The 62,338-nt window shown below is 41.2% G+C and overlaps 11 protein-coding genes across 16 annotated transcripts; 5 read left to right on the top strand and 6 right to left on the bottom strand.

The window, feature by feature from the left end:
- Positions 1 to 3,435: 3,435 nt before the first annotated feature.
- LOC135484307 (protein cornichon homolog 1-like) lies at positions 3,436 to 6,473 on the bottom strand. Its single transcript, XM_064765652.1, has 5 exons — positions 6,380 to 6,473; positions 6,039 to 6,107; positions 5,604 to 5,716; positions 5,245 to 5,388; positions 3,436 to 5,008 (listed from the first exon to the last, which is right to left on the bottom strand). Exons 1-5 carry the CDS (start codon positions 6,458 to 6,460, stop codon positions 4,975 to 4,977), a joined length of 441 nt encoding a protein of 146 aa, XP_064621722.1. The 5' UTR covers positions 6,461 to 6,473; the 3' UTR covers positions 3,436 to 4,974.
- A 206-nt stretch (positions 6,474 to 6,679) lies between these two features.
- On the top strand, positions 6,680 to 9,718 carry LOC135484306 (DNA-directed RNA polymerase III subunit RPC6-like). Its single transcript, XM_064765651.1, has 9 exons — positions 6,680 to 6,853; positions 7,044 to 7,161; positions 7,363 to 7,430; positions 7,634 to 7,701; positions 8,002 to 8,114; positions 8,367 to 8,510; positions 8,677 to 8,784; positions 8,968 to 9,153; positions 9,360 to 9,718. Exons 1-9 carry the CDS (start codon positions 6,792 to 6,794, stop codon positions 9,435 to 9,437), a joined length of 945 nt encoding a protein of 314 aa, XP_064621721.1. The 5' UTR covers positions 6,680 to 6,791; the 3' UTR covers positions 9,438 to 9,718.
- Positions 9,719 to 10,356: 638 nt separating this feature from the next.
- LOC135485549 (uncharacterized) lies at positions 10,357 to 13,418 on the top strand. Of its 2 annotated transcripts, none has more exons than XM_064767670.1 (5): positions 10,357 to 10,420; positions 11,500 to 11,575; positions 11,941 to 12,075; positions 12,419 to 12,646; positions 12,981 to 13,418. In XM_064767670.1, exons 1-5 carry the CDS (start codon positions 10,406 to 10,408, stop codon positions 13,028 to 13,030), a joined length of 504 nt encoding a protein of 167 aa, XP_064623740.1. In that variant the 5' UTR covers positions 10,357 to 10,405; the 3' UTR covers positions 13,031 to 13,418. The 2 variants fall into 2 exon arrangements, with proteins under 2 accessions (XP_064623740.1, XP_064623738.1); XM_064767668.1 differs by lacking the exon at positions 10,357 to 10,420 and adding an exon at positions 11,221 to 11,311.
- A 631-nt stretch (positions 13,419 to 14,049) lies between these two features.
- LOC135484305 (potassium channel subfamily K member 2-like) lies at positions 14,050 to 20,367 on the top strand. Of its 4 annotated transcripts, none has more exons than XM_064765650.1 (6): positions 14,050 to 14,314; positions 15,924 to 16,805; positions 17,218 to 17,379; positions 17,768 to 18,097; positions 18,525 to 18,718; positions 18,940 to 20,367. In XM_064765650.1, exons 2-6 carry the CDS (start codon positions 16,664 to 16,666, stop codon positions 19,201 to 19,203), a joined length of 1,092 nt encoding a protein of 363 aa, XP_064621720.1. In that variant the 5' UTR covers positions 14,050 to 14,314; positions 15,924 to 16,663; the 3' UTR covers positions 19,204 to 20,367. The 4 variants fall into 4 exon arrangements, with proteins under 4 accessions (XP_064621720.1, XP_064621719.1, XP_064621716.1 ...); XM_064765649.1 differs by having other exon boundaries at positions 15,792 to 16,805; XM_064765646.1 differs by having other exon boundaries at positions 14,300 to 14,427; positions 15,792 to 16,805.
- An 834-nt stretch (positions 20,368 to 21,201) lies between these two features.
- Positions 21,202 to 24,013, top strand: LOC135485120 (uncharacterized). The gene is made up of 6 exons (XM_064766862.1): positions 21,202 to 21,394; positions 21,821 to 21,967; positions 22,277 to 22,426; positions 22,704 to 22,808; positions 22,987 to 23,134; positions 23,550 to 24,013. Exons 1-6 carry the CDS (start codon positions 21,341 to 21,343, stop codon positions 23,684 to 23,686), a joined length of 741 nt encoding a protein of 246 aa, XP_064622932.1. The 5' UTR covers positions 21,202 to 21,340; the 3' UTR covers positions 23,687 to 24,013.
- Positions 24,014 to 26,638: 2,625 nt separating this feature from the next.
- LOC135484304 (multidrug and toxin extrusion protein 1-like) lies at positions 26,639 to 33,152 on the bottom strand. 2 transcript variants are annotated; one of them, XM_064765645.1, is made up of 16 exons: positions 32,983 to 33,152; positions 32,780 to 32,889; positions 32,482 to 32,583; positions 32,264 to 32,332; positions 31,766 to 31,914; positions 31,423 to 31,465; positions 31,287 to 31,331; positions 30,908 to 31,005; positions 30,308 to 30,587; positions 29,897 to 30,005; positions 29,451 to 29,526; positions 29,162 to 29,231; positions 28,734 to 28,866; positions 28,463 to 28,557; positions 28,141 to 28,258; positions 26,639 to 27,784 (listed from the first exon to the last, which is right to left on the bottom strand). In XM_064765645.1, exons 1-16 carry the CDS (start codon positions 33,038 to 33,040, stop codon positions 27,099 to 27,101), a joined length of 2,241 nt encoding a protein of 746 aa, XP_064621715.1. In that variant the 5' UTR covers positions 33,041 to 33,152; the 3' UTR covers positions 26,639 to 27,098. The 2 variants fall into 2 exon arrangements, 1 of the variants encoding a protein (XP_064621715.1); XR_010446444.1 differs by lacking the exon at positions 28,463 to 28,557 and having other exon boundaries at positions 27,661 to 27,784.
- Positions 33,153 to 34,039: 887 nt separating this feature from the next.
- On the top strand, positions 34,040 to 36,875 carry LOC135484302 (uncharacterized). The gene is made up of 6 exons (XM_064765644.1): positions 34,040 to 34,450; positions 34,671 to 34,817; positions 35,090 to 35,299; positions 35,579 to 35,683; positions 35,817 to 35,970; positions 36,276 to 36,875. Exons 1-6 carry the CDS (start codon positions 34,337 to 34,339, stop codon positions 36,422 to 36,424), a joined length of 879 nt encoding a protein of 292 aa, XP_064621714.1. The 5' UTR covers positions 34,040 to 34,336; the 3' UTR covers positions 36,425 to 36,875.
- LOC135484866 (DBH-like monooxygenase protein 1 homolog) lies at positions 36,866 to 45,388 on the bottom strand. Its single transcript, XM_064766561.1, has 11 exons — positions 44,739 to 45,388; positions 41,731 to 41,877; positions 41,184 to 41,372; positions 40,647 to 40,770; positions 40,063 to 40,341; positions 39,733 to 39,902; positions 39,193 to 39,336; positions 38,878 to 38,976; positions 38,141 to 38,271; positions 37,623 to 37,800; positions 36,866 to 37,343 (listed from the first exon to the last, which is right to left on the bottom strand). Exons 1-11 carry the CDS (start codon positions 45,183 to 45,185, stop codon positions 37,155 to 37,157), a joined length of 2,097 nt encoding a protein of 698 aa, XP_064622631.1. The 5' UTR covers positions 45,186 to 45,388; the 3' UTR covers positions 36,866 to 37,154.
- Positions 45,389 to 46,003: 615 nt separating this feature from the next.
- Positions 46,004 to 51,751, bottom strand: LOC135485119 (MAM and LDL-receptor class A domain-containing protein 1-like). Its single transcript, XM_064766861.1, has 10 exons — positions 51,719 to 51,751; positions 51,365 to 51,552; positions 50,583 to 51,081; positions 49,954 to 50,126; positions 49,148 to 49,363; positions 48,553 to 48,721; positions 48,196 to 48,368; positions 47,703 to 47,855; positions 47,216 to 47,299; positions 46,004 to 46,860 (listed from the first exon to the last, which is right to left on the bottom strand). The coding sequence occupies exons 1-10, from the start codon at positions 51,741 to 51,743 to the stop codon at positions 46,771 to 46,773; spliced, it is 1,770 nt and encodes a 589-aa protein (XP_064622931.1). The 5' UTR covers positions 51,744 to 51,751; the 3' UTR covers positions 46,004 to 46,770.
- A 489-nt stretch (positions 51,752 to 52,240) lies between these two features.
- On the bottom strand, positions 52,241 to 58,085 carry LOC135484865 (blastula protease 10-like). Its single transcript, XM_064766560.1, has 12 exons — positions 57,984 to 58,085; positions 57,403 to 57,684; positions 56,628 to 56,729; positions 55,994 to 56,066; positions 55,104 to 55,300; positions 54,742 to 54,933; positions 54,264 to 54,519; positions 53,783 to 53,895; positions 53,365 to 53,486; positions 52,866 to 53,026; positions 52,431 to 52,544; positions 52,241 to 52,317 (listed from the first exon to the last, which is right to left on the bottom strand). Exons 1-12 carry the CDS (start codon positions 58,083 to 58,085, stop codon positions 52,241 to 52,243), a joined length of 1,791 nt encoding a protein of 596 aa, XP_064622630.1.
- A 2,440-nt stretch (positions 58,086 to 60,525) lies between these two features.
- LOC135484864 (uncharacterized) lies at positions 60,526 to 61,719 on the bottom strand. The gene has a single exon (XM_064766559.1). It carries the CDS (start codon positions 61,717 to 61,719, stop codon positions 60,526 to 60,528), a length of 1,194 nt encoding a protein of 397 aa, XP_064622629.1.
- Between the last annotated feature and the right edge of the window lie 619 nt (positions 61,720 to 62,338).

The raw sequence follows: 62,338 nt of genomic DNA, 5'->3' as shown, positions 1-62,338 counted from the left end.
TATCGACTTCATTGTGCATGAAAAAAAGGATGATGGGCAAATCTTAGCCGACCATAATAAAGCATTGGCTAATAAAAGTATCAGCGACAATGACACAGTTAACTGACCAAATACCATCACATCCTTACCAAGGAGAGACTTTTCTGTTAGCTTCATGAACGGACGAAAGAGCCACCATGACAATCCTAAGAGATAAGTCAGCCAATTTACTCATATTAATTGTCACCCAGAACAGGGCCAGGGGTCAGCCGATGACGGTAAAGTCATAATTTGTTCCCCAAGCTACCTTATTCTTTTACAGCGCCGGGTCAACAGTCTTCCAGTTTGCCGAGAGCCCCAGGCAAATATTAGGCAGTGAATTCCGTCCAACCATGAATTTATGTATACGCGGTAACCAAAGCGATGCCTCAGTGTTGTCTGACACCCACAGTGGAGCGTAAGACTATATCTCCGAGATCCAACCCAAGATTATCATTTCATAATTCCAAATTGCATTATCATGTCATTATCGTGGTTCTTATAAGGTGGGTAATATAATTTCATATGGAAAATATCCTATCAGCTGGTGACAAAGCGTGTACCACCCAGAGGCATGGCGGTTCTGATGGTGAATATTGAATTGCCAAGATTCCATTCTGGCCATGAAAATGATCTGTTTGTCTTCGGGTAACAGTTGACAGTTAACAGAGTGTGGTCAAATGCCTTATGTGCTTAACGTTGAATGTGTTGAGTAGTAATGTGCTTAACATTGAAATTATTGTTAATTTCTTTTGGTAAAATTCATTTTGGGAGTTTTACAATTTAGTTTTTACAATAGCAGAGTAGAAACGAGGGGGCGTGTAGGGTGCTATGGTGAATGTTAAGTACATGTGCGTTATGTGCTTAATGACGAATCTTCCCATTAAGAACGGTGTACTGCCTTTTATTGAAGGACGATCAGGAAGTAGTTGTATACTATTTCACAGCTCACGAAATGCCCTTTAGTGGAATATTTGAATGCGGTTGGGGGATAAAGACCCTTAATGTTCATTACTGAGTACTCTTAAGGTGTGCACAAGAAGAAAAAACTCCCGATAAAAAGAACATAAGCAAGTTGAAAAGTCTTGCAAATCTGTCCCACGTACGAAAGACACAGCACATCGCAAGAACAATCTGGTTAGATCTCTGCTAACCTGATTTCATGATCTCATTTTCGACATCGACACGGTGATTAGCTTCTGTAATCACCGCTGATTGCGTCGCATGATTAAACTAGGCTCGTTTACTCCAATAATTTCTCGTTAGTCGATTCAAATATACCGTTAAACGACCGTGCCCGGGCCACCGGCGGTGAGACACCTTTGTTGTGGTGGTGGCACGTGGGGAGCATGATCGCGAAAAAACGACGATAAATATCACGAAGAAAAAAACTATCGTGAACTTCTTTAACTTCTCTACTGGCTTTGGAATACTTTACAACTTAAAGAAATTGGCACTTGAGCGCTTTAGAATTCACTCCTTGAAAATCTTAGAAGACTGTTTTATGAGAAAAATGAGGTTTTGTACGCTTTGAAGACCAGAAAGTGAGAAGGCTCCGGCCCGGACATTGCAATCACTCTCGAGTGATAAAATGATTTTTTACTATACCCTGACGAACAGAAACTGTCCATTCTATTCATTATTTGTGAATTGCACGATACTTTGTTGCCAAATTCCTAAGAGTGGTTGTTTGTTTATCTATTTATTACATGTTTTTCAAAATTATGACCAATTTGTGAGGAGTATTCTTGTTCTTTGAATGCGCATACAGTTAAGAATAAGTTTTTTTGCATCCAGAGTAGTTTTTGATTTGGAAGCAAATACCCCGACTTTGAGGAAACTTTCACCGCAAACTTTTATTTTCGCTGACCTTCTTATCACAACATTGACACAGAATCAACAATACAGGACATTAGCTAAATCGTCCAAGTGAAGCAAAATCATCGCTATTTAATAAACCTTCGTGATAACAAACTTCATTATTAGAAATAAACTAAAGTCGTAGGCCAATGAATTAAATCACATGTGTAATAAACTGGTTTAAAGATGATCAACTGAATCAAAAATCTAGTTGTTGGGGTCAGGAACGCGATTTTCCGCCGCATGGCACTATAAACTAAGAGATGACAGTAAAAACGACACGTACCTTTGAAGGTTCGCTCCCTTGGTTGGCTCATCCCAAGATTAGGAAAATCAGGTAAGAAACGCTCCAATGGCGGAGGGACTATCTTCCCGCAGAGCCGTGCACTGATTCGCCAGCAAAGTTTGGGAAAAACTTTAGGATAACGAAGTTTCTGTCATTAGGGTTGGGGTTTATTGGGCGGCGGGTAGGCGAATTATGGGCATAATGAAACGCCGGTTTTGAGAGGTGAACGCACAGTTGCCGCGGGCGAAAATCAAAGCTGGGGATGCGTAACTTCATCAGGGACGCTGGCAAGATATTGGTGGCATTTATCACCATGTTTGTGTGCATTATATACATCAAACGAGCAATTTAGCCCCAGCCCAGTCGTCCTTAGTCGTGGTGTTATTCGATTTGTAAAGAAATTTGAAGTTAAATTGCAGAAAATTGCAACAATCAGGGATACTGTATAGCGGATCACGGCCAATTATGATAGAGGAACATCATTAGGATCCTGGAAAAACTGATAATGAAAATGCCCATCAGTGATCAGCGGTTACATCGTTCGAATCAGGGAACGCGGGAATCCTTTCAAGACCCCATACCAATAATGATGATGGTTCCTTTGTTGTTGCAGACGATCATTGGACGCCGTCATTGTCATGGACACCTTTCTTTCCGCCTTGTTTGCATCTGTAACATCGCCGTGATTTGCTGTTTCTGGGTTCTGAGATTGGATGCGATTGGAATGTCGGATCATTAATATGACTTCTTCTGCGACAGAATCACTGGTTAAGCAATTGATTAGGCAACATCTTTCACAATATATTAGTAACCAGTGTGGCTCACCGACTGGTGACAAATACGAGAAATAACGGACGACCGGCCCAGCAAACAATTCGATGCGACGCTGCGAGACGATTGCGACCCACTTGACGTCAGAAATATATACATAATTTTGATAATAATAGGCCCCCATTATTCCGGCAAGAATCCAATACCTAATCGAGGCCGGTAAGATATGACCGATATTCCGGCGCTAGACTAGGCGGGCGAAGAGAGTTGCGAGTCCATTAGTTAATCGTTCGTTCTTCAAATATATATGATAATAGAGGAAAGACGGCAGCACTTCGCCATTCTATTTTACTATAATCTCAGACTTCATTGACAGTGACAGGGGCAATTCTCCTACTAAAAGTAATTGGCTGCATGTGAAACTCCGCGCCAGAAAAGTATTTATTCTGCGGAACTACATGTATAGCACAATAAACATTGGAATGCATGGTGTTGTACAAATTAATTTATTAAGTAACAATAATTTCTTGAAAGATATTTAATGTGACACAAACATGACAAAGACGAGTGCTTTGAACTACATGCAATATGACTACTGAGCATGCTCATATCATATCTGTGCAGTTTGGATGTTACTGTAACAATACATGTACATTCAAAGCACAGATATGCTTGGCAATGTCAAATTGAAATGTCATACGTCTACACTAATGTCATATTGACGAATCGAAGTAAAGAATCAAAGCATTTGTTCTTTGGCTTTGATGGGAAAATAAGCTGTAATGTACAAGTTGATATCTCAGTGAACATAACAAGCCTGTGACCTGGAGGTATTGGTTGTCTAACCAAACACAGAGAGCTAATAGAAAGTGTTGTCTACTAAAGCTATTACAAGCTTATATTTTTCTATTAAACCTAATGCAAGGTTGTTGTTTTTTAACTTCATCCCCGGGCCCACTTACACATTCAAGATACAGCACATGAATGTGATGACAGATAATTTTTTAAGCAATTAATACTCATACAAGAATAAACAAGAACCAAGTTTATTCTTGCTTTCATACATGAATATGGATCATAAAAAAGAAATAAACTCATTCTGTACGGCGCTTGTTTTTATCCAACTATTGGATACCCTACCCTTCATGTCAAAAAAATTTTCAATTTATCTCCAGTTACAAAAACTAATCTCACAAAGGCCTGATGTCTCCTTTACTTTGAATATTAACCCTACATGTTGGCACAATGGCATTTGAATCTTTTGAATGCCAAATTGTGAAGATTCTACCCAACTAAGTAGTATTATACAACATGATAAGTAGCTTCTTAAGCAAAGGTAACAAAAAATCTTCACACAATGCTCCATTTTAATTCTTCGTGAGTACACCGACAGACCAAGGAAAGTGTTCTTTTATACCAATGTGGTAAAGACCAACCCTCATGAATCAAGGACTCACAACAGGTAGAACAATAACTTACATGTACAATTCATCATATTTACTTCATGTCTAAAACTACTTCAGGTGGGACGTTTTATTGATATTGTATTCGTCAGGTATAAAACGATAAGATCAAAACTAATGGATCAAACCCAACATGAATATCAAAAAGTCTTGGCTAACATAGGTGTCATGTTGTTACTTGTCACCTGTCACTTGTTTACATATCACTAGTCATGGGCATGTTTGTTTCAACTGACTTCAGCCAGATAGCATGACGGAGGACGATTAGGTTGAAAAGTGACAACGTGACTCAATGTTGCCCAGAAATGGCTTGATACATGAGAAACAACACATCTAACAAGTGACAACTCTATGTCAACCCAGCCTACTAAGCAAAAGGAACTCCAAATAAATATCTCGCTTTCCACTTTGAAATACAATGCAGCCCTTAAAATGTTAGATGAGATTTTACAATTGCTATTCCCAAGCACATAAGGCCATTCATACATGAACATGTTGACCATTATAGGTAAACTTCTTTAACACTCGTGAAGGGATTTTCCTAATTTTTTCCTATACCCTAGCCTCTTCAACTCCTTACGATGAAGCAGATACAAGCACATAGATCATACTGAAAGTATAAGATGAAAATATTAGATATTGTAAGGCATTATTATCAAAAGTAACAAGCCAGGGGAAGCAAGGAAACACACAGACCCCTAACTCAGGCCTTGTTGATAAAGCATAAGGAAATAAATAGTCATTTTAAAGGAATAAGATACCTTTTTTTCTCTTGCAGTGCAAAATTAAGAAATGTGATTTCAATCAATTACAAGTATGACCAGAATACGCATGTTTTTGACTTACCTGTACAAATAATAGAAAAATGACAACAAATAAAATGCTAGTTTGCACCATCCTTCCCTCATTGCCTTACTCAGCTGATCAGCATTCATGATAGAAGTGGGGTCATATAAACCTGGACCAGTCATCACTGGGCGATGCAAATACCTATGAAGAAAATCTATACATGAACCAGGAGAAAGTGTAAATGGGGAGGGTGTGGGGGATGCGGCTTACAACAGCCTTCGTCACCAACAAAGTGGGATAAAGTCCCCACAACTCTGACTGATGCAATCAAATTTGAAGTTATATTGTTTAACAATTTGAGCCGTAAATCAAGCCAAGATTTAGAATGTGAATGACACTTTATTCATGTGACCTACCTATTGATGTGATACCCAAGAAGTGGTAAGTTGAGGAACAAACTCAAGAATTGTCCAGATAGTAGAAACAGAACGCAGAACAAGCAATGGATGCCATATTCAGGTAATACAAGCTGAAAAGAGAGATGACGCTTTTATTAGCCTCAGTCATCAACACCAGGAGAAGAAGCAGCAATAATATGCTTTGCTTTTTTGTTCAGATCAGAAATCATTTGGTGCACCAATGGTTTTCCAGTATCATTTATTCTTTTCACAACCCTTCGCCTCTCTTTAGTTTTGATTGTGCTACACTCAGTTTTAGCTCAATCAATTCAACCAACTTGATGAAGACTATGAATGACTTACAATATTCAAGAATTGATACTTTCCTGATATAATTATTCTACTAAACGAGGTTGTAAAGGGTAAAAACCAAAATAAAACTATGATACCTACTGGATTTAAACTGTTACACTGGTCAATTGGATTCTTATAGTCTGTTTTTAATTCATCAAAGGCAATGATCTGAAAAGGAAGTTACATGTATAGAAGTATACTATTCATGGACTGAAGTGTAAAACAAAAAGTAAACTAAAAGCCTTAGCCTTGCTTTTATCTCCATCAGAAATCAGCAAAAAGTTTTCCCTGCAGCGGTACACTGCGATCATGTACATTTATACAGGACAAACCGGCAAAATCACAGAAAACAAATGACCGATTTCAGCAAACGGGGAGCTTCGCTCTTATGCATGTTACGCTTGTTTGAAAAAGGATTATCTAAATTATATGTTCCGTACATGATAAATGGCGAAGAAGATCAGGAAAGCAGTAAGAATGAGTGCTAAAATATAGCAGAATGCAGCAAAAGTGAATGCCATTTTGACCGGAAGTGTCGGGTTTGGGAATTGATATGCAGACAAATTTTCATTCAATAAAATATACATTTCGACTACAATAACATCAATATAAGACACTGAAATAAATTATTATATATTATTACATATGAAATTTTAAGTAACTGAATCACCTTACTTCTCTAACATAATTATTTTTAGTTTTATTTTGGTCTGTATACTAACTTAGCAGTTTCATCGATTTGCAATAGATGTCGCTAACGATAAGAATTTCGTTATTTTTCATCAAACTTCTTCCAAACTTCATATTTTGTCCATTTTGACGCACCAGTTTTTTTCATAGAACGAGCAAACAATGGCTGAAGGTGGTCCAGCAATCAAGCAGGAACCAGTTGAGGCAGTCGACTTGGAGAATAGGTGATTTCTCAGCTTCCTCTTTCTTCTCCGTCTGCACTACAGTCTACAGGATGTCCCAAAAAAATTGCCCAACCCATACCCATGCGATGGGTTGGGCAATTCTTGGAATGGAATGGATTGATGTGGCTGAAGAGTCATGTTTTTGTATATGATAGGACAACAGTTAAAGAAGTTTTCATTGATATTTCAGGATTCTAGAACTATGCCAGCAGTTTCCAAAGGGAGTGAACGATGCCATGATCATGACATCATGTCCTCAATTCGAGGCCAAACAGAGGGTTATGGCTATCAACAGAATGTTGTCGACAGTAAGTGAATATAAATTATAATCCAGTGCTTGGACAGTAAAGCTATTGGGTTCACTGTGGTCAGATCTGCATGGAGACCTCCTTTTTACTACATGTATACATAACTTGTTCTATTAATTAGTAGAAAAAACATTAGTAGAGTCTTATAGTTTGTCTGTTTGCTCTAAACTTATGTAATATTCAAGTTTTTCTGTTTTTCAGGGAAAGCTCGACTTGATGAAAAGTGGTAACTCTCTACTTTACAAGATGAAAGATCCAGAAGCAGCCAGGTATGTTGGCCCTATCCTTTGCAGTCTGATGCAAATTTCCAAATACAGCGGAACCTTGTTTTCGTTTAAGAACAGCATTTTTTAGTCCTGAAGCTGTCCTTAATACCAATAGAGAGCTTTTACCGTACATCTTTTTCATCCCTTTCTTGTTGGTCTGACAATAATGACAACCATCTTCAACAATGATCATTGCAATATTTCAGTAAAGTGAAAGGTGGTGACCATCAGGAAAAACTAGTCTACCAGATCATTGAAGAAGCTGGAAATAAAGGTGAGATAATGATCACAATGATATTTGACTATGGAATTTTCCTAAGATGACCCCCTGTCAGCAGAAGACCCTCTCCATATAAAGACACTTGACTTTGGTCCCAAACTGGAAATTTCTCTTCAATTTGACTTGAGTAATTAGGACACATCATTTCTCAGTCTCTTTAGCTTTGCTTAACATCTACTGAACTCCCCTGTTGTGTTTCGTATCTGGAAAATGATGAGCCCTGTCCATTTGTGTACTTCTGTCTCACAAACCTATACAGATAAGGTTTTTCATTATACTTTCCATTCATTTCAGGGATTTGGATCCGTGATATTCGATACAAGAGTAATTTACTCCTCACACAAGTCAACAAAATACTGAAGAATTTAGAAAGCAAGAAACTCATCAAAGCAGTCAAGTCAGTTGCAGTGAGTTCCTTGAATTTGATGATAATTGAAATCCAAGTCATTTTGATAACATCGTTATGTGCTGGGCAGTGTTTTTCCTATTTTTGTTTCTAGAATATCAAATTTGTTACTCTGCCCTTGGGTAAACCTGGTCACTTGAATGAAGCCAGTAAAAGAGATCATGCAGGAAAATACATGTTAAGGTTCTTAGTTTAGCATCAAAACAAACTATTTTTTAAATAGATTTGAATCTTTTTGTCTTTTCTTGATCAGGCATCCAAGAAGAAGGTTTATATGCTATTCAACTTGGAGCCAGACCGGACAGTAACTGGAGGTGCCTGGTATAGTGACCAAGACTTTGAATCAGAGTTTGTCGAGGTGCTGAATCAACAATGTTATAAATTCCTTGAGCAAAAGGTGAGTCTAAGGCAGGGTTTACGTAGAATTCAGACTTCTTATTAAATCATAAAGATCTAGGATTCAGAACAAGCTCTGTGTAAGCTCCTTTGCTTAATTTCAAAACTTGAAGAACACTCTGATTATTCCCGCAACAGTCGCTCAGTCCTCTATATGTTCTTTCCAGGCGTCAGCTGCTAGGGAAGCTAGCAGTGATCCAGTGGTGCAGAGAAACAGCTCATATGGATCCTGCAAGGAGGTCTGGCAGTATATTTCAGAATTGAGAATTAGTAAGGTTGGTAGACCCAAAAATGCACAGTTTGTCAATATACACAGTCATAGATTGATTTAGCATGTCGATTGTAGATTTTTACTCTTGACCTCATGACATTTGTTCATGCTGAATTCAATGCCTGTTTTCATGACTGACATGTGTACATGTGGTTTCTTTGTTGACGTATTGACTGTTTATTTTCAGGTTGAATTGTCAAAAGAAGATATAGAGACTATATTAGATACATTGATATATGATGGTAAAGTTGAGAAATCGATAGTTGCTCAGGCTGGTGGGCATGACGATGCAGGAGATGTCAAGCTATACAGGGCAGTACTCCCTTTTGTGGCCACCACAGGACTGATGAGAACGCCCTGTGGAGTCTGTCCGGTGAGTCCTGGCCCTTATGTTATAGGAAATGTTGCTATGTTGCTTTGAAGAGGTCGTAGGTTTGACTCCCAGAAGGATCACCACTGTTTTGTCTTTGAGTCCTTAAACGAGACACATAACGCTAAATTGGTTCATCGGGATGTTAAATTAAGATTTCTTCTTTCTTGCAACAATGTAAAATGAAGAAAAATTCCTTCTCTTTCCAGGTGTTTTATCATTGCAATGAAGGAAGTGCCATTTCCCCATCAACATGTATCTACATGAAAGACTGGCTGGACTTCTGATTTGGGAGCAACAGTCGAGGAGACAATGACTGTCAATCGATGAGGCAGCAATTAAGGGTGCCTTTCATAAAGTGGTTTTATCCATGTTTGTATTGTCCGCTCGGACTGTTGTCCTGATGATTGCTCAGAGGTGGCGGAAAGATATATTAACAACTGAAGGACTTTTGAATTGTCAGCGAAATAGCTTTGAATTATTTCAGTGATTTGCTACTGTTAAGTTTTTGTTATGGAGGTGCTACAAAATGTGCATTTGCGTAAAATATGTCATTATTTTGTGATAATAAAAGTTACTAACTGCAATATTTTAGTCAGGTTCTTCTTTTGTCCATCTAAGAGCTGATGAACAGGTTGATGCGCTTCAGGAATCAAATTGACATTCACAAAAAGTGTTGATAGACCAGGATGGCTTGAGGGTGCTGTCCTCTCAAAGTGCACTGATCAGTGTTTGTCTTAATTTTTCATGACGACATCATTATCATTTTGGCGTCAAGGCCTAGATTTGGGCCTTTGCCTTGAGTATTCAGTGAAGGTGCTTTAAAGAGAATGAGTTCTATAGACAATTGTCATGATGCTCCCCCCAATTTCGGCTGCAAATGACTTGTAAATCTTTTGACGAGTGAATGGACGGCACTAGCTTAGACAAATGTTATGCTTCTATGTGACATTGTCTCCTCGCATATGACTTCCTGTGCCCTTGGTCGGAAAATGTTGTTCTTGCCGACGTGTTATGAACTAGAAATCTCAAATGGAATGTACTCTTAGTCTCCAAGAGGTTTCTTCGCTCAGCACGAACGAAAATCGATACAAGTTGCGTTCGACACTATGCTGTTGATGAAGGATGAATAATTCAACCCTGAGAACCAAAACTAATAAAGTACTTAATCTAACTTGCTAATCCTGCATTGTACCCTCAACTGAGGAGAGTGTGTGTGCTTGCTTTGCAGTATTCTTTCACAAGCTAAAACAAGATGCAACGTTCGGAGGTAAGGAGTTTCATCCATCTGTCATGGCCAGGTTGACTACGGTCAGACTGCGCATGTGGTAAACCAGCGGTCAGGCGGTGCTATAGTGTCTTATTTGTGGTTAGGTTGTGGAAATGTCTTGTTTGAATTCGGTTCGTCTTGATTGTGGTCAGATTGTGATATTGTCTTGCTTTTGACACTGTTGAAGTTAGGTTGCGGTATTGTCTTGACTTCGGTTACACAGTGGCGCTGTCTTGTCTGTGTTGAGGATGAGAGGCACTGTTATGACTTGCAGCATTGTCTGTGTAGGCTGTTGCGTCGTCCTCACGGTGTTGGCTGTCACGGCGACAGTAGTCCGGTTGTGGTAAAGTCTTGACTGCGGTCATACTATGGCATTGTCATGCAAGATGTTACAATGTCTTGACGACGTTCAGTTAGCAGGTGCCACTATCTTGACTCACTTGGCAAGCTCAGACAATCTTGACTACATTGGCTACCTTGAAAAAAAAAACATCAAGCTGTGAGTGCATATTTCCACAGGACTATCGAGCACAAACGTTTTATTTAAATTTTTAACATGAATTGCCCAATGAAAATAGTCCATGTAATATCTAAAAATATTAGAAGATCTGGGAAGGATTTGGATTAGCGGGCCTTGGTATTATTCGGTCTCCCGTTACTCCTAATGTCTGACTTTGCATGCTAGAGAAATAAGGCCTACCGCTTAAGACTTACAATTGTTAAGTTGGTAGATTAGCGCAACGTAGCCTATAATAATTGTCCAGTTATGTTTTGCCCATTCCTGGGCCATATCTGTCCAATACTACCGAGTTTCCACTTCGCCCTTCTAGTTTACGTTAAATTTTCAAAGTCAGCAGGAGCAAATTTTTTGTCACCATGACATCGACAACAGTAAGTGATTTTGGGCGATCCTTTTACAAAACTTAGTAAATCATTTGCAATCATTTTCTTATATTCTTCTGCATGCATCTTGTGCCTGGAGATAAATGAGTCAACGAGAAGTATTACACGGCGCTGACGAAACAAATGTATGTCGAATATCACATCACAGAGATATGAATTTTTTCTTTAATCCCCAGGCTGCCGGTACTGCGTTAACAGAACTGATCATCAAATTATTCAAAATTACCAAAGAAGAACAGAAGACAATTCTAGGTAGGTAGGGGCTACGTTTGTTAAGCTGCTACCGAAGCATTTTTCTCTGTACCAGATTTCCAAATACTTCGCTGTAATCGCAAGGAGGACTTCAGCCACATCGCTGACAGTAGTAAAGACGGAACTATTCAGTCAGATAGTCAGGAACTTTGAGATGCAAGTGCCGGGGGTCTCCACGCGATTGACTTGGTAATAAAAACATTCCCAAACAAGCGCGAGTTTGTGCATGCGATGGGATTGTAGAGACACCTATCGGCGACTCTGTGTACCTTAATCTGGTGTTAGCTCCTGTCTATTCTCTCCCTTTAAAGTAATGATATCATGATATTGTCTGCAGATCATGACTTAACCTGCTTATTTTGAAGGTATCAAAAAGAAGTTCGATAAGTTTGATTCAAGTGGCGATGGGTATATCAATCTGTTTGAGATGCAGTCACAGAGCACCGACACAAAGGAGATACTCATGATGTCAGACGTCATGGAGAGATATGATAAAGCCAGTAGGTATAAACACAGGTATCGATGGTGTAAAGGAATGTGCATCTATTTATACGGTATAAGAATTGTCGAGCACCCAGTTCCATTTCCCAAATATAGGCGGCTTTATGTAATCCTAGCCCTAATTCATTGACTGTTGGCCCGATTTGATTGCTTTTTCTGCAAGACGAAATACTCAAAACTTAATATTCTCAGCAAGAAAATTGTGAACTAATCGTGTTGATAAGAAGAGCACACATTTCTTGCAAAGGTTAGGTGCGGTGTGCCAAAATCGACTTTCAATCTCGAAAGCCAGGACACTGAACTGAAGTTCTTAAATGGGGGATTATTTGCTTCCACTTTCAGAAAACGACGGTAAACTGAATTACGTCGAGTTTGTAACCTGGATGGCACAGGGTAGACTAAAGGATATGTTCAAGGACCTGGACAGAAATAAGGACGGGAAGATGAACAAGCATGAGTTGTGGCAGTTCGTGCGGGACAGTCACATCTGGAGGGACTTCACGGACCAGCTGCTCTCTGGGATCATCAAGGAAGCCGACACCAACAATGATGGCGCCATCGAAGTTGGTGGTAAGTGTAGCCGCTTCATTGATCATCGATTCAGCTGGGATAAATCAATCAAAAGTTACCACAAAAATAGTTCCTCCTAAACCAGATATATTGACATCAGTAACCAGAAAATCATGTCAACTGAGCTAAAAGTGAAAGTCTAATAGTTTCAGTTCAAGTATTACATCCTAGGTGACAGCACTGAATGGAGCAAGTTTGGTCACCTGGGAGGCTGTTGGTGAACTAAACTAACTGAGGTTTTTATGGGATATTCTTGTGATTAAAGTCGGTATATTAGATGAGCTTCAGAAGTGTTGCAAAGCGCATTTTCGGACATCTGTTTGATATTTTTCAGAATTCGCTTCGTTCCTCATCACTAACATGGAGAAACTGAATATTGAGTAATGAAGGACAAGACAAGCATCATTGTGACGCCGTGACAAAAGAGGCAGATGAATACATCACACGGAATACGTAGTAGGCTTGTCCCTTTTTACCAAAAACAAATCTGTATGACGCAAACAACGTGTTTTGAACATGTTCAACGAAAATATACCCGCATTCGCCCAGAGATTAGTTTAGGTCGATATGAAACGGGCATTCAGGGATTACCCAGACGCCATGAGTTACATCATGTGAAACTTGCCAACAGTAGTGTGGTGCCAGAATATCATGTATGGCCTACATGTATATACTGGCTGCTTTTTAGCTTTCGGGGCATTGTTTCTCTTGGGACCCTGCATTGTTTGGGCATTGTTTGCTAATTGTTTATTGTATGTACGAAATTTAATAAAGATGGTCTTCAAAAATGCAAGTTTATTTCATTTTTGCATTTTACCAATTCCTCCAAAAAGCTCACCACTGCACTTGTCGCAGTGGTTAGGGTGAGGGACGAGGCCGGTCCACTGCGTCCGGAGGTTCGGTGAGGATGGATTCACAATATAGTGTGACTCTCGGAACTCCGTCCTTCATGAAGACTAAACAATTGACGAGCATCTCAGGAAACAGACTAACCTTTTGCCGAAGAAGGTGACAAAAGGTGCAACAATGACACATTTTATAGAATCATGCTCAATTTGATTGATTGTTCAGTTCATAAATTGCTGTTTTGACGTTCGATTAAATTACTGACAGCCGTTTTCACTTTTTTTACCCGATTAATTAGATTCAGCTTGTTTTATTTAAGAGCACCGGTGTTGAATCAGTGATGAAAAATATGAGTTACTGCGATGATTAAACACACTCTGTGCATGGCTGCTGATTAGAATAAATTTTCAATTTTTCATTGAAACCGTTTTACATTTTCACGATTAGCAGCACTTTGCATTTTATATACATACCTTTTTGACGATACTCATGATTTTGAAAACAGAGCTTTAGGAGTTTTATTCTGATGGCCAACATGTATACCGCGGGTCTAACACCTGGAAAATATTAAAACCGATTTTATGCAGGTTGCGGTTGGCGACAAAAGGTACTAGATACAAAATATTCAATATTCTAGTGCTAGGGCCTACTTTACATTGATATATGTACATTGCAGTGCATTAAATTACACTACGTGATACTTGATGCACTGAAGCACAGGACTATCATCGAATTTCGCAACATTTGTGATTGCGTGCCGCACTGAGGGATAAACTTAGAGCAGTTTCTAAGTTAGGGAGCTGAGAGGATAGCTTAACCAAGGTGAGCACGGTGGCTAAAGGTATCGGCTTGGCTAAGAAAAATACGTTCTCATACCTGGAGAGAAAATGACGACACAAAAGAAACATACAAAAGATTAGTTCATTTTGAGGGATGTAAGTTCCGTATTTATTATTTTTATCTGATTTTACCCCTCCAACACTGTGATGGGAAGGCCTTGTTTTTACTGTGCGGCACCTTTACCCGTGGTGAGTGCGATTGCAATCATTGGAGAACACATCTCTTTCCCGGAGCATTACTCCAGGCCAACACCAACAGTAGACAATACCATGGAAATTTGTCTTAAAAGTGCGCACTTTCCCCCTGATTCTCTGTCTCAGGAGCTTTACTCAAGGCCTACCGCACTGATTCACCATAGGTACCACCATTTTGGCTCGACTCGAAATCCTAAAGCAATTAGAACCTTTCAAAACAAAGCAAATGCCAATTTCAAGGGTGGGAGTCTGTTCTTTGATTTCCTGATAACAGCCTCCAAGGGCTTAAATGGGCATTCACTTCATTTTGAAGGAGCTTTAATTGTTTTTATGTTTTTCAAGTTTTAATGTCGGTACTACATGTATGGTCAACCGTTAACTCTGTGACGCTACCAGACTGATTTATCTTATAAGTTTGTGGGACGTCCAGTCTCTATTTCAAACGGCTATGGTCTACACAGCATATCTGTATGAATAAAATATTTGTAAGGAAATTACAACATTTGTCCTTGTAATTGGAATACTGCAGCTGTGGCAGTATAACATTTAGTGTGATACGTTGTCCACATCAGTTTTACATTCAGGGCATACTATTTCTGGTCTGTAAAGCATTTCAGGTGAATTTTTGCTATGGAATCGCCCCGACCTTGTTCTTCTTTAGGACAATGATAGAATGCTAGTAACAAAAGCTCCATCCTACATCCACAACCATTTGTTTTCTACGCCATTACTTTAGAGGAAAATGCTGCATTCACAATCAGGTGTGTACATAAACCTATACACACAAAACACGTTTTATAGGCTTCTGTCAACATTAACTTGAATGTTTTGATCATCGATTTACAACAAAGGGGAACTTTTCAATGCTTATCGATCTACATATTCAGGTCACTATTGAAATGAAATTTATTTGAGAAATGCAGCTGAACTGAATGAGGGGATAATAGTTTAGGTTTTTGCCGAACAAGTCGGTTTCATACCAGGTGTCACAAAAAGACAACCGACTTCTGATTTTTGATAAAACTCCAATGAACATCGATAATTCATATATAAAGACTAGTCTTTATGAATCCACCACTCTCCAAACATAAAAACAATAATGCGTTGATTATTATTCATTATACAATGTACATGTATATCATCTAAAATTTCGGTGATGTCAGCAAAATTTTTGAGTTCCTTAGTTTTTGTCAAAGCTGATGATGAAAGATGTATTGTCGTTTCCAATTCAAAAACACATTACTTTTTCTATTTCTTTTATTTAGGTCTAGCTCTCCATGACCATTAGTCATCACAGATGCGATGGAAGACAACTGGCGAGTTCAATAAAAACTTCATAGTGTTTACTGAACGTGAGGAGGATATATCCCTCATTAAATCATCTGCGTTTTTTTCAGTGTCTTACGATATTGACATAAGATACAACCGGAGTCTGCTTTTTATTTAGAGATGATAACGTTTTTACAGTGAGAGAACTCAACGTGATCTGATCGATTTAGCTGTCATAATTAACAATCACAGCAAAATACCATTATCGTCACTAAATGTAGCCAACGTGAATTGAGATTATAGGAATTTTTTGTGCATACCCGGACGATACGTTTTTTAAATAAGGATACAGAAGTGCAATACAATATACTGCAAAGCTGTGGAATACGTTGTCCAATAACATATTGTGTACTTTTCTATCGGTTTTCACCTGATAAAGCCCACGGACTGAATCGAGTGCTGGTATTCAAAGTCAATATGTATACACCAGCAAATGACGCGTACACTGAGACAAAGGCACCAAGCACCTTTTTTACATATCGTGATATTCTTGATACTTTTCAAGGAATTGAAATAAATCTTTTAGATTTGTAACTGGGATTCAGCTGATGAAATATCCACCACACGTGCTTGGGATCTGTGCAGCCAACAGGGATAGTTAATTGATGTACAACTGTCTACAAAAGCTGATTCGAGACCAAATGATATATATCAGTTTCAATAGCTGTGTGACCAGTGTCTTGTCTTGAGCAAGCACTCCTGATTATATGACTACGCATTTGGAAGTTCTAACCAAGGATTTAGCAGTATATCTGTACAGTTGCTGCAGATATTTGTCAAATGGTAACTCTGGCTAGTGCCACTTGCTATGGATGGCAAAAGACTTTTGTTTTTATGCATTCTTCTTGTTGTCTACATCTGTATTGGTGCTGGACTATTCACGGCAGTTGAACACTGGAAGGAAAAGGCTATACGGGAAGAGTTGACCGTCATTTACAATGAATTCGTTGGTAAGTAACGCGAACGGCTAAATTCTCCATAATGAGCCTATCAGGAAATTTCTCTTATTACAAAATCTTGAGGTTTTCACTATTGACGGGGTGATGATGGCGATCAGGGAGAGTGATGAAGATCTTGTAAGACATATTCCTTGATTAACATAAACATAAAATTCCTAATGGTAAATGGCACTTCCTTTGGAGAATGAGCTTAATAAACAATGATACAAAACATGCACTTTGACTTGATGACGTCGACTAGAGAAGAAATCGCTTGAATCTGACCCTCTCTAATATGAGAGGATAGTTCAGGAGACAATCTGATGTAGATGATGCTGTTCTTCTCTAAAGCAGATTGCAGATATGAAAGTATTCACCTTTGCACGTTAAGAATAAGTAATTCTGTTGTTCGTCCTTTCTTCAGCGAATTACTCTTGTGTTAATGAAACAGAACTGAAACACCTCATTAGTAGATTGGACCATGCAAAAGGTGACGGTGCCAGAATGGTGGACCCGGAGGACAGGTCATACGTCTGGGAATATGCCAGTGCACTATGTTTCTGCATTACAGTAATAACAACAATAGGTTTGTATGACATAATCTGCCTTTTTTGTGGAAGTTGCTGGTCAAACTACTCGCGAAGAAGATTCTGATTCTCATTAACCTAGCACCCTACCCCGATAAGTTCAATCCGGCAGTCGATGCTTTGAAATTTCGGTACCTTTCGTGTCAAGATGCAGCCAGGCCGGATTACGTTATCCTTGAAGCCTATTATTCATTTCAGTCCAATCTTGTCATAACTTCCAGATGCATCCCTTTCATGAACAAGAGGCAGTTGTACATGTAATTTTAAGGCTAAACCTTCCACCTATTTACCTTCACTCTGTCCAGGGAGGTTAAATAGAACTTAGCTTCATAATGTTCCAATTTTTACATACCATTGATTAAGGCATATATACCTTCTTCTTTCTAGGGTACGGCGACATGGTACCACAGACGGTACTCGGCCAATGTATTGTTGTAGGGTACGCACTGCTAGGCATCCCGCTCTGCCTGATTGTCCTGGGAGCCATCGGGGAACGGCTCACCAACCTCGGACGTAATATATCAAATGTTCGCATCTCGCGCCATGCTGCCTTCAACAAAGCCATCATGACTATCGTACTTATCATCATAGGTGTATGTTTCTTGTTTATTATTCCGTCACTGGTGCTCATGTCGATAGAAGAATGGACGTTTTTTACCTGTATGTACTATTGTTTTATTACACTCACAACCATTGGCTTTGGAACGTATGTGCCAGGTGAGCCCCTATATTTCACTTTCTTAAAAGAACAGGGTTGAATTGAGACACGCTTATAAAGTCAGAAGTCTTGAACGGCCCAGTCAAAATCCCCAGGCCGCATTTGGCTTTCAATGATAAATCTAATATCTACTATAGTTATGCATTATTAGTATGGTCTGAGAGTTTGATTGGTGACCAATCCTATCCAATTGAACATGCTCAGGTGTTGAAGTTTCAAAAAATATAATACTGATTGTCCAATAACTAATGCAAATATTGATATCAGACACACTGGACTTGAGAAAAAGTATAAATCTCAACTTCTACTATACGTGTGACCGAAATTTTTTAAATATTAAATTGCTCAATCATGGTACGGACGTTATTTAAAACCTAAAGTATATAATCTTTTTTGTGTTGCCCGGTAATTGATCCTTTTCTTCAGGTGAAACCGACTTCCCACCGTATGGATGGAAAAGAGACTTCTATAAAATAGCTGTATACGTTTGGATTCTAACGGGCCTTGCCTACCTCTCATTAGTTGTCCAAATTCTTATTCACGTCATCAGCGAACGTGCTGAACAAGTCAGTAAAAAAGCGACAGAAAAAGTGGTAGATTTCAAGAAAGCTAGCGTTAAGGTAAGTGCATATACATGTATCTTCCTTTAGTCTGTTATTTCATGCAGTGTACCAAGATCTCGATTCGTTACATCTTTGGGTGACAAGGCAAACTGTGGTTTGGCGCACGGTAGTAATTAGTATTAAAAATAACGAAAAATTAAGTGCATGTTTATACAGTACATTCAGTTTGGCGTCTTTTGGTACCTTTCACCAAACATGTTCTTTTCTTTTTGTGACAGTTCACGAAACGTAAAAGCAAAGCTGGACTTGACAACGCCTCAACAGACCAGGACACGCCTGGAGTGCCTAACCGTTCGTTATCTCTAGAATACGATGATGAACTGGGGGATAGGCACCTGTATGAGGATCTTTGCGAGAAATGCCGGCAGATCATGATCGCCAACGACCATAATGTGCAATTAGTCAAGGTTTCTAAGAGGGGTGATGACGAGGAACCTGAGGAGAATGGGGTGGCGGTCATTATTGCGGATGAACAATTATGATACTGCAGAGAACCGGTAGAGAATGGAATTGAGGGTGAGAGTTCAAATACTAACGTAGAACGAAACAGAGGATCGGGATGAAGCAATGATTGCAGATAAAATAATTACGATGCAGAACTGCGTGCGCTCAAGGAAAAGCCGACACATGTCCGTCCATTCTTATTTTTGCATTAACATGTTTTAAATGAAAGTTTTACCGATATATACAGGGCGGAGACCAGTGATTGAACCGAGTTCAGACTTTTTCGTCCGAATATTCATGTACTGATCTCTGGATTCTTTCAGACGAAGTGCACCCTACGGTGTCTGGAGAGAACGCTTTGCTTTCGAGCTGTGCACTGGGGGTAATGGGTAAATTCAGTAGAAGATTCAAATGCACTGAACGAACATTCCCGAGAGCTCGGCTGCGGCCTTACTCTGGAATGCATATTTAAGCACAGGCGATATTCGTATATTGTCATGTGTGTCTGTGCTGTCATTGCTACTAGCATATCTCTTCGCTACGTGCGTTTGCAATGTATTCGGTTGCTAATTATTCCTGCCAAGCCTGCTGCAACGGTATGCATGATCAAATGTGACAATTATGCAGATCACTCCGGTGGAACATGTATTTGGTAACGAATTCATGATTTATGCCCAATTTATGGTTTATATTTACTGCCGTTTATTTTAATGGCTTTGTTGAATATTTGATAAGGCGTTCATCACGTCAAGAATGTCTGCCGATGAGCAACATATTGTTTTATTGACTATTCAACATCGATATGGGTCTACGTCTCAGTACAGTGAACTTTAATGGGGTCATCCAATACAAAATGCAGTTATCAACATAAAACGAACTCTAGGGGGAAGACCCAGTGGCAATATACACATTTGATCAAGTGTTGATCAATATTCTCAAAAATCAATATTTTTGAAAGTACTCTGACGGAAGGGGTCTTCCAAAAAGTAGTTATGGATGACCCCAGGGTATTTTAAACTTTCTTGTGATTGCCATTTGCGGGTACTGTATAGCGCCCTCTTTCGTCGAGGACACAATAACAGCGACACAGTCTGTGATTTATGTACATGTACATAAAGATTGTATACTATACATACAGATACCTTTATAAATTATAAATTGAATTTGTCATTTTGGGAATAAATAAAGACATTTAAATTGCAGATTTTATTGATATGATAATTTCAGAATCGAATAAAGGCTGTATTACCTTTCAACCCCAAGCTATAGCTGATCTGTGTCTGTGTGTGGCAATTACTCGGAGGCACCTACAAAACTAAGTTATGCGGCCACTCGGATGTAATAGATACATACATTGCCATAAAAACACATTCTAGCTTGAATGAGTTACCTTGAGTTGCCCCAGATTATCGCAGAGGCCCCTCCCGGTATAGAACTCATCGACCCGTCCGAGTGAATCTCGGTCACACGGCAAGCCAGACCTGTTTGCGTGACACGGTCTTATTAAAGCTAAATTATCTTCTCTGCTAAAGCCCTTGCTGGACACTGGACGGAAAAAACGTTAAGAAACTAATTCGGGTGACATTGCAATGAGCTATCGATCATATATTGTTTTAAAATAAGAACTTAGGAAATGGTAATGTTTGGATTTTGGAAACATATTCTATCGAATAAATATACAGAGAGCCTAAACCAGTGCATTCGTCAGGGTAATGGCAGCTGGTGTTGACGCAACGCACTCGACGAACATCTGAACTCGACGAAAGATAGATTAGGGGCCTGTTCTCTTAGTGTCTCCAGATATTCTTGGCCCAAGTTTCTTGTCTCGAGTACTGTAGGCCGGTTCTGTGGTGCCTCAGAAAAAGTTTACAAACCTGGTACAAACTGCTCGTGCACATTTTTGGACGCTGTAAACGAGTGCCGGCCCTGCACTATCTCATGGCCTTTTCGCCTTTAAATCTTTCTCGGACGCCGTTTGAAAGCATAGAAATGTGATCTTATACCTTTAACATGACCTTTCGCAATAGCAAATTTGATTAATAACGGGCGTCAAGTTTAAATTTGAGTAGGAGTTCTGTATGAGAGAACCGGTCGTTTGGAACGGTTAGATAGCCTAGCTGTCGTGCTTTAGCTGAGACTCGGGACAGTACTAGTCTCGGACAACGAAAAAACGCCATGGCCAGCCCGCAGGAAAAGTACAAGTCGGGCGAGGAAAATAAGAGTAGACCAGTAAGTATACATAGTACACGTATGTCTTGATAAATCATTTCTCCTTCTGTATTCTATTATATACATCATTTGAAAATTAAATATATGTAACGTTCAATCAGAGATGAAGGCCTCCAACAAAAAGCTAAACATTTCTTGAAAGATCTCACTATAGGTTGTGTACACATTGCCGACATAAAACCTTTGGTTTCACAAAAAATTATTCATATCATGAATCCGAATTACGTTTTAAGAAGGTTTCATATTCCTTGACCTGCTTTTTATCTAATGTTATCATCTCATTACGTTTTAGTAAAATTATAGTTTCTCAAGGTCATATACCCGTGATGGAAAATAGCCCTGGGAAGGTAGCTTTCGAGGACTATTCAGGGTGTAACCCCAGGCTACCTTTCCCCCATTTAACGTTATATCACTTCTTTTTCTTAGTACAGCGAGAACCTCACTGAGTGCCAATGTGAGACATGCAAACCAGACGTGGGAAACGTCATCTACACTATTGCAATCCTCGTCCTAGGTGCACTTGCTGTAGTTGCTGGCACTTACCTCGGTAAAGAGACAATACAGGCCATTGAAGTAAGTCACAACCATCAGGTCTGCTACAGGGGTGTGTCCAGGATTACGAACTGATGTGCATCGGATTTTGCACATAAAGATAAAACAATTCCAGGGAAAGCCGCCTATAGCCTGTTGGCCTATCCCCTGACAATAAATATTGAAAGGTGTTTAAAATCTGGAAAGGTGAATATTCTATTTACCATCATTTCACGAAGATCTTTAATCTGTGTGAGAGACCGAGCTGATGGCATTGGCTGTCTATAGCCAACCACGAGTTTGGAAGTGAAATGGCCACAAGCTACCTAATCCCTTTACATGTATTTTCAGGACTACAATTTTCCCGTCGAATATGCCTCTGGAGAGGAGATAGCTATGTCCAACTTCCTGGCGTACGACAATGTCGCTGCTATCTTCATTCCTCAGAGCGATAGCGCATACCCTGGAACGAGCACTCAGACATTTCTGGACTTCAGCACAGTAAGTTGAATGAAATCATCGAAGACGCAATTTCACTCTCGAATATATCCTATTTGCTATACATAGTTCAATGTAATAATGGGTTGCCTTATCATGTGTGCGACTTGCTGCTGGAGATTCAGTTACTAAGTTCCTTGACGCGACCTCTAACATTATGCGGAGGCTTTACAAGGTGTGCGCTGTATGTAGTAACACTGAACCAGCTACCTCCTCCCTCATCATCCCCGCAACAAAATAATCAAACCTGATAACATCATTATGTTGTTTTCCATTACAGAATCTGATAAGTATCGTCGACAGCGTCAATAACGTCTGTTTCATTCGTGATCTGAACACAGCTCACCTCCCTTCATTCGCCAAGGTCAAAGGAGCTCTGGTGAATGTAAGTAAAAAAGGAACATAATATGATATACTCTATCCGTGGCGGCATTGATAACGTCTAGTCTTTTCTTATTACTGTATTAGTATATAGCATGAGTTCATGGGTTAACTTCAACTATTCAATATTTATGGGTTTATGGATAGCTCCGTTGTCAATCATGTTTTTTTCATATGTTCAGGGTAGTAAGTTACTGAGCATGCTAACGACCGTGTCTTCCGACGGACTGAGGATCGTGGATGCCTCCTGTACTGAAGTGAGGAGCCTGGGCACTTTCGCCAAGGGCGAGTGTATGAGCAGGAAGAAGATATTCTCGGCAAAGCCAGGAAGTAAGTTGATTTTATGTGGGGACCGGGTTTTAGGTATAACTATATACTGGTCAGCATGATTGTAATTATCTAAAACGCACCTCCCTTTAACATGACCCTTGTCTGTTGGAAGGGATGGCTGGTTGGATCTGATCTCTACGCTATTGATTGATAATGCCGACACTTAACCACACCACCACTAAAAGTACCTTAAACTGACAACTTAAGGGGTGCAATGGAAAGACGAACTTAGCCGTATTCATTGAACATATAACTGCTGTCGACTTGCCTTGCAGCCTTTCAGCTATGAACGCAGCATCAAAAGTTACTTGTGCGAAAGTTACTTGGCGTCGAGAAGAATATAATTTACTACGGGGTTCTAATTCCTTTTGTGTTTAAAATTAATGAAAATGGTGTTTTTCAATTTTTGTTACAGAGCCTCCAGCAGCGGGGACCCGCCTTAACTGCACCGTGAGCATCCTGCCCTACTATGAAACCAAAGAGGTCAGTGGGAAAACCATGGTTCAAATCACACGGTTTGACCAGGTGGAATCATCATGTGCGACACCCTAGTTTCACAAAAGAGCAATAACTTTGTCAGACAACAGGTTCAATCAAGAAAATGATGTCTTCGGGACCCTGTCACGCCAGTTTGGCAAATGTGTAAAATTTGTAGTCTGTTCTCTTTTATGATCAGTGATTATATACTGTTGTTCAATCTGTCTTGTCCCAAGTTATGCATCCATTATTTTGCGATGTTGGACCGCAGCGCTTTTTCAGATGACTTCTGGGCTTTCGTACGGGTGAGTATCAGCTTTAGGTTTCATCATGTATAGAAATATCCTTAACCACTAAGATTGTTTTTGATAGACAAGTGAATAAACTAGAACATTTGGTACAGCCCTGATTTGCCTTACTTGATTTAAGTCTCATCTATAAAGGATGCCCACACTTACTCTTTTCTTTATCATTTTTTGTTGATTTTCGGATCACGCACCGGATGCGGATCCCGCATCAGCATCAAGCGGTGAATGCAAACTCATCCTTATATTATTCGGTTCGTTCGTCGACATATTATGGAATTCAAATTTCTATGCGCTATTCGATATGTCGAATCCAAGAGCAAGCCGTTTATCTATTGAAAGGGTACTCCATCGGACCGACGCCAGTGAAAGACATATGACACCATTCTCCCTATCATGCTTGTTCTTTGACCACAAAAGTCCTCATGGGTCAATATATCGCAATTGGAGATCTTCAATACAAAAGGCAATCGAGTGTCCGCCTGGAAGTTTGACGATGTCTGTCTATTCTTGAAGTAATTTGCTTGACAGATCTCTTAAAGGCCTATTGCGAACCTTTACAAACGTATTTCATAAAGGTTAAGGTCACCCTGCTGTATCAATATGATCGTGCAGAGAATATAGAGGTTAAGTACACAACAAACTATCTTGAAGTTCATTCATGATCAGTCTTAAACTATTCTAATGAAAATCTTCTATGTTTGGACTTATAGGTAGGTAGGCCTATCGATCTAAGAGCGAGAATTTGCATTGACCATACAGAGCGTACCTGTCATAATCATATTACCATGGTACGATATTCAATAAGTACATGCAGTATATCGCGTTATATATCTCGTTACTGTTTGGGCAAGTCTCATAGAAAATATTCGAAGTTTAGACAGGACATTTTCTAAAGCCACTAACGATTTAATGTGTTTATAAATCATTGACTATAATGCCGTTGTGCTCAACATAGGGGTTATGCATACAAGAACGGATTAGGATCAAGCGATATGCCTTTCTCGAGATTTGAACCCCTTCTTTCTCATAAGACATCAAGGGTGACAGTTGGCAGGGAGAGGATAGTCAAACCGTCGTGTTTTTACCACAGGAAACACACCTCAATCAGTCGTTTTGATCGACCTGCCAAGTGGACTACCTATTCGCCTAATCCGTGCAGATGCTCACGACACTTCAGGCAGCTGGTGTGGTCTCCGGGATCGACCACTGGATACTGCACTTGTCCAGATTGGTGCGTGTGTAAAACGAGTTCCGACTCTTCGGGACTTGGCCTCACCAAGTCCTTGGTTGCATATCCATCTTCGAAGTATAATCCATCAACGGGCAGCTGTTACTCGCGCCCACTTTGCTGCACGATTAATTGCTGTTGCTGCATTGGACATCATCGCAACTTGCTTTGCTGCTGTTGTATTCCAAGACCAAAGTCTTCACCAACCAAAGCTAGCAAAAGGACGCCGAGCTCGACGTCAAAATTGTCGTGCAACTGCTGGAGACAGCTTGTCGGCTGCTGCTCGTGCCCTGCTCGGGACATACTCTATAGTTGTCCAACTGTATCGAACTGTTGTTCTTGTGCTCGGTGTAGACACAAGTACCAAGGACCAGCTTCCAAACCTACTTGTTGCTGTTCCGGCAAAGGATGTACCTTATGCTGCAGAAGACAGGCCGAATCGTTAACAAAGGCGCTTCGATTCAGTTCCTGGCTTGATGAACCTTTTTCACCATCTGTCCCAGCGATTAAAGCAGAAGGCTCTTCATCGGACCGTTCTTACTGTTGCTGCCTCAACAGGGGCATTCATACGTTCTGCCTTTCCACATCCCAAGGTGAGAAACGTCTGAATTCGCTGCAGAGTCCGCGTTGCATATGCTGTACTTGCAAGCCTGGTAAACTGGGATCATCTTTGGGATTAGAAGAAATCTGCGTCTGCCCACCTTGGAGCGGATGTAAACAGAAACTAGCCATGGCAGAAGCGACCGAGAAGTGTACATGTTGCAGTTACCCTCTCTCGGGTATCATTAAACCGTCTACCTCTGCGGATGTATCGCCTCTTCTTTCGATAGAGGCCAAACCTACCAAAGCTGAGGAACCATACATTTCCAAAAGCTCAGTATTGGAGGATGATTTTGCATGCCCGCATTGGTGTACATGTAAAAGTGAGCACAGGAAACTGAGGAAAACGCCGCATTCGAAGAAGGAAACAGAGTTCGATTTCCGCAAAGCTGAGGAGTATCTATCGGGCAAACGTATGACACTAGACCGTATCGACCTCAGTGTCGATTCAGATGAATTTCTCCGCGATTTTAGTAATCGTGGAAAGATAGACCTCGATTCCGATTCAGATGACTCCTTCCGGACATGCGCATGGATCCGGACTAAGTCCCCGCTAAATATCGATGACTCCGATAGTGATGCTCTGTCTATCATTGACTCTGATGATGACTTGGTCAGAACGAGTGATTCTGATAGTGACTTGGATCTGGACTGTTTCGGAAAAACAACATTCAAACCAATTCGTCGTAGTGGCTCTAAAGGACGAGATGTGAGGTTCATCTGAAGCAGGCCGACTATAAACTTTCGACTTACAGATATCAAAGTCATAGACCTCCTAGAATATGGAGCATGGTTGTGCTGTCATGACATTTGGATTATCAAAACCTTAGCTCGATTTAACCACTACTTTGTTATAATTTTGTCTTCATTTATTTCAATCAAAGTTTCGTTTACATGTGTCTGTGATTTACTGTAAACCCAGCTCGATTGTGGCAAGTAGGTGGTCTGTAAGTTCCAGGAAAGAAGACTACCCTGTGCTCTTTTCCATACCAAAATCGGTACAGCTGTGTCATCCAAACTATTGTGACTATCTGTTCGCCCTATGGCCTAGTGTAATTCAACCTAGTGACGTCAAGGAGAGTTTGCAGTACGATAAATTGCAGTCCGTTACAAGAGTTCGATAGCTTCACATGTCGCCTTGCAAAAAGGTTCATGTCTTGCGTATTATCAGTCAAATGTAGGGAGGTTTAATGAAACTGTAAATGTCAAAGGATTGTGTGAAAACAGTCCTATTACAACGTCAACGTCGCCCTATCTACATATCTTGGGACAATGGGAGGTCTTAAGACTATAGGAGGTCTTCAGCTGATGGAGATGACGAAAGCTTGACGATGTTATCTTTGCCGCCTCCTTACGGCATTGCTGTTGAATTATCTGAGAGAACCGTGTGGGAGAGGGTAACATTATCACCAGGTACCACGGCGGGGAAAATAGCATTATCACCTTGCATATCAGTGGGGAAAGTAACATTATCACCTTGGGTATCAGTGGGGAATGTAACATTATCACCTGGTATTTTAGTGGGGAAAGTAACATTATCACCTGGTAACTCGGCGGGGAAAGTAACATTATCACCTTGTGTATCAGTGGGGAATGTAACATTATCACCTGGTATTTTAGCGGGGAAAGTAACATTATCACCTGGTAACTCGGCGGGGAAAGGAACATTATCATTTGGTATCTTGGTGGAAAAAGTAACATTATCACCAGGTACTCTAGTGGAGAAAATAGCATTATCACCTGGTATGCCCGTAGAGAAAGTGACATTATCACCTGTCCGGTTGAGCTGTGGAAACATGGATGCCATAGTGGAAACAGGGAAATAAATTCGTGTAAAAATGCCTGTGCTGAGCAGAGAAAGTACGGTAACGATAAATAGGCCTCTTCTGATGATCAATTGCGACAACGTTAGAGTTCTTGTCATTTTGCACAATTTTTTGTTCTGTCCATCGTTGTTGTTGTCGCTTTTAGTTACACCCAAGAGTGGTTTACGTTCACAAATGTCCACGTCGTTGGTGAATGCATCATGGAGAATATCTGCAAATGACATAAAAACGGTAGAGTTAGGTAGGGTGCAAATTAGAAAAAAAAATCAACCAAAACCCTTCCCTGTTGTCTTTAACTGTAGGAACTTCTAGGTTATGAATAAATGTTTTGTCAAAATTGAATGGTTATTGACCTACATGTACGGGCATTAAAACTTTGAACTAATTTCTGCAGAAATCTTGCGAAAGAGAAATTGCCCCAAAACCAGCCAAAGTGTGAGACGGATTTTTGCGAATAAACGCTGGCCGGTCCCATCAACTCAAAACAACCAACTCTGGGGACTAACTGGTGTCATTGATGTCTTCCTGCCTTATGACCCATACAGCACTTAAGGGTCTTAAACTTACCATTTTTACCAATAATCAGTGGATCTCCTATACCGTCAACTCCACTGTCTTCATTCTCGTCCACATCCTCCCGACGATCGTGCCTGGCAACCGTTACAACACCAGCCCTGATCTGTGCCTGAAATAGGACCAACAGCCATCAAGAAAAAGGCATCTGAACTTCCAGAGAACTTCCAGGCAATCCTCGGAAGCTTTCTCCACATACTCTGAATAATCCATTTGATCCAAACCAGGTCATGCGTCGAAACATTGCAAACCTTTTCACACAACACACAATTTTAGAAAGTATCTAACAAAATCCTCGGTATTAACTTGTTCTTACCATATATGCCTCTTTCACCCAGTCGGTCCTATACACATTGAGAAACAATAGAACTGCTTGACAAGACATGCCCGCTGTCATACCCCACCAAAAACCTGAAAAGTTCATGTTTTGTTATTAAATGCGGTTTCTCAAACTGAAGGCTCTATCACACGTAAATGTCACTGGCTTTTGGGCTCTGGGTCGATTTCTTCAGTTTGGTTTTTACCCTGGTGCTTAACAAGGGATAGTTCAGAATTTCTTGGAACTACACATGAATCGAACTACATACCTGCCGATCTCAGGTCGGTGAGAAGCATCAAGCTGATTCCCGCTGGTAGACCAATCACATACGTCCCGAGGAATATGATTGCGGCACCTAGCGTCTGCCTTCCGCAGCCTCGAAGAATGCCGGTCGACACACCCTGAAAATAAATGCAATCAGCAAGATCATTTTTTCAGAGTGCCAGAACGTTTAGTTCTTAAAGGCTACTTTCAGAATCACCGACTAATTTTCACTGTAGGTCCTTGCCACTATTGATAGGCAGGTCATACAAACCTTACAAAGAGCTACGAACGGTGAAGTATGGAATGATTATGTAAGTAGATTTACTCGACGATTTGAAAATAATTTCCCAATTCCTCTCATGACCTAACGACCGTCGGTTGACGAGTAGAGTGTCGCGTAAATGATAGCAACGGGGGAAATATGAAACTTACCGCTGTGCAATCAAATATATGATAAAGAGCTAGAATCGGTAAGAGAGAGACGGAAAGTTCTATCACCTCCCTGCAATATAAAAGTCATAGTCAATTTATATCGACAATGACAATAGTATATTCCTGTCAACTAAAGGGTACTGAATCATTGTCATGATGATGTTACGTCTATCTCTGGACATCACATGAAAATGAAGAATCAAAGGTTACATGTCTTAAAACGTTTTACAAAGTGTCCACATCTTGACGAGGATGACGGAGATCGGACTCGGCCAACCCATAAACTTACTTGTCGCTGGAGAATAACATTGGTAAATGATACCGCAAGCCGACCATCAGCGATATGAGAATAAGTGCAATTCCCCCTGAAAACGCAAACACTGGTGTAAACGTATTGTTGACCTTCAAATAGTAAGTGGAGAGTATCATCAGTATAAGAACATGCAGAAAGTAATATAGTATTGTGCTTGGGACTGCAGCTTACCTTTTCCAACAACAATCATCCTTGATTCGATCGAATCAACAAGCCGAAGGTAGTGACTAATAACTGTCAAATTTACAAATTTTCCAATTTTTTAGAGTAACCTCGCTTCACGAACATAAAAACAATTCCATCTGATGAGGCCAGGGTACAGTTTACGCCTTGCGTTACACATTACAAAACGTAGTTAATTTCATACCAGTTGGCAGTAGGATAATCGCACTCTCCGGATTCTCGCGGTAACATCAACTTACAAATGGTAGTGTAGCCAGCGATGACAGCCCTCTTCGCTTGTTCTGGCCTGTTTGCACCAAGTAGGTGCCCCACTCGAATGTTACAGGCTATACCCACCCCAAGCGAGAGCTGAAAGGTGAAAATCTTTAATCAACGAACTTGACTCATCATGTAATGTTTGATTGAAAATATTTCTTTCGGACAAGAAAAAAAAAGTTACTGTACACACTATAATTAGTTTAAGTTGATCTTCGTGCCCCAGTGGTAAGCAACGAAAGAAGTACTGCAACTTGGTTGAAAAAAGGACAAGAACGTCCAATTCATTGCAAGAGGAAAAAAGGTAACAAAGCTTTGGCCTTTTTGTGAGGGATAAACTTGCTGTTCTTTTACCTATGACATCCGATAATATCATATCAGTAACCTGCTCTTACCATATATGTTATGGCCTCAAGTTGAAATATGATGGTCTGCGCCCCAAGTTGAACGGCACCAAGTGTCCCGGAGAGTAGCGTACCAATCTCGAACGCCCAGAACTGAAGACAAATCATCAGCAGGCTGGCAATGGCGAGTTTGAACAGCATACCCCATTCTTGGAATGCCTCTTTTGACCACCCTGACCAGGTCTCCTTGTACATTTTGCTCGTGAATATGTAGGTAAGTGCTGTTCCAAGGTGTGTGAAGGTACCAAGCGTCTGAGCTATGGCGGAGCCACTGCAAAAACAACCAACTATCATATAGACGGCTTGCACTAGAGATACATGTAGACCTTTGACCATTGACTATTTGACTATATATCTCCTCCTAAAACAAATTTCAAAAGCCTTCATTAGAAATCTTAACCAAACAAAAATGAAACTTGCATCACAATCACGCGCATTGACGGGCCCGCCTTGCCACTGGTCTGACAAAAAGGCAGTTTCCCATTCGCAAACCATGAATTTTAAGCCCGCCGAAGGTTAGATACCTCGCTTGCCTCTGGAGATGTTCATCATCGCAAAGTCTATAAGATAAGGCTATACTCGATAACTTACTCCATTTCAAGCTGAAATCGGGTCACAAGGACATAATGTGCCAAGGTGTTAACGGCCAACCCAGAAAATCCGACCAGCAGAAGAGGACGAACAATGTTCTGAAAAAGATGATTGAATTATAGAGCAATATGGAAACATCATTTTTGAGACATTCGAGAGACTGATGCTGTATTTGATGTAGTACAAATTCTAGAACTCATTGGCCATTAAAAAAGTTCCAGTCTTTACAAATGTTTGCTCCAGGTGACTAAACCACATGCACTACTGTGATCAAGGAATCCATATTTGACTACATGTATATATAACAGTCCATTGATCATATCATTGAAATATCTTCGAACCAGCTTCATAAAAGATGAAAAATAGAGGACTTTCTTACCAAATTCCGCAGATATTTCTTCAGGATGGAAAAGAGGAAATATGCCTTAAAAGAAATGAAGAATGTAACCAGTACGGCATTTGACGTCGAAAGAAGTCACAAACGGATCTGAACATGCTCAAGAAACTAAACTTACTGGGACAGCTGGCATAACGAGTAGGACGTAACGGGAGGACAATCTGCAATAAGAAGGATAGTTGGTGTTGGGAGTATCAAATATTACGGCAATGGTTCTCTAGAGCACCAAATCATTATTACGTGTAAATTCATCGTTTAGGCGTGCGTGTAGCAGAGTCATTCGCTGCATTGGGTTCAGTTTGACACTAAACACCACTTTCGTCAGCTGAGCGTGCTAAACACCTCGCACTCGATACATTAATAACCGGCGTGAACCAATTTTAAAAGGCGTTGTAGAAGGACTGGTGAGCTGCTAAAAGTCACCAGAAATGTAATTTGAGAGTTACCCCCCCCCCCCCTACCTTGCTATTTGAGGTTCCTGTCCCATCAGTATCAGAAGTGTCTCACTGTTTAGATGTATCGCACAGCACGGCAGTGAACAGAGTATTATCACCAGTAAGCTTCTCTGCAAGTAGACGCCAACCTTCTTCTTATTTTTGCTCCCGTACGACTGAAACAGATGAAAGATATACAAGTTAAGACTACTCCTCTGAGGACTTCAAAGCAGCCCCACGGTCGGCAAAAGTTCAAGCATGGCTATACCCGAGTATTACGAGTATTGAGCATGCGAAACCGGATGCACAATCTGGAATCTTCGTTCCGACTTCTGCTGACTGTGGTGTTGATTCGAATTCTGCGAAGGAGTACTGCCAGAAAACATTTTTGTAAACGCTCTTGAGGTAAATGGATTTCGCCCGTAGTTTATTACAACAGCTTCTGCTAACTTTAATCATGATAAATTCTCAATCAAACCAATACAACTTCCTTGCGACTTGATATATTGTAGGACAATCACACACCTGCGAAAAGAGCGTGTCGCATGCAGTTGCAAGACCTCCACCAATTTTATACCCAGTCACGTTGACTATCTGAAAGAAGAAATAGGTGAAATTGGGTTTGTCTCTGCCACCAAACATTATGTTCGTCTTTGGGAGGCACAACACGAGTGCAACATTTAATCACTTTCATCTCTAATATCAACAATTAAAACTGGTTAATGATAGTCATATATACTCACAGTATTCGCCAGTCCAATTCCACCTAGATAAAGAGTGCCATACGGACGGATGAACATCATGCTGACTGGCTTCATCAATGTTTGGAAGAGTGATAAAACTACCTGAAACACTTGGTATTCTTATATCAGCAACGGTATTCAGTGAACTACATCATCAATCATGTATTACATGTATTACATATAGCAAGAATAATCAAAGACTAGTACAGTATTGTTTGGTTAACACGTATGTAACGCGAAACGTGGACACGACTAAGAATTGTTTATCCTCCAAGAAGTGGTAAGAAACCTTTCTTACCATCGACCAAGCGATATCGAATACCTCCCACAGTTCTTTGAAATACCACGATGGTATGCAGCTACATGTACATCTCATTGGCTTTGTTTCCAGGATACGTTCTTCCACATCTGAAAGACCAAATGTGATCAAATGGAGGGTCTGCTTTTATCGCGCCAACGTGACAATTGCTGGAAATCTATTGGTATACATGTATTCGTTACCAGTGCTTCCGTAATGAGGGACTGCGATGCTCCCGTTATTCTTCATATCCCGTGCCATCGAGGTCAACAGCAAAGATCACTTTGATGATATGATGGTTATGTTCCTTTTGGATTCTGTTTGCCCTGAAAAAAAATGACCCCCAGATAGAAGAATCCAGCCTTCCCGTCCGAGTTGGTAGCTCCTACTGCCTGTTCACTGTGCGATGTACCCCGTGCAATACATGCACAAAACTAGATCTTCCGAGTACCTTTTCATTGCGACATCGGTGAAACATACATGCTTAAATAGGCCCTATCAGTAGGCTATGGATAACACTTGATAGGCACATAAAATGTCTCAGACTGTCCAACAAAGTTAAGAAGTTGACACAAGAGTTACACAACGACATTACTTTATTTCGCTATCGTTTTTGAAGAAGGGGTCGCCTGACGGCCAGGTTCATTGGTGTACAGTTGTTCACATTGGGCCTGCTTGTAATCACCCTCGTTGTATCCCCTCATATTTCAGAGATGACGCACGGGTGAAAACGGCCGGTGCAGTAGTAGAAAATGTTCCCTGGAGAAAGTGTCCGGCCCTTTTGTATATATATTCTGACGGATACATTAACATGTAAGGTATATTGTTCTATTGATGCCCTGACAGCCGATAGCTCCAAGATTAAAGCGTAGAAATATTGTTCCCCGGACATGTTAAACTTCTGCAATAGTAATTCCTTCCAGTAAACCGATTGCGCAGACGGGCTCTGCACAACATCAATTCTGATTGTTGATGCGTATTCAATAGAAATCTCAAGGAAATACTGTCATCTTATCAACATTGGATAATGAATAATATCCATCCATGACTGGTTACATTTTAGTCCTTCTAATTTGATACACAATGGATTACTCTCATTTTCTAGCCACTTGTCTGTTGTTGAGACCTATCTGTCCCCAATGCTTCTCGGTCGAACGCCCTCTCAAAATATCACAAATCCACGCAGTCCTATTGTATTGGACGGGCATGTTTTTGCCCGAGTTTGAATAAGCAATTTACCACAAATAGGTTTGGGGATGCATGGGATTTGTACACCGTAGAATAGCTTCGTGTGCAAACATTCACTTAATGCATGATTGTTTTCTGTTTTCTTTGTTCGTCTGAATGACAATCGCAGGAATTTTATGATACATGCAGATGAACTGTAGGAGTTGAACGGATAGGGACAGATCTCAGCTCAAGGCAAAGAAACCTGGTTTATGTGCACACGGGCTTCGAACTCTTTCTAAAATTATGCATGTATCATTCTGCACGAAAGGAACGCGGAAGTAAGGATCATTCGGTCTTTGGAATTGAGCTCTAGAAACGAAGTGTATAATGTCCTCGGAGAAGTACGAGATAGACCAGAATGATCGAGTCGGCAAGCCAGACAGAAATGATTCAAGTGCAAGTGGATGCGTGGGATCTTGCCAGCCGATTAGTTTTAACGAAGTAAGTCAATCTTTAACTATAACACTGGTAGATAGAGAATCCGATATATTTGCATGGAAGGGTAACATACACATAATCATAGTCAAGAGGTGCTCAAGAGGAAAAACTAATTCATATCAAATCATAAAAAAACCGTGGATATGCATTATTCATTTTCATCTTTTCCGAGAATCACACGGAACATGGACCAATATTTTTCATACCTTCATGTCGCTTTCAGATAAAGGAAAATGTCCGCACCCCTGGCTGCGAACCTATCCGTCCAGACAGAGGAAACTGGATATACACAGGTGTCATTTTGGGGGTTGGAACATTGGCTATCATTGCTGGCACATTTACTGGGAGAGGAACTGCTCAAGGAATGCAGGTAAAGAAGGAAGGGTCTCCGGATGTTCTCCTCCTTTAAGTAAACTTTGAATCGCTTTCCTTTATGTAAAATTTGGAGACTCTGTGCGAGCGACAACAATATATATATTACTACATTGAGTTCATGCACGTATTACTAACAACAGTAAGTAGTCCAGTAGTTCCTAGTGTTGCTATCATCCTGACGCCATGACCATGGACCAACACCAACCATCGCCCACTGATCGTTTGATATTCAAATCGTTAACATGTTAAATGCATTTTATATTTTAGGTGTACGCCACCCAAGTGAAATCCACAAGTAACCAAATTGTTTCCATGCTAAGTGTATCAACAGTATTCAAGCTAGTACAGCTATACCTACCCGGGGATACCTTCTTCACTACCGCAAATGTAACCCAGCCACCGTACAACATTACCATTGGCAATGTGTCATATTTCGTCAACCTTTCAAGCACACAGTCATTGCAAGATTTCGAATCGGTGAGTTATTGAACTGATATCCAATTCTGAAACATCTTTCAATGAGCCTACTAGCTTGTCAACCTCCAGATCTCTGGCTAGCATCGGGTGGGTAATTCAACTCGTTGGCCTGTCCACATGAGGTCATATTGAAGTCTCGAAGCATGACATGCGGTGTAAAAACCTCATTTGACTGCAACACTACAGGACTCGCAGACATTAGCAAATTAACCCGGGAATGAAACCATGTAGAGATACTGACAAGATGTCCCGTTTCAAAGAAGATTTTCTGCTTTTCAGGGTTGGACAGTCATCTTTGATCGTAAGAAGAGCATATGCTACTTGCAACCAATGAATCGAACCCACATGGGCACATTTGAAGAGTTCACAAGAGCGCTAGTTCAGGTAAACGGGCCTAATGGTGGGATCAAGTGCTTCAAGATAGGATCACCATATGCAACTTTCAATGTAGACCAAGTGTAGACATCTTACAGTCTCATTTTGACAACCAATTGTATTGTCCTCGATTTGATTTCAGGGTGATGGACATGTTGTGAACACCGTCACCAATGTGACCGAGATAGGATGGTCAGTGAGGAAGGCCTTGGACACAGAGGTTGAACAGCTCACACCATATGTTAGAGCAAGGTGTAAAAACGAGAACAACAGAATTATCAGGATCGTCGAAACAGGTAGAAAACCTAGCTAGTTACCTTTTTTTTACCAAGGCGTATCCGATCCGCTTAAAGACACGATTAGCATGATATACTCTTAAACTCAGGTTCGGTTGAATATCAAACAACAATAGGAGTAAATCATTGGGCTGGTTCAACCCTTTTGCCACTATTTCTATCAACATCAGTTCAATAGCGTTTTCCATTCCCAACTTCGAGAGTTATTCTCTTTGTAGCCTCCACGGTAACGAACTCGGTGTGGACGATTTGAGAGTCAAAGTGCATTTTAAAGTTGACGACTCATCAAATTGATTATCTTTCAGGCATGCCTCCCCTGATCTCTGGGTGCATTGAGAGCTATCTGCCGGAGTACGCTCTGCGCCGAAATGAAACAGGCAAGGACCGTGTTCACCTCGTTGACATCAAAATGATCCCAAAGCTAAATCTCGCCGACTGTCCTCTGATTTCATGAAGATGGGAATCCCCCTTGTTTCCATTACGATAATAAAACTTTAGGCTGGTTACTCTAAGGTTAAACGAGTATACTATATTAATCTACCCTCGTATTAACAATCTTTTTACTGTAACTGAACGTACACGTCGGATGAAATTCATTTGAAAATGATTCAGTCGGATCTCTGTTCTACACGTGCAGTTCGACGCATACGACGTGTATATTACCATCATCACTTCAGTTTTAAGAAAATAACTATCCGAAATAACCACTTAAAGTGGAAGCAAGTTTTTCGAAAAGACACTTTGATGAAGCAATTTTGTCTTAAGATTACGTTGTCATTGCTTCATAAACGTGTTCATAGTCACTGCCGAAAGTATTACCATTGTATACATGTCATGTTCATATACTACTACATGTAGATTTCTGTAGACAATAATACTTAAATGAATAAAAGTTTACTCTTTTATATTAAATGGTAACTTATTTTCTTTTCGATCACTTGTTTCAGTCTTTAGCAACTACATTATCATCTGGTAAACACTGAAAAATTGGTTTAAGTATGTGGAGGTTGAGAGACTTAACTATACGAGACTCGACTCCCTTCGAGAGATTGATACTGCGATTACTTCATGCTTGGTGCGTCTTCTAACCCAGGTTGACACTTCACCTCCTCCTACACAAGCCTATTCCTGGCCTCTTCAGCAATCAACAAGTTTTCCTACCCGTAGTGCCAGCCAGTCTGTATTCATAATAGCGCTAATATCATAGTCATTGGGAGCGTAAAAAACTTGGGTAGAATGGACGACGAGCCACTTCGTCGTACTGTCTCCATTTCAGGCCTAGCGTTTAAAATTCCGTTGAGATTGCTTTTTCGGCAGGTAGTTGTTCTTTTGTGTCGGTTGATGATCTTCACCTTGGGCAAGTAATCATATTTCTGCAAAGGAATCGCAATGCTTAATCTTGAAGTTCTGTATAAAGTAATGAAATTCGAATCTGTTGAACATGTCGGGCTAGAGACCGTGGGACCAGTTCCACTGCCTTTCTTCTCACAGTACGGCTAACCTTAGACACCATGGCTCCAGCCCCATTGCATTTCTACTCACAGTGCGGCCGGCTTACCTCGGACACCACGAGCCAAGCCCCATTACCTTGACTCGTTCATAATAAACCATGGGTCCATCTTCATTGCCTTTCTTCTCACATTACGGCTTACCTTAGACACCATGGGCCCAGCCCCATTGCCTTCCTTTTCACAGTACTCCCTGTATCCATCCGACCTGTCAATCATCCGCTGGAACTTGTGGATCTCCTTCCTGGTCCATTTCACTTGGTTGAGGTAGTCAAACACGTTATGGACTCGGTTGTACTGGTCGTAATCTATCTCGCCTTTCCTGAAAAGTGTTTTTATACAGATTATCCTCATGATCGCCTCTACATGCACTTATATGATATTGCGGGCACTGAATTGTTTTAAACTACAATGTAGGTGATTACTTTTCATTTGGAAAATTGCCACATTGGAAATACTAGGGGCATACCCAATTTTTTGAAGATTTCGTTCTTTCAATGTCCAAGTCACTCTATATTCCTGGATTCGTCACTTTCCAGAAACAACTCAGTGACTTTCCAGGGTACTACACTTATGGTTAGCATAAGCATTAGCATGAAGAAGAAGATCTTTTTGCAATTTTTGGAAGGTTATTGAATGATCCATTTATCTATGCTACTCACACTGCTTTCTTGGCGATGTAGTGTTCCACGTCTGACCACTGGAACACGGTACTAAGACACTTGCTCATTTCAATGCGAGGGTAATACATTACGAAATTAAAACACATTTCTTCTTTTGTCGACAAACCGCCCTAAGATAAACAAGGAAAATGGTAAATGATAATGACGAAAGTGTCAGATGACACAGCAGAGCTGGACTAAGCGATGAACAGTAGTGCATCGACGCGTACAAAAAGATAAACGTTGTCAGGGAGAATTCCTTCCTCCTTCATCAATGATGCCCTTGTAAAACACGTTAAAGATACAGGTTATTTTTTCAAATTCTGTGCAAATTAGTGACAAAAACTCCGACAGTCCCTTTGCAATTAGAAGGCCAGCTTCTTCGCCGTGGTCATACGACCGAGTATTCGAAATGGACTCGTCGAGGCCTTTGTCTAGGCATTTTCATAGGTATATAGATGATATGGGGCATCCTGCACTTACATGCCATTCCAGTTGCTACAATAAACAACTTGTTGCAATTGCAGTCACAGCCACGCCCGAAATCAACCCCAGTTTGCCCTATTTGTTCGTTTTAAAATGACAATGGCGGAAAAAATGAGATCCATGGGGCCCTCTATCCGACAGTATACTATTTGCACACACCCTCTCTGGTACACCCCGGGCAAACTTTCAATGTAAAGCCGGGCGATTTTTTGGTAAACCGCTTTTGATTCCAGCCTCGGCCACATACTCACGTAGGTCATATGCTTCCTATGCTTAGTGTTGTACGTGCAGGTAGTAACAATCTCATCTCCAGGAAGTATCGTCACTTCTTTTGACAGGAGACGGAATTGCTACAAAAATACAAGAATAGACGTTGTCGACACTGCATTGATTTTCCAAATATTTTCTGTGTGTCTGAACACAAGATACATGTACTTTTTACGCATTTGACATTATCTTGCTTGTTCACTGTTACATTCGGGAATTTCCGGAAGGCCTTGAAAAACAGATCAAAATTCCGAATAAATTATCGTAACTTCTTCTGTGGAGAGTGATACTTCACGTACCTGATAGTTGAAGTCATAGTGATTATCTCGCGCGATTTCGGGTAATTCTGTGCCGTTACGGACATGCTTCATCCATATTCTGTGACCAGCTAAATGGGTGTGTAGAAACACGGCGATGAAATTGATTCCCGCTTCAGGTATGAACTGAAATGCAAGAACCCAGTCGGTCTATTCCAAATCCATTTGAAGGCAAAAAAGAGTAGACAGCAGCATATAGCTTCAGGACCATCAGAAAAAACAACTCATATGTATGCAACAAAGCTTCGCTCAGGCAATGTCTGCCTCTGGACGGCGTCAATATGTCTCTGGTCCGCCCGATTTACTTGCAAGATTCCCATTGGCTACTCAAATAGGTCAATGGGGCATCTCTGTCATGAGTTTCGTGGATTAGGGTAATTTGCCACAATAACTGGCCCTTTTGATATGATGTCCTCTCTCATTCACTTAAACCTTCAGTTATGGGTAGGTGCAAGGTAACTGTGTGTATTCAAATAGCTACTCCCCAAACAAGATAGGCACCGACCAATTGAGACACCATACCTTTTTCGTGCATTGACTGGAACAGTAAGTGTTGACCTTAAATTCTTTTGCCTTTGGCGGGATTAGCATCGGTGGCCACCACACTGTATGACCTATCTCAAGGACACCCGCATCATACTGACGGAGTTTGGATGTGTAGCGAAAACGAAGACCAGAGTTGTCTCGAAGTCCTGAAAAGGTCGTGTATTGCCGAACTACAGTTTTATGAGTATCAGGAACAGATGAGAATACGCGTTTTTATCTAATATTTTCACCGAGAGTTGTTAGTTGAAGGAATAGTGAGCGAGATTTTACTTTGTTTTCTGCCAGAGACACCGATTATAACCTCACCTTCGAGCATTTGTTGGTTATCGTAATGCACCTCCAAGTACATAAACTTTGGGTCATGTGGCCGGCCAACGGGATACCCAGCATTTTCGGGGAAGACAAGTTCTCTCATACCAACTGCATAGCCAAAGATCACGGAGTCACATACGGTAACATTGGGAGGCATGTTGTTGTGGTAACATCGTTCTCCCGCTTTGGACTTGATAGACGTTTCCCACTGGTTGCAAAGGTAGACCACAATATGGTGGAGCAGTCCGTCATTGCCCGATTCAACAAGTGGCTCTACCTGATGGGAGGGATAGCGAAAACCACTCATAATTTAGACTTAGAACAATAACTACACTTAGTAAAAACGTCAGCCTTCGAACCGTGTTACAGGTATTTGTTTGAGAACGTTCTATCCAAATTTAAATTTAACTGTCTTTTATTATGCAGCATGACGACATCAACTGTGCCATTCACAACATACACCAGTAATGACTATCGATATTTTTGCGTGGTAGGTACGCAGGTGAGAGTCTGTGCTCTTGCGTACGCATGCGTACAAGTGTGGGGAGTACAAAACATCTTTATACATTTTCACATGCCTATTAACGTGACATTAAACAACAACAAAAAAGTACTTGCACCAATGATGTGGTGTTTCTTCCCAAAATGCGGCATCTTGAAGAATTTGCACCAATAAACCGTTTTCTCAGCTGGAATGGTAATCTGAAATATATGATATTTATCAACATAAAAAGGAATTGCTTACGAGTACCCTTACCCACAAATAAAGTGACCTACTTGTATTTTTTTGTTCCTTATTTTGGTATGAGATATAGAAGGTGACAAAAAAACGGACGATCATAAATTCACCACCCGCAGACCAAAAGCATAAAAACCAGTTAATTGACAATCTTTAGAACAACTAGACCAAGATATATCCATTCGCTCCAGTACTGAGCTTTAGCTCCAGAGCCTTTGTGAAGGAGAATCGGGTAATTCTACTGTTTTTTTTTGTTGTTCAAGGCTTCTTTCGGCTCAAATTTCTCCCGACTTTGCTTCACAAAATAACGTTTTTTTTCACCCAGCCTGTACATTGCATGGATAATACGTTTGGTAAAATTTTGCTTGCAACTCACATTATCCATCATGGTGTCAAAGAAGCCACTGCTTTCCTCTGGTGCCATGCGTTTCTTCATCACCCGGTTATAGTCCAGCAACACCACGCTCTTCACACCTCTGTTACCATAATGATAAAGATAGTTTAAATTGTCCTCTCTATCTGGATCTTTGTCGTTCCAAGCGTATATTAATCGAACTGTACCGTCCTAGAAGATGATAATTGAAAATGGAGAGTAGTATCTATTGGTGCTGAATCGTTATCGGAAGATTCCAGAGTGAGAGTTTTCGACCTTGTGAAAATGTTTTCATTTCCCTTAAGAACCTCTAGCTAGGATGCAATATTTGTTCCGTGTCCATCTTGAGATGTATCTCAAAATGAAATATTTATATTTCCAATCCCATGTAAGTGAATTACACCAATCGCTTGAAAGGTTATGGGGTGATGTTTACGAAAGAGAATCATGAAAAAAGAGCTCACATGACTCAGTTCACATGTCATGAAAAAAGGCCTACGACTAGCCTGGCATGAGCCGTTAGCTACAACGATATAATAACGAGAAGTACCTCAATTGGGCTATCATGTTCATCACACGTAACCAAAGCCCGCCTGAACTTCAAGATAGTAAGGCCATCTTTCTCCTCGCCGAGGAGAAGCTCGTAGTCTTGGCTCTCATCCCTCTTCGGTAGCGCATGTCCGGCGGCGTGGCGGTCCTGAAACGGACAGATTTATCAACGGTTCCAAAGGAGGCCTATCATTATACGCCGAAAGCCAATACCAAATGATGGATGATACACCATGTACACAGCAGATAATTTCTGCTTCAGGAGTTGTGAAGCAAGAGGCTCGCATTATTATGATAACCATGCAAAACCGCAATCGCAAACCATTAGGCAATGTACATGTCAGTGAAGTCTAGCTGATTTTTTAAGAAGATAGTATAGGGGCTTCATGTATGTAACTTTCCATTTGTTTATGCCTGTACGAGTATATATAGTTTGCATGAGTACATATCAAGAGCCATGATGCTACTATGCAGAGTACCTGCCTTCACTGGCCACACTTGTCAGCTCCTCACTGAGGAGAGGCTAAGCGACCGATGACCAGCACCGGGAATTTGGCATGAGATGCTATGTAACTTTTGTTCCATTTTTGGTTACCGCTTAGTCATGTGTTTTGTAGCAACAAAGCAAAACAAACCACTACATTTGAAGTATACTTGGAAACGTGTACAGGATATATGCATACAACTGATAAAACGTCAGCGAAAGCAATAAAAATAACAACTCTTCGGCAATGCCCTCATAGCCTACTGGAAATGATGGGCTTGAAGGACCTTCTTCGCTCAAGGAACCTTTCAAATATCACTTGAATATTATGTGGTTAATGTCCTTATGTATGTATGATAGTTATAATGTATATCAGACCGAGAGATCATTGCAGTAAGTTATTACCCTAGAACCTTCCATAAAAACACAGTCATAAAATATCTATGGCCTCAGCCGCTGTCATGCGAATGACTTCGGACTTTAACGCACATCTCTCTGGTTGTTTATTGCTGATCATATAAACGTTAGTACATGATCTGTATATATCGCCTACAGTTCCATAAATTCGGATGTGTGTGAGGGTGATAATAGTAGAACGAGTGTGGCAAAGATTTCTTATCCATGAAAAACAAACCGGTTGCCTTTAATTTTTTGTCGAAATGAATAAGCCTTGATTTGACATGCTGTATGTTGCCATAGCCCATCACGAATCAGGGAGAGCCAGGGAACCACCATAACAGCAGGGGATCAACCGTAGACTTGGGGAGCAATTTTTAAGGAATTGGCCTCATCACTATCATGCATACGCTTTCTCAATAAAGCTTTAAGGTTGTGTTTTAAAATCACATTCTCTCATGTAGAACGTGAGTATCGGACGGTGTATATTTCTGCATAAGACCCTCGAAGAGATTGCATGGGTGACTGTATCGGTGATTTATTATTTGTATTGTCCGCCAGACAAGTTGAGACATACGGAAGGACGTATCGCAGTGACCATGATAGACGATAACTATATGAAAGGAGACTGGTGAACGTCAGCCATATACATGCACATATCAACTAATGTTACGACATATATCAAACAAATCAAATTGCACGACTTTCTCTCTTATCCCTTGAGGCTAATAACGTTAATAACAACGATTTATGACAAAATATGTATTTGATGATTAAACATAAGACTGCAGTTTTTCTGGATCCATCTGCGGTATGATGTCGCGATTGGTATTTATTGCTCAATTTGGGACGGAAATAAAAATTCGTTGAAACCAGCTCTATCCCAGATCCTCGTACACGTAGACCAGCTCATAATTGGGTTCATGTGTTGATTGCTCATTTTAGTTGAAGGTACTGTACATCAGGCAGCATACCAGAATCCTGAGAAACGTATCATGCACATTCTGCAATGTACATTGTATCATGTATTATTTTTGAACAGTTTTTTAGTTTTAGTGATGTGGTAGCCTATCTGAGAGTGTTTCCGTATGAATTTTCCCCTATACGCTAGATTAGGCCTCCGCAAAATATTCATTTTTGTAATACATGTCAGTGTATCTCTCTCAAAATTAAATGCACTCTAATTTCGATGGAACCCTAAATGTGTTGTAGCCTATTCAGAAATTCGTTTGGGGAGCATAATATGGGATCCTTGCGATGCCAAAGACTTGGGGGGTAGAATTTCTTTTTGTTACAGAACTATTTCTAATATAACCATTTTGATTGATGACTTTTCGTGTTTATTCTCTTATCAAAGTAAACACCTCAACTCCGTTCAACACGAGACATTTCTTTACCAAGCCGCCTTTCATCTTCTCTGGCTATTCAAGTAGTTCTGTCTGGTAAGTAAATGAACGACTAAAATATTGAACATTCTTAAGAATTACATTTTTTCAACGTTAACCTGGGTAGTTCAGGCGTCGTTTTTGTTCAATAAGGAAACATCAATTCGCACTTATACATGTGTATGCATATGTCCGGTACTTCACCAGAAAGGTCATTTGGTGCAACAGCGAAGAGGTGATGATATTACATGCCTACATGTATACCTCGACTTTTTTTGATATAACATTGTTGATAATACCATACCCGTACAATCATGGGTTTTCATAGGTCATCATAGGATAGGTAAGGACGACTTTTTAGAGGAGGTAGTTTAAGACTGCTGCCCCCGGGAGGAGAGCGGGCGCAACTGTATGATCCTTGCTGAGATTTTATGGGATGATATTAATATATAATATATGGCATTTGTCACAGTTCTTGTGTCGGCTTTGTAATAATTCCATACAGTGTTCAATCAAACTAAAGTTTGAGGTGGAAATATCAAGAAGAATGTGATTGGTGCTATACGTCACGGCTTTCTATGCAGTTCTGCTAGAATATAATGCGTTCCATGGTAGCCTAATCATTCTATGCGCTATGTACGATATTGAAAAGTCCATATATTTTGACATCAAGGGTTGTGGCTTCATGGCATGTATTAGACCTTAATTAGCGGTAGCATTTTTAAAACTAAAGTGCGTACTTACACTGAGATGCGGTATACCGTCCTTCACCCAACCCATAACAACATCGGATCCCCTCATCCCTCCACTCGGAGAGAAACCAAATCCAACCCATCCAAGAGTCTCCACATGAATCTCAAACGTGACAGTATCATTGTCAAACTTCCAGAACACCGTGTACCTCGTATCCTCACTTAGCGTGACGGAATGAATGTAATCCTCGGATGGTGATATTCTGCTCCTTGCCCTGTTCGCTGTGTTAGGCCTACTCGACATAAGGTGTCCAGAGCTGAGCCCAAAAGTAAGGAATAATATTAGGAAAACGATGCGAATCCAACCCGAGGATCGTCCACACAGTTGATATAGGATCATGGTTGAATCCGTCCGATGTCCAAAATGACCTGTGTCCATCCAGTACCTTGCAGCAGTATTCACTGACCCAATCTTTCCCCTATCGTCCAATATAATCATCAAGCAGAGCAAATATGTTGTAACTTGGGACAAAAGTCGGAAATGGACGAAAATATGATGTTGCAGTGGAAGCCAAACCGTGTAGACTACCGTTACTGATGAGAAAACAAGGAAGTTTTATCATTCAAGCGAAACCAATTTGGCCAGTCATCTTCATATTCAAATTGTTAAAATGACACTTTTTGTATCAGAATTTTGTTAAGTATTTTATGTCCATCCAAGTTGACTGTCAAATTCGCTATTGATTGTTTCCGGTTGAGAGGAGTTTACGACTTTCTCCGGATGTGACGTATGATTACATGGAGTTATTAAAAAGGGAGTGTTGGGAATTGTTGCGGGACTGTTTTGCAAACTACATGACTGTATGTACGTTTGGATAATTAGTGTCGGCGCGCCTTTAACATTGAAGCTTTGGTAAAGGCCATGCTATGATAGACAGGTTTACTGATGTGAATTCCGTATATAACCAAATGTTATGTGATAACGATTTCATCCATAGGTTTATCTCTTGAGGGTGAATAGACTATGAGAGCATGACTGTACATGCACATGAATGTACATGTACGACACCATATACGCGTCATGTTACCCAATGTACGCGTCATAGCGGGTCTTCTGTGTTTGTGTGCGTAAATTTTTATGCTCGTATTTCGTCAGGTTTCTGTAATTAAATACAATTGTAATGATTGCATTTTAAGTCATCAGTGCTTCTTGATATATACCTCATATTCAAACGGAACTTGCCTTCAAGTTCAAGAGCCGGAAGTTGGCGAATCTAAAGCGCCGCGACCAAAAAGGCTAAAACAACAATTTCCTCCTTTATTATCTTGCGTTTATTTTAAAAAGTTAACTGTTCCATCAAGTGTTATCATTATTATTATCGAATGGGTATAAGCACACGAAACCTCGAAGTCTTGTCCGCAATTAAATACTATTCATAGGTCATAATTTTTTCTTTACAGAATTGGTGACAAAAGAAAAGTTCTAACCATTTCAAGTTCCATCAAGGTTAATGATGAGTAATTCAAATGCTTTTGAGTGAAATACAGGAAAATCCCGGCCTAATCTCTAGTTTTGTGAACCAGCTCAAACGTAGAGACAGAAATCACGTACTTGGTTCAATGGTAATAGTTCCCCTCGTGGGATCTTTTAGAGTCAAGAACACAGAACGTATCTGCGAGCAGTTACAACCAGCCTGTGAAGAGGTCGCGATAAAGTGTCGTGCGCATTGAATTAAGACAAGGAAATAAGAGTACAAGCAAGTAACCAATTGCACTAACAGGTCACAAAGAATCCGAAGGATGTCATCAAAAGACATGCCGACCTCTCGGCGGTGTGCGTCGATCCTTTCAAGGAGAAGGATGGATACCGACCCACAACCCCGGTAGATCGGAATGTCGAAAAGAGTTTCCCGGCAGATTTTATTGTACACAATTGTTTGAGCAGATAGCAGGATTGTGGAGGCTACTGGTCACCCCGGCGCCATTTTGGAACCGTGCACTATGTATGGACGTGATTTTCCGATTGATAGCAAGAGCCCACTGGTGGATGTAAATCGTGTAGGCGGAACGATCGGGAACCGCATTTACACACTCGGGCATGTGTCCGCTTTCAGGGTGACGTCATCAACAGCATAATCGCCGCTCCACCTCTCTCTCGTGGCTATAAATACGATCTGAAATGGCAAAAGAAATAACCATAACATGTGATGGTGTCATTTTAATGCATTAGTACGCAGAGCTACGATTGTCATCATCATCATCATCGTCATCGTCATCATCACGTCTTTCCTAACCTCCTGTATATCACTACATGCATTTCACAGCGCTCAAGAACGACGAAATTCGACGTGCGAAGGCCAGTGGTGTCATCAAGCAATGCATCAAGTTATACGCTGTAATTTTGCCTACATTTTATCTTCACGCTCATCATGGTGTTTAGTGAGCCAACCAATACATCCAGTTCGATATCAATTCCTAAAACAAAAATAGCCATCAAGTTAATTGTTTTGGCATATAAAGACAACTTACTCGGACTTCTCCTTTCATCACATGTGCTTGCAGAGATTTCATGGTCCAATCGGTGTTGCCTGGACTATAGGGCGCATTGATGACCTGAAAAAAGTAGCCAGAATGAAATGCAGACCTTAATCATGATGAAATTGTGGATGCCTCTGAGGCAACTCTAAACCAGGTCAAATCAACCAAGAAACGGATGAATATGTACTTATTTTAGTCTGTGTAGCTTTTTGACCCTCGAGCGACATTGGAAGTGCTGTTATCCCATAATGAAAACAACAACATTCTATGGCTGTGCAAATGTATTTCCTACATCCTGTTCATTCAGTGCTGGACCTTGTGAGCCCAAAATGACCGCTGGTGTAGTAAAAACTCAATTGTTGCACTGGGAGATATTCCGTTGTGTTTGATTCTCAGTTAATTCCAAATCGGTCTTATGCGGACAAAACCACAACATACAATGAAAATACCACGTTGATCTCACAAGTACTAGACCTACCTCATCATAGATATTATAACTGTGTGCATCCACTATTTGAGCTCGAAATTCGCCAAGATGCCTCCCTTGTGCGCTTAGCCAAAATGTCAGACAGACGAAGTCGGTAGAGGTCTGAACGTCATCTGAAACCATTTTGAAGACATCACCAGTTCTCTGGAGTAGAGAGGAAGACAATGCAAATACAAAATTGGTAAAATAAGCCGCTCGTAAGGAAAACAACCAATACCTTTTTCTGGGCGGCCGATGGGCCTGGTCCTTGTTTCCGTGGCTCCTCGGGGCCAGAGCAAATATTATTACTAAGAAAAAATAAATAAATAAAGTGCCTGGTCGAAAAAATATTTTCAAACAAAGATTTGCTGGAGTGAAATATTTCGTCGCGAACATGTTAGAAAATAATCATAACATGATAAATGACAATCTGAACGTGTTAGCATTGGCGCTGTATGAAAGGGTGCTCTCCGGCGCATATTTACTTTAAAAACCATGAACTTACCCTTGGTGTAGATACCTCGACATACATGTATCTCCCAGCACCAGTGGTGTGGTCAGATGCTGGCCCTGTTCCACGAGAAGGCGTCTCACCTATGTTTGCGGACCAACTGAAGAACCCAACTTCATCATGAAAGTCACCACCATTCCCATCAAAGTCAGTCATGAATAATGCATCTGTCAGAGGAAAATGAATAAACGTAGTAGTAAGACGATCAATGTGAGAAAATAGTGTCCGATCATGGATATCAGGGTCCCCTAAATGCTTTGGGTGAGTGCAATACAATCACACGGTATTGCAAAATGTCGAACGTAGACTCCGAATGGTGAGATTTGGCTGGAGAGTTCAGCTGGCTCTTACTTGGTTTTGTTGTCGGTTTTGGGAAGACCGTGCTTGGTCGGCTGGTCACTGGGCGGGCAGTAGTGGGTACTGGTCGTGGTGTCTTATTGCATTTGCCTGGGCTGATGTACATATCATCCACGGACACAGAGGCAGTGTCATCGCCATGTGAGCTAGCGATAAGTACAATCTAAAATATATAAATAATGTCTTTCTTTTGAACATAAGCTTATATATTATGATACTGCTGACAACTACTCCTAGAAGGGCCAGAATGCCCCCCCCCCCCCCCAACAGGACTTGACAGCACTGCGCCCAAGGCCAGGGCACGCTTGTCATGTTCGTGCGGGTAGGGTATGAGGTGGTACGGTAAAAACACTGGCAATGTAGATGTAGATGATGCTGAATGGTATCTTCGAAAAAGACCAGCTCGAATTTGTTTTAGGTTTTTGTCTGCGTTTGTTACCATTTGTTGATATAACACTTACATGCATGCAGGCCTTGTCTCTCAGTATCAGAGGCGGGTTTAACGTAAAAAGAGGATGTGAGCGAACCAGCTGTGCCATGAATTGAGATGTACATTGTACCATAGATAACTAACTAAGCGTATACATACCCTAAACGGGCCCGAAATTGTTATGGTGGTGTTCCACTCCTCCCATTGCCAGCTAATTGTCATCGGATATTCAATATCTACATGCTTGTAGTCCAGTTTCTGCACCAGTATCTTGGCCGAGGAAGCTCCCGCACCTTGGAAGAAGCCTCCAAAACAAACTTGTTTTTTTTCGAATACCATCCAAGGACTATTCAAACTTCCTTGGTCGTCGGGGACCTGTAGCAAAAGAACCATATGCCAGTGACAAAATAAAAATTATAAAAGATATGAAACTTGCATGGCACATTATCACCTCTAGCTATTGGTCTATACATTCATGATTCAAGCTCCATGACTGTCCGACCGTGCGTATTATATATACAGGTCCTGCCTGCAACAACACAGCACGTAGGCTAAAATTCACATTTTGCCATCTTGCCAAGCATGGTACCAATTTACACGTGGGTGGAGCCATGAGAGAAGCAAAGACGGTAACATGTAAGTGCCTTAAAAACAAATGCGAAATAGTTGGGATCCTTCCAAAAGCTAAATCTCCTGATCGTGAGCCCACACTTCGACCTATTAAAAAAGATTTCGACCGATCATAGCTGTTCGATGGAACGTACTAGCAAATACACTGACAACACAAAGGTCAGGATTTTCGCATTTGCTTGAGGTTTTCAAACAAACTAACACGTAGGCGAGATTCCACTATTACTGAATAATCCTTTTTTTCTTGATCAACAATTCGGGGGAACGTACTACACAAATGACATACATGTATACAGTGTACTTTGTTCGATTTCTAGAGCATATAGCACGCTTACCGAAAATTCCGCTCGAAACACAAGATAATACCCTTTGCCAGTAGTGTGGTCAAGGCACGGGCTGGTCGTCCCAAAGCAAGAGTCCGTTCGAACAAAGTCTGTCCGATCATCGCGAGAATTTGACAAGAAACAGTCCTCAAGATCTTCTTCGAAATTGCACATCAGTGGCCGAGCTACATGTATGAGAAGATGATTTTCAATCAATATGTAAAATAAGGTGTGGTACGTCCAGAAATCTTTAGGACAACATCTAGTCGATTTTATAAAGTATAAGTGTATATACATGTAGACAGACCAGGAAAATAATAAGTTTTTGAGGATCCTCCCCCGGATAACACCCTCTCTTTGCGACACCAATTTTGCTCCCGACTTGGTCATTGCCATTGAAATTAGTTGACCTCTGTAATTAAAACACCTTTGGAAAGGACGTCGTGTTACTTTCCAGTCCCGGCGCGAGGGTGTCCTTAAGAGGCAGGCTCATAAGTTATACCCTACATATTCCAACTCGCTATCAGGATGTAATGCAAGCTCAGGTATATCTGACATGTAAAGACACGTACATTTTCAACGTTGCAGTTTGTTTTTTTTTTCATTACCAAAACGTTGTTTGGAGGCGGACATTTACTTACTGTAAACCATAATAGGTTTGTCATTGTATGGGACTGGTGGCGCATTGGTGGTCATTGGTCGCGGAGCTTTTGTTGTCGCTGGTCGCGGAACTTTTGTAGTAGCTGGGCGGGGAGCTAGTGTTGAAGCTGGGAGCGGAGTTCTTGTTGACGCTGGGCGCGGAGCTTTTGTAGTAGCTGGGCGGGGAGCTAGTGTTGAAGCTGGGAGCGGAGTTCTTGTTGACGCTGGGCGCGGAGCTTTTGTAGTAGCTGGGCGGGGAGTTAGTGTTGAAGCTGGGAGCGGAGTTCTTGTTGACGCTGGGCGCGGAGCTTTTGTAGTAGCTGGGCGGGGAGCTGGTGTTGTAGCTGGGCGCGGAGCTTTTGTTGTGGCTGGGCGCGGAGCTTTCGTGATCACTGGCTTGGGAGTGCTCTTAACAGGATTAATTCCACACGGTTCCACCACAATGTCGTCGACTGCTATGTCCGAAGTATAAGAGGATCCCTTGATACCCACAAATACTATCTGGAGTTCAATAACGAAATAAAAAGTAGAGAACAAAGACAATAGTTCGGAAATAAAAAAAGGCATGCAACATCAGTGATGTAGCATTGAGTGAGTCCGTTCAGTCAAATCCTTAAGAATTTGAAAAATGGGTAATGCATGGTCTTTCTCTAACACAGAGAGTCGAGTCACAGTATGCTACTACATACAATTCAATCTGAAATTAGTATATTTGAGCGGTCCGTTTTATTTAAGTCCATATAAAACTGTTTTGATCGCCACAAAACCAAGGTAAAAAGATTACCTTATAGGAGGTGCCCTTCTGCTTTGGAATAACCAGTTTTTCTACCAACCATTGGTTACCCAGGTCGCCGATTTTCTGAAACAGGTTCGAACTTTGCAGGACTCCATCAACACGCAGTTTGACTTCAAGAGTGCCCATTGTACGTCCATACATGTGGTAGGCAAAGTCCAAACATCGTTGAATTCCACCTGTGAAGTAAAATATATATACCAATACAAGTAGGACACTGTAAACTGATAAATGTGATGACTCTATAATATTGTTCTTCAAAACATCATTTTTCAAATTTTACGCGAATTACATGTACCACAAAAAGACGATTCTGGTCGATTCAATGACTTAATGTGCACTTACTTTGAAAATTGACCAGCGATTCCATATTGAGAGAATCACTTACAGCGACTGGATAAGAGGTTTCGTAGAACATGTATGTCCCTTTTCCTGTAGTATGGTCACCGTCAGGTCCAGTATTCGACGAGGGAGTTTGCCCCTACAAGGATAAGTTTTATGATTTAGACAGGAACTATCCAGGGGCAGGACGGGCTGCTCGGTATTAAGTTGGAAGCCCGGCCTTGAATACACAAGATTATGATAGGATAGATGCTTGGTTAGTTTGGGACCTGTTTCTCCGTGGTGATAGGCTTCAATCAATAATGTTTTGATGTACTTGTACCACAAGAATGACAGCAGTTCCAAAAGACCTACTCTTGAAAACAGTCTAAAAAAGCTTTACCTCTAAAAGGCCGTTTTAACACAGATGGATTGGGAAAATTTTGCGTCGTGCCAGCGTTCAAAGCAAAGAGGATCTCCGGCTAATCCTGCTCTTCATGCACATGATGGTTTTTGGTGCGAAGCTTAAGTTAACGAAGCTGAATATTAACTTACAACATTCGCTCCCCATCCAATAAACATATGCCTCTCATCTTCGAAATCTTCTTTTAAAGGCGCATCGACTGAAATGTATGAACATGCAGTGAGACAATACCAATCATCCCAAAAAGATGCTTTTACCATCAGTATTTTGCATTTAGATTTGTACATCAACATTCAAGAGAAAAATACCTACATATTTGGTCACACTTTGGGCCCAAGAGACCAGCAGGGCAGAAACATCTGAACTGGGTGGTCGAACCATTATCCTCACACTGCTGCAGACCACTACAATTTGAGTTCCAACATGCTGAAAAATAGGCAAAAATGCGTGTGAATATATTTCGTTTTGGAAAGAACTGTGTGCAATTTGACATTTAGATATCACACCTTTTTGCACACGATTTCTGGTTATCATTACCGCGAGACGGAATCGCAATGAAGAATTTTGTATATTTTTGTATATTTATTTTGTAGCAATAAGTAATTTATAGCAAGGGCTCGGTGTCATCCCTCACCTCGGTGCTATTACAGTCTGTCGAGTACAAGTGAAAATTTAGTGAATTCCAAAAGTCTACCAAGATTAAATGCAGATTATTTGTCAGTTCTTTTAAATCTTTACATCACCTACCACTCAGCTGTTTCAGGCTAGCGACGGCCTTGAATCCCTGCCGCGGAGCGACGTTGCCCAAACTCATCAACAACACACTCATCTGTCCCATACCAACGGGTTTGGTTGTGAGGGTATACACGGGAGACGCGACTGAGCCATTGGAGTTCGTCCCGCACAGTCTGGGAATAAAGAAAGTGGAAGTATTAATTTTCTAGAACTTGAACAAATGCTATCATCCAGTTGGTGCAATACATTCAAGTGCATTTTCGGATAATCTATTCATACAAACAATTATTTGTTTGAAAAAAGAAACAAATTCTGGAACTCTCAATTTGCTCCATAAAACCATAAAATACGTCGTATTGAAAAAAAAATCGTTTTAGATAATCAAGTGCTTCAAAAAAAATTGTCGTTCCAAACGACAAATCGATTTCTCTTTTGCAACTGTTCTTGTTTCGAAGCCCTAGCTTTAATGAAGTCGTAATGTAGTTCGTTCCATTATTAGCCTATACTGTACCTGATACCGGTTTGCATTGGCAAGTTCTTCCGGACTTCAACGAATTCATCGCATGTACTAACTCCTCCATACATGTCAAGTGCAATTACCTTCAGCTCGATGAGGTAACCCTTTAAAGACGTCTAGTAATTCAAGGGAAAAAAAGAAACATCAGACACGATAATTTCTCCATGATGTCAGTTTTGGTGGAATATGGGGTCTATTGAAAAAAAGTGATGTTACAGCAAACGCACCATTGAATCTTCATGACACTGGTTAACCTTACTCCTACAGGACGGGTTTTTTTTCAGGGCCACACGATATAGCCTACACCGCGGATGTAGAGCCGATCCGTGCCTACTGCGCCCAATTTTTCTCATACTCCAATTCATTGGAATCTGGATAATCGTATACTAAGTAATACGATTCCAAAACTTACTTTAAACACCCATGCACATTTTGTCCCAGATGCATATGGGCTCGGGTAATTTGGTGAATGGAAGTCAACAGATGGCGAAGTCGTTACATCAAGATCGAAGACCCCACCGCATTCTGAAGGAAACAAGATGACAGGGCCCGTTTAATAATCTCTGGACCGGGGTTATTTCTATGACTGTCGGGCATGGAAAAGCGAAAATGTCCTTGCGTTCACGACTTTTTTTAATTACGGAATATATCGTCCGTGTACGTGACCGTGGCAAATCTTACCAATCTCACCTGGCAGGATCAAATCAATTTATTGAATAGGTTCTTTTCCTGTCCTGTTATTTTTGAACCCCATGCGGAATTACTTTTTTCTCTCTGAAACTCAATATAAACCATTACAGATTTAGAGGCGAGGTGAAACGCTCGTGTTTAGAAGGGACTTTAGAACTACCGCGGTACGGGCCTTCGCAAGTAACATAGGGAAGCAAACTCACTTGACCAAGTGGGGTCCGTTGTCGAACATTCTGGGCCGCCGAGACCCTCCGGACAGTGGCAGGTACAGTCCTTTACCAGGAAGCCTCCGTTGAGACACACAGGGGTGAGTACATCATTTTTGCAATGATCTGCACATTGGTATGCTTCGCTGGCTGACATGATGTCGTAGGGGGTGAGGCCCGCACGATTGCCGATCAGAGGATGTTCATCAGGATTATTTACGGTGATGGTTTGTAAACCATTCTTTGAGAAATACTGTAATCAACGAGAGGTGCTATTATATATTCCGCTCAAAATATTACGACCCAGTACCTTATTTATACTAATGCCCGATATGTCTAATGATACACAAAGTCATGTCAATGTTATCACCTTTCCCTACTGTACCAGTCTGCTATGTAATAAGGAACACTTTACAACAACTAACGCTCTCAATTTATTCGACCTGGTGAGGATGACCAGTGCGTATTAACTTACCCTTGTCCCATAATGCATGACCGAATTAAGGTCATACTCAGCATAGTTATTAGCTCTGCTGATCGCAAAGTTGCGCTCCATTCCAGTCTGAATGTTCCCGAAATTGATGGTGACATGCTCATTCCTGTCTTGGCGAGACTGCTCGTGAACGAGTCCTAAAGCGTGTCCAAGCTCATGCATCACTATGCCGTGCTATAAAAGGATGAGAGAGGGTATTATATCGGGGAAGAAAAGTCAGTTTAACCTACTTGCCCAATGCCGTATGAGAATTGTACCCGAGAAGTGAGCAGATTGAATTTAAATCAACAAGCTACTCCCTTGCGAAATGGTACGTGTACTACAATTTTTGAAAGAGTACTTACATATTCGCATCCGTTACCAATAGACAGTTTTTGTTGGGGTCCAGAGCCAGAGGGACCAAGGTACGACCAACATCCACCATAACTCCCTATTTTCAAATATTTTGTGTGACTGGAATTCCTGTACGGCAGTTTAAGACAAGTAACATCCTCCCACCTTTGTGCTGCCTTTGTGATGGTGTCCCGAGTGCTTGCATCGGCTGTTGTCGGTAAAGAAATTTATTAAGATACACACCAACGAAACAAAGAACAAAGACACGTAAGGGGTAAGGAGGAGGCGGAGGAGTGAAATCCAAAAAGCGGGGTCAAGATGCGCAGATTCAGAGACGTGTGTAAAAAAGCAACCTGCTGCTTCTGATATAACACAAATCACAAAAATGTAAGAATAGCTATTAGATAATGTAGGTTCGGATCACAGCTTAAGTTTGTGCCTTCATTGTTTGTTTGGGTTCCACTTCGCGGAGCAAAGATTGTTTGAATAGAAGGAGCCCACTGTCCAGTTAGTAGCGCTTTTGATTGGTTATTTTCACTGCCTAAGCGGGCCCAAAATGGCTGCAAAGAATAAAGGCTGGAAATTTGTATTTGGCAAGCCGCTCGCCCAACTAGTATCATGTTTTGTCCTGTTTGGAGAGACGCTTGCCGAACAGCACTGTCAATCAACCCAGTTTGACAAGCCGGCTTGCCAAACAGGTAAAACATGTCTTCCGTTTGGCAAGCCGGAGACTGTTAAACAACATAGCAGGGTGATTGGTTGACTGAGTGATTAAATTGGTTGTTTTTATGAGGCTCTATCTCGTGTGCCCCGGTCGTGATTTTCTTCGCTGTTTTGCGATCATGATTAGTAAGGTACTTTTTGACGGTGGACAAAAACGATTTATGGCATCCAGACTTACTTAATGCTGGATCAAAATACCAAGGCATTATTCCATTTGGCCACAGGTTATAATCGATGACCTTGCGTTTATCCTGAAAGGATAAGAGAATTAAAAAGTTATTCCGGGAATAAAGGATTGTGCGGATGGTCATTTTATGCCAGGTCTCTATAGTCATATGTCCCTGGACAATATTGTTAGGATTAAGTTTCCGAGGTGACTAGTATTGCCTACAATAAGTCATTAAAGCAAAAAATACCGTATGGACCAAAAGGTTCATCAATCTAAGACCGGTTACTGATTTATCACTGCGAAGTGAAAACAAAGGCCAAGCCGACACATGCAAGCCATGACCATCGGACACAACTTGGTGTCGAAATGCATTATCTGTCCAAATAGAACAAGATGATTGACATTGAATCATCATGTGCATCATAAACAGCTTGAATTGAATATTCAAAACCGGTGTTAGAGCGATGGAATTAAAATATTAGTGAATTACTCGTCTTATATGATTGGGCTATTCGTTATCCCAAAACACCACATTAACCACAAACAACTACTACACAAAATGGTGACACAATTGGCATGTATAGTTATAAAAATTTCAAATACCCCAAAGCAGTTTCAGGTGAAACTCAAATATGGTACTCACAAACACCCCATTTGGCGCCAGTTGATCAGGCGAGTAATGGATGTCGTCCCCTTGCTGCCATTCCTTCTTTTGAATATACTCGGAGGCTTCGGCGTGTCCCGGCTGGAAAGGCAAAGCATTCATCAAATTAAATGGAGACTATTAGCAAAAGCTAGGGAGCCTGGTCAAATTGATAGTCTTTACCTGACTTACGTACAGTAAGGGAGCTGGCTTGATTCAGCGATCATTCCATTCGTGATAAGGAGCATGAATATTTTCGATGTAGGCCTACTGTGAGATAGTAGAAACCCCTATCGATGACTTTGACAAATGAATCTTACCTGCCTGTGGCTCCTGCCAAGAGTTTCCTTTAAAGGGCCGAACGAAGGTTTTTCGGACGAACACCCTTTGCGCCGTTCCGATCATTTTATATTTTGGATTCGCTGATAAACTTACATCGATAGAACATTGATGAATGGATCACATTTATCAGGAAACATCGGCTAAAATGCATCCTCGGGATACTGACGAAGAACGAAGGATGCAATTTTCGTCATACCAGGTCCGTGGCGGCGCACGCAACGGGTAAATGCCCGAAACGAAACAGATCATTGAATCGAAACAAGATACGCAGAAAACTATGCATATGACCGTCGACACCGTCCCGTGCGTCTCTTTGTCAAGTACTATACGCCGTCACTATCGGCATGTTACCAAATCAAAATGATTGATGATAAAGATGATGAAGACATCGTGTTGATGCTAATGGTAATATATTAAATCTATCTGAACGTACCTTCCTTACTACACCACCGTCAATGAACACCGTATTCTCCATCTCACGACTAATCTCGACAAGATGTGCGATCCTTTGGCGTACACCAGCCTTGCTGATCTGATCACCCTGCGCCCCTCCGGCTGCCACGGGCTGCCCAAGACCCATTAAGTAGCTCTCGAGCTGTTTCAGCACTGCCCGGTCCCTGCTCGATTCGGTTTCGCCCTCCGTATCTGTGGTTTCATGGCTTTTTTTATTTAAATCTCTTTCCTCCTCTAAAAGTCCAAGAAGGCGTTTGATATCCTAAACAAAGTAAAAAGTAAAGAGATGATGATACGGCATAACAAAGAGAAAAAAACTGTGCTAGTCTATACTTCGTTGTGACGGATTAAAGTATGGTTCTATGAAGACACACGGTATTTCATATCTATTGTGATTATGCTCACGGTGTTACCATGCAGGCGGTCGATGACACAAATGGTAGCGCGCGAACTCATTTCATATAGAAACCAGCGAAGTCGAACAAACTTCTTCTTTGGTATTCGATATGCCAGAAAGGATGAAACTGGATCGTATACAATTTAAACCTCAATGGAACTTACCTCCGTGAGTGCAGCATCGGTCTCTTTAGAGAGAGACTTTGACTGGGTCTGCCTCGCCTGGAGAACAAGAATGACAAAACATGCAGGAAAGAGGAGCTTCATCTTGCAGGTCTAGAGTTCCGACTGACAGGCTACTCCCAGGGCCTGGCTTATAATGCCCTCAAGTTACGGGTTGTGTAGTTGTCCAGGCATGTAAGCCCTTAATAAATTGATGCAATTAGCGGTAACCAAGCGCTTTTAAAAACATGGCCCGACATCATGGTCAAGGTAACGATAAGTAATGTCACAGTCACAAAATACATGAACCTCAAATTTGGCAATTTTGGCTAATTTGGGATTTCCCTATTTCCTAACCTGAGGTAATTTATTTCGATCATAACAAAAAGTAAACGTCATACTTGAGGATTCCCATGGATTTCCATTTTACCATAACGACCTAAATTAACGCAATTAGCCTGTAATTAAATGCGCATAGAAGCAAGGATCGAAATTGGGGTCTACACGTAGACCACTCCACTTAAGAACAATATGAAAGCTAACGTCACAGCCAACAATTACCTCTGATTACGTTTTGGTGGTGCCTTCAGGATTCTCGATTACCATAATATTGCCCGTTTAATTCAAAGATTATTGATTATTTGACCTTTTCTATAAAAGCTTTGATTGAACTTGAACCTTGTAAGATGAAAATGCATTAGTGCCGGCAGATTTGGGTGTGGCTACAATCTTGGATATTTTATATGTGACTAAACTGTTCCGAAGATATTTTGACCAACCAATAACCCCACCGTCACCCCATTCCATCATCATGATATATTAATGTCTTTTTTGAAAAAAAGCAGCTTCATCGAAAACCTGGCGCTATGAATAGTGATTTGTATCGTGCTTTTAAAAGCTAATACAGAAATCTTTATCGGGATTTTGTGGCCATTATTCTTTCTCTTGTACCAATGAAAGTTTTCCCTGTATTATTGAATAATTCATAACTGAATTTTGTATTAACAGATTTTTTCAATTTGAAGCACTCTGGTATTAACTAACTTGTCCATGTCGACTGTGTTCATCATAACGTTGTTGGCATTGGCGTGTTTATCATTTCGAATGTTTGATTCCCAATCCTCGGCGAAAGGGCCCGGCCAAATTTTAAGATTTTTGGCTCAGCCAAAGCAATGTGCTTCTGACATTTCTACATGTATATCCCGTCCATTGTTTTCGGTTTGACGAGCTAACGCACAGTTAGTGATTGCAAATACAAACGAAACACTCGTTGACTCTGGCTTTCCTGAGATGTATGTACGCATGTATACGCATATACATATGTATATACCATATTTAAATTTAAGCGTAAATCCGTTCAAAGGTGCTTTTACAATATTTATAACAAAATTACAATCGAAAAAAGATGGATCTTGAGCATCGTTTGAAATGATGCAAGGCTCTTTGCCTGCCGGACCTCAACAGGGAGCCCATTCCACAAAACAGCTGCGGAGAATGAGAAGCAGCGCTCCCCATATTTGCTCCGGGCCCTTGGAAGTACTAGTCTATTGTCATCAGCCGACCGAAGGTTTCTTCCTGGCCTATAGATATTGACCAGGCTTGACAAGTAGCCAGGCGCTTTTCCATGCACACATTTGAAAACGTGCATGAGGATTTTATAGTTCACCCTCTGCTCAACCGGCAACCAGTGGAGCTCACGTAGTACAGGGGAGATGTGGTCTCGACGCTTGGTGCGCGTGATGATGCGGACCGCCACGTTCTGCACCCTCTGCAACTTGTTCATAAGGTCTTTTGAAATGCCATAGAGCAGTGAATTGCAGTAATCCAGCCTTGACGTGACTAGGCCGCACACTAGTGAACGGGTTGCAGAAGTGTTGAGATACTGACGGATCAGGCCAATATTCCTTAGTTGGGCGTAGGCCGACCTACAGACAGCATTCACCTGTGCTTCCATGTTCATTTTCTTGTCAAACATCACCCCCAAATTTCTTACGCATGCCACAGAGTCAATGATAGAGTCACCAACATTCACCGAAACGTGATCCAGGGTCTTGGAACGATGAGTGGATGCAAAGAGTGCCACCTCCGTCTTGTCGTCGTTCTTTTTCAGCATGTTCTCCTACAACCAGGAACCATTGTCAGTAATGCATAAGTCAAGACAGTCAAGTGTAACTTCCTGTGCTTGTGGGATCCCCGGATTAAAAGAGTCATAAAGCTGTGCATCATCTGCATAAAAATGATGACCTGGGCCATGGTTTCTTGTTATGTTGCCGAGTGGTTTTGTGTACATGCAGTACATTTTTGGGCCCAACACCTACCCCTGCGGAACACCATATTTTAAGAGAACGGACGTAGATCTTTGACGATCAATAACGACAGTCTGATACCTGTCATCAAGATATGATGCAATCCAGGCAAGAGCAGAGCCAGTGATGCCAAATAACTGTTCAAACCTTTTTAGAAGGATCTTATGGTCAATGGTATCGAAGGCTGCAGAGAGGTCGATCATGACAAGCACTGTCACATCACCCCTGTCCAAATGTCGCTATGAACCCTTAGTAGAGCGGTCTCTGTTGAGTGACCTCTTCGGAAGGCGGACTGCATTTAATTCTTCATGCAGCGAGTTGGACAGGAGGTGATGTTCGAGGCGGGCATCAACGACCTTCTCCACAACCTTCGACACAAAGGGTAGGTTTGACACAGGGCGGTAGTTTTTGAGAATGTCAGAGTCCAGACTTGGCTTCTTTAGTAGAGGCCGAATCAGCGCAGATTTAAAAGCGCGGGGAACACAGCTAGCTTTTAGCGATGCATTTATTATGGCAGTCAGTATTGGAAGCAGTTCATCAATGCAGAGTTTAAGAAGCCATGTTGGAACTGGATCCAGTTCACAGGATTTCGAGGGGGATTTCATCACAATCCTTCTGACCTCCTCCTCTGTGGCTGGTGGAAATGCGGAGAGAGGGGTCACTCCCTCTGGTAGCTCGTCGGCCGTTTCGGAACAGTCATCCTGGGCAGTGTTGAGGGTTTCCCGGATCTTAGCAATCTTATCCGTGAAGAACTTAGTGAAGGACTCAGCGAGTTCCTTAGGCGACTCGGATTGTGGCAGCGGGGAAGACCCAGTATCCCCCAGTAGATGCCGGCTTATTTTATATATCTGCTTTTGATCGCGGCCACATTCGGTGATCTTCGCTAAATAATGTGATGTCCGCGCCTGCTTTATGAGCTTGTTAACTACTGCGCACTGGTTACGATACATCTGATGATGAACGGTGAGCTTCGTTTTCCTCCACTTGCGCTCCAAGCCCCGCCTAACATGTTTGGCATCGTGGATCTCTTGTGTATACCACGGACATTTGGGATGGAGAACAAGTGTCTTGTGTTGAAGAGGAGCATGTTTGTCTAGAAGTGTAGTCAAGCCATCGGTGTATGACTGAACCAAATCGTCCACTGGGCTGGCCTCATGAAAGACCAACGACTCTCCGATATCATTCCGGAAGGCATCAACATTTATCTGCCTTAGCTTCCTGTAGGGGACTGTAACTCTAACAGGAGCCGGTTTCGCAAGTGTTGTCGTCAAGCTGACCGCAAGATGGTCCTTGATTTGGTCCCCTTTATCGTTGAAAAGACAAGGATCACGGACCTGGATGTCTGAGACAAGACTGCGATGGTTGTCCCTGGTAACGGCAACATCAAGTGTGTGACCCTGCACATGTGTAGGTTCCGCTACGTGCTGAACCATGCCATGCTCCTCTAGCAAATCCATGAAACGACGCGCGTCTCGATCATTTTCAAGGTCGTCAACATGAAAGTTAAGATCACCAACTAACTATCAGGAAATGTTGACTACTCGTCGAAGAATACCGAGTTCCTGAGACCGTTTGCCTTGGTTGGCCTTGGTCTGTATCAGTGCAAGTTTAAAGGAACAGTCGCCAACCGACAAATCACACTGGAGCGATTCGAAGTGGGTGAAAGTATCGCAGTCCTTCACACGTTTAAACGTAATTGACGACTTGTACATAACGGCAACACCACCGCCTTCCCTACCATCCGATCGGGCAATGTGCTTAAAGTGGTTACCTTCGGGCACAACTTCGCCAATACACTTCTTGTCTATTGCACTTCCAAGCCATGTCTCGGTAATAACTATTACATCATAGTCGTTCGAGACAATGTAGTCATGCAGTGATAAGTGAGATGCAAGCTTTACATGCAATGTACACATGTACATGTACATAACGTTTGGTGTGCAGTTGTGTACCATTCCATCCACCAAACAGTGCATGCCGAACATACCTAACATTATTCTTCGAGACCCCTCTGGAGGTAAGAATCTGCACGTAAAGCTCAGTAGTTACTCA

Source organism: Lineus longissimus, chromosome 3 (genome assembly GCF_910592395.1).
Source record: "Lineus longissimus chromosome 3, tnLinLong1.2, whole genome shotgun sequence".
Taxonomy (NCBI): Eukaryota; Metazoa; Nemertea; class Pilidiophora; order Heteronemertea; family Lineidae; genus Lineus; species Lineus longissimus.
The sequence above is the reverse complement of the archived record's forward strand: the minus strand, read 5'-3'. Positions and strand labels throughout refer to the sequence as shown.

Bases quoted from the DNA above. Each gene is read 5' to 3' on its own strand.
- LOC135484866 (XM_064766561.1), bottom strand. From the start codon at position 45,185: ATGATTATATTGGACGATAGGGGAAAGATTGGGTCAGTGAATACTGCT. The intron at 39,903-40,062 runs GTGAGGTTATAA...CGACCTTTTCAG, and splicing joins TAACCAACAAATGCTCGAAG to GACTTCGAGACAACTCTGGT. The intron at 39,337-39,732 runs GTATGGTGTCTC...CTTGCATTTCAG, and splicing joins CCAGTCAATGCACGAAAAAG to TTCATACCTGAAGCGGGAAT.
- LOC135484865 (XM_064766560.1), bottom strand. From the start codon at position 58,085: ATGAAGCTCCTCTTTCCTGCATGTTTTGTCATTCTTGTTCTCCAGGCG. The intron at 56,067-56,627 runs GTGAGTACCATA...TTATCCTTTCAG, and splicing joins TGGCGCCAAATGGGGTGTTT to GATAAACGCAAGGTCATCGA. The intron at 55,301-55,993 runs GTAAGTCTGGAT...TACCGACAACAG, and splicing joins GTATTTTGATCCAGCATTAA to CCGATGCAAGCACTCGGGAC.
- LOC135484304 (XM_064765645.1), bottom strand. From the start codon at position 33,040: ATGGCACGGGATATGAAGAATAACGGGAGCATCGCAGTCCCTCATTAC. The intron at 31,332-31,422 runs GTAAGTTTAGTT...ATTTCTTTTAAG, and splicing joins TCGTTATGCCAGCTGTCCCA to GCATATTTCCTCTTTTCCAT. The intron at 28,259-28,462 runs GTAAGAACAAGT...GTCCTATTTCAG, and splicing joins GGGTGAAAGAGGCATATATG to GCACAGATCAGGGCTGGTGT.
- LOC135485120 (XM_064766862.1), top strand. From the start codon at position 21,341: ATGGCCAGCCCGCAGGAAAAGTACAAGTCGGGCGAGGAAAATAAGAGT. The intron at 21,968-22,276 runs GTAAGTCACAAC...ATGTATTTTCAG, and splicing joins AGACAATACAGGCCATTGAA to GACTACAATTTTCCCGTCGA. The intron at 23,135-23,549 runs GTAAGTTGATTT...TTTTTGTTACAG, and splicing joins ATTCTCGGCAAAGCCAGGAA to AGCCTCCAGCAGCGGGGACC.
- LOC135484302 (XM_064765644.1), top strand. From the start codon at position 34,337: ATGTCCTCGGAGAAGTACGAGATAGACCAGAATGATCGAGTCGGCAAG. The intron at 35,300-35,578 runs GTGAGTTATTGA...TCTGCTTTTCAG, and splicing joins CATTGCAAGATTTCGAATCG to GGTTGGACAGTCATCTTTGA. The intron at 35,684-35,816 runs GTAAACGGGCCT...ATTTGATTTCAG, and splicing joins TCACAAGAGCGCTAGTTCAG to GGTGATGGACATGTTGTGAA.
- LOC135484306 (XM_064765651.1), top strand. From the start codon at position 6,792: ATGGCTGAAGGTGGTCCAGCAATCAAGCAGGAACCAGTTGAGGCAGTC. The intron at 7,431-7,633 runs GTATGTTGGCCC...GCAATATTTCAG, and splicing joins AAAGATCCAGAAGCAGCCAG to TAAAGTGAAAGGTGGTGACC. The intron at 8,511-8,676 runs GTGAGTCTAAGG...TGTTCTTTCCAG, and splicing joins ATAAATTCCTTGAGCAAAAG to GCGTCAGCTGCTAGGGAAGC.
- LOC135485119 (XM_064766861.1), bottom strand. From the start codon at position 51,743: ATGGAATCGCTGGTCAATTTTCAAA. The intron at 51,082-51,364 runs GTAATCTTTTTA...ATTGAACTCCAG, and splicing joins AGAAGGGCACCTCCTATAAG to ATAGTATTTGTGGGTATCAA. The intron at 48,722-49,147 runs GTATGTATACGC...TATATATTTTAG, and splicing joins CAATTTCGGGCCCGTTTAGG to ATTGTACTTATCGCTAGCTC.
- LOC135484307 (XM_064765652.1), bottom strand. From the start codon at position 6,460: ATGGCATTCACTTTTGCTGCATTCTGCTATATTTTAGCACTCATTCTT. The intron at 6,108-6,379 runs GTACGGAACATA...CTTCCTTTTCAG, and splicing joins TCTTCTTCGCCATTTATCAT to ATCATTGCCTTTGATGAATT. The intron at 5,009-5,244 runs GTAAGTCAAAAA...TTATACTTTCAG, and splicing joins TTTTTCTATTATTTGTACAG to TATGATCTATGTGCTTGTAT.
- LOC135484305 (XM_064765650.1), top strand. From the start codon at position 16,664: ATGGATGGCAAAAGACTTTTGTTTTTATGCATTCTTCTTGTTGTCTAC. The intron at 18,098-18,524 runs GTGAGCCCCTAT...CCTTTTCTTCAG, and splicing joins CTTTGGAACGTATGTGCCAG to GTGAAACCGACTTCCCACCG. The intron at 18,719-18,939 runs GTAAGTGCATAT...TTTTTGTGACAG, and splicing joins TCAAGAAAGCTAGCGTTAAG to TTCACGAAACGTAAAAGCAA.
- LOC135484864 (XM_064766559.1), bottom strand. From the start codon at position 61,719: ATGGTTCAGCACGTAGCGGAACCTACACATGTGCAGGGTCACACACTT.
- LOC135485549 (XM_064767670.1), top strand. The intron at 12,076-12,418 runs GTAGGTATAAAC...TTCCACTTTCAG, and splicing joins GGAGAGATATGATAAAGCCA to AAAACGACGGTAAACTGAAT. The intron at 12,647-12,980 runs GTAAGTGTAGCC...GATATTTTTCAG, and splicing joins TGGCGCCATCGAAGTTGGTG to AATTCGCTTCGTTCCTCATC.